The 72,089-nt window shown below is 39.7% G+C and overlaps 1 protein-coding gene across 1 annotated transcript; it reads right to left on the bottom strand.

Annotated features, from left to right (window-relative positions):
- Window positions 1-13,004: 13,004 nt before the first annotated feature.
- On the bottom strand, window positions 13,005-70,143 carry LOC129009738 (mitochondrial adenyl nucleotide antiporter SLC25A24). The gene is made up of 10 exons (XM_054443228.2): window positions 69,735-70,143; window positions 56,419-56,545; window positions 52,528-52,615; window positions 37,784-37,895; window positions 35,610-35,768; window positions 33,141-33,293; window positions 26,460-26,567; window positions 21,749-21,916; window positions 17,211-17,361; window positions 13,005-15,018 (listed from the first exon to the last, which is right to left on the bottom strand). The coding sequence occupies exons 1-10, from the start codon at window positions 69,915-69,917 to the stop codon at window positions 14,834-14,836; spliced, it is 1,434 nt and encodes a 477-aa protein (XP_054299203.1). The 5' UTR covers window positions 69,918-70,143; the 3' UTR covers window positions 13,005-14,833.
- Window positions 70,144-72,089: the final 1,946 nt, after the last annotated feature.

The following is a 72,089-nucleotide window of genomic DNA, read 5'->3' as shown; positions in this document are numbered from 1 at the left end:
AGCGGCCCTCCTTCCTCAGCCTCCCGAGAGCAGCTGGGGCTACAGGCGTGGCACCTGTCTTCACGGGACCCTCCTTCCTCAGCCCTCAAATCTCTGCATCATAAAGCTCCGCCCAGCCCTCGCCCAGGTGCCTCCTCCCAGCCTCCCTTCTCAGTGACCCAAGGCCTCCGAGGAGGACGCCCCTCGCCCTCCGCAGAGTGGCAGGCAGGCTGTGTGTGCCCCTCACTGTCCCCCTCCTCTCCCTCACAGTTCCCCCACCCACACCACAGACAGTCCTGTGAGACCCCTGCACCGTCGACGGTCCCGTGTCTGATCGCTTACCCGCCCCTTGTTGTTACATTCCCCCGTGCTGCTCACCCCTCACCCCTTGAAGACTTTAAGGTAGCTGGGTCACTAGAAATTGTCGTCACCCCAAACTGTTTCCTGTCAGCTTTATGATTCAAAATCTGTCTGGCCCAAGGCTTCCCTTCCAATTTATTTGCCAATCATTCCCAGCCCTTTGTTCGAATTCCTTGGGACCGCCCTGTCCATCGACCCCTACACTTCTCTGTGCCCCCACGTCCTCCTTTCCCTTAACTCGGAGTCAGTGGCTTTAACCAGAGTCCCTCCGCAGCACTCTCAGTCTCCCTCCCCTCTCCTCTCAGCACGTACCCAGTTCCACTCCGGGCCAATCAGGCACCCGGCTTTGTGCTCACACCTTGGATAATATCAGTGCTGCTGGAGAAAACCCAGTGTGGTGAAGCAGGACTCTCCTTCCTGCTACCGGCTTCCTTTCCTCCTCTCCTTCCCCTGGTGGCCTCCGAGGAGGAGGGTGAGGCAGGCTGGGTTCTGGGTCCTCATCTTACCTGATGTGGCCCCAGCCCATCCCATTCCCTATGTTTTCCTCCCACTTTGCCTGCTTCTGCTTCTCAGCACCTCCACGGCTCCCTCCACATCTTTCTGGCCGTTTCCTAGAGGGGCCAGCCTTCATCCCCCTCCTTATCTATCCTCACTCCTTAGACAATCATCTGACCGCATGGCTTTCAACACCATCTAAATGCCGATGACTGTCAAATGTGTGTGTCTACTAGCCTGGACCCCTCCCTGGATTCCAGAACTTCCTACTTGAACCTTCAACCTGGATATTTCATGAGCATCTTAACGTTCATGTGTCCAAACCCAATTATCCATTTCCCACTCTGCCCACCTTGTTATTCATGCTACCTTCCCATCTCAAAAGCAACTTCATCATTCTGCCTTTCTTGGGTCAAACAATTACAGTCATCCTTGACTCAACAGCTTTTTTTTTTCTTCTTTTTTTTTAAGACATCGTCTTGCTCTGTTGCCCAGGCTGGAGTGCAGCGGCACTATCTCGGCTCACTGCAACACCTGCCTCCCAGGTTCAAGTGATTCTTCTGCCTCAGCCTCCAGAGTAGCTGGGATTACAGACACCCACCACCATGCCTGGCTGATTTTTGTATTTTTAGTAGAGATGGGGGTGTCACCATGTTGGCCAGGCTGGCCTGGGACTCCTGACCTCGAGTGATCTGTCCACCTCGGCCTAACAGCTTCTCTTAAACCTCTATCTAATTGGTCAGCAAATCCCGTCATCTCTCCCTCCTGGCCTCCTCCACTTGGGAGGGCACTGGGAAACACTGTCCTTTTATTTATAGCCCTTTAATCCCAACCATTACTAACATCATGTGTAGACAGTGGTCAGAATGAAGCCAGACTGCAGTGGTTCTCAACCTTGGCAGCAGTTGGAATCACCTAGGGGACTTTTAAAAATACTGGTGCCTGTGTCCCACCCCAGAGATTCTGCTTTAATTGGTCCGGGATATGACCTGAGAATTTTAAAAGCTAACCCCAGCTCCCGCCCAGGTGGTTCTAATGTGCAGCCAAGTTTTCAAATAGCTGTGCTAGGGCTTAAAAAAGACCCAGTGAAAACCATTAGCATTAATCAGTGCTTAAATGTCAAGTAGATTTTGGTATCACACACTAAAAAAAATTCCAAAATATTTAAGTAAACAATACAGACAATCCCCAACTTAGTGATGGTTTGATTTACGATTTTCAGTTTTATGATTTGTTTATTGGGGTATTAAATGCATTTTTGGCTTATGGTATTTTCGACTTATCAGGATGTGACATCACCCCATCATAAGTCATGAAACATCTTGCAGTTAAAACTGGGAGATTATATAAATACACCCTCGTCTCTTTGAATAAGCCTTATACTTTTAATCTTCACTTTGATAATTTTTTCTCATTTTAATAAAATATTTTAGTTTTCAATATTGATCATTTAGTGAGAAAATCCCAGCACTGCCTAAAATATTGGGCAGAATATCACTATCTCAGCTCCATTTTACATCCTCTGTGTTTTTCTTTTCTTTTTGTGGGGAGGGGATGGGGTCTCACTCTGTTGCCCAGGCTGCAGTGCAGTGGTGCCCTCTCAGCTCACTGTAACCTCCACCTCCTGGGCTCAAGTGATCCTCCTGCCTCTGCCTCCCAGCCTGTAGCTTGGGACTACAGGCATGCACCACCGCACCTGGTTAATTTTTGTTCATTTTTTTGTAGAGATGAGGTCTTACTGTGTTCCCAGGCTGGTCTCGAACTCCTAGGTTCAAGCAGTTCTCTCACCATGGCCTTCTAAAGTGCTAGAGTCATAGGCATGAGCCACTGCGCCTGGCCTGCTGTGTTTTCTTTTCAAGCACAGTAATTTTTTCTGTGAATTTTGGGGAAACTGAGCTGAGAAGCTCACCTCTGTTTTTGGCCGTGTTGAAGGAGTTTAGCAGATTAACGAGGCCAGTTTTATCACCTTAATTTTCTTTTTAAATTTTCTAGCACTTTTCCTCCAGACGCATTCATGGGGGGGTCATCACGTCAAAGTTTTTTCATGATTAGTTAACAAGCAGGGGAGAAAGAGACAGTTGGTAAGTAAAGAATGATATCTAAAAGCAACTCACAGAGTCGGGGGTGAAAGGACAGGGGACAGGAGAGGCACCAGAGGGCCTGCGGCGAGGGACGCCTCTTCTCAGTTCCTGCCGCCGGGAAAGAGCTGGGAGAACAGACAGCTGGCGCATCATGCAGGGTCGCCCACATCACCGCAGCAGAACCCAGCTTTTCCCTTCCACGTCCTGATTGCTACTTTTCTCAGCTCAAAATTTATATTTCCACCTGTTTACTATAATTGAAGGAAATTCCTGATTAATCCAAAAACACAGTTTGGGTTGCCTGACTTTCCTATTAACTTCTTCCTCTGATGTGTATTGTTCCAGAGAGACAGCATGCAAACTGTGTTTATCTGAAACCCAAAGTTTATTTATTTTAAAACGTGTCAGCCAGGGTGTCACACAAATCAATAAAAATAACTCTTGTAAAAAAAGAAATCCCTAAAAGGGAATGGAGTCAGAAATTTTGTGGTGCGTTTTATTACTTGTTTATTTTTGCTCTTATTTTACCACTCTTGTATTTCAAGCTTGAATTATGATTACACTTCTGAAATAATTTTAAGCAAACAAAAATATTCATCACACTATGAAAACAAATATCCGAAAATAAGTTCTATGGTCACAATTTTTGTATCTGAACATTTACCTATGCCTCTGTATATGAACAGTGATACTTGTTTTTCAATCATTTCTTATTTGGCTTGTAAAATAGAATTTTTCTATTTTTGGAAAATGTCTTAAAAATTAAGAACAAGCCCTTCTCCTCAGTGCTACACATAAAGGACCTTCTTTGTCACCTTCTGTCCTGGAATGACAGGACAGGTCGACCCTAATTTCACTCCTCTAAACAAGGTAATGATGGCTTGTGCAGGAAATCTAAATCTGGCCTCAGAGGCAGCCCAGTGATTTTCCAGGTCAAGGAAAAGGGAGAAAGCAAAGATCTGAAGCTCTGCACTCTCTCCTGGGTATCTGCCGTCCACAGAGCTGGGGGAAGTCTGTCATCTAGTGGAAAATAGAGGGCACTGACAGTTACTTGCAATAGTGGTTTCCCAGGACCGCTTGAGCATCAAGCGTTTCTCATCCGGGGGCATAGCTTCCATCAGGGACAGGGTGGACTAGCAGAAGAATATTCAACAACAACAAGTAACATTCAAACCCAATACACAAATGTTTCTGTATATATATAAACTACACATAGTGCTCTATACAAAGTACTTCTTCATAAAGTAGTGCCAGGTGAAGTGCTAAGTGTTTTAGTTAATAAATCTCATCTCATTTCTACAGTGATTATCAATGTATTCTGCATGATTTTTCCTATACAATGGCATAAACACAGGGTGGGAAGTATACTTAATCCCTAACAGTGATTACCGTTATACTTTTAAAATTGCTGTACAGAGAATATTTTCCATCTGTTCAGATCCATACAATAATCGATTTCAGTTTATGCTTGTCTTTTGACAACGATTGACATATTCAGGTAACAACATTAAGGGGGCTGGGGGATAGACCTCAGGCCAGGTCACTCAGATATATTTGTGCTCTCTCCTTTTGATTTCATTTGTTACACTGTTCCAGTTTGCTTTAAGTGATTGTTTTTAATTATGTTAAAGTAGCACATGCCGTGCATATATTTAAAAGCATGGTCTCCTCTTCTGCCCCTTCCCACCTCTAGTCTTGGTCCCTAGAGGTAATGACCTGTAGTTCTGTTAGTTGCTTCTTTTCGTATTTTCCTCCATAATCTCTAAATAAAACGCTCTGCTGCTATTTCCACGTCTGTCTGTGGTGGATTGACTGCTTTAGTTTGGGTTCTTTCAGAGGCAGACCCTGAAATGGATGATTCAAGGACAGGATGGGAAAGTAAGATGAGGAGAAGGCCATCAGTAAAGGGCAAATCATCAAACCAGCTGCCACCATAGGCACCTGCACCAGACCCAGTGTAGAAATGGGAGCCAGTGTGAAACAGAGCTCACGACCACTGGTTTAGAGCTGCTCCTGTCACATGGGCAGCAAGTAAGCTCCAGCACCAAGAGCAAACCCAAAGCAGATGCTGGCAATTGCACACAGAGCTGCCTTGTGCAGCCATGGTCAGGGACAGGTGTGTGGGCAGGGAACTGCCAGTGTCTGCTACAGCCATCTCACCTGTCGGGTACCCAGGTAAGCAAGAGCCTCGCACACCCCCACCTTCCTCACCCTTCCCTTTTCACCCCACCTCCTCTCTCCTACTGCTCAGCTTCTGATTACATTTGCTTCCTCGTTTACATTCTTCTATAGCTATACAGTTTGATTTTGAAAGCACTTTGATGATGTGACTTTGCTGTATTTTTCACTGCCGAGCAAGTGTTCACTATAATCACATTTCTTTTTTTTTTTTTTGAGACAGAGTCTTGCTCTGTTGCCCAGGCTGGAGTGCAGTGGCACAATCACAGCTCACTGCAGCCTGACTTTCCAGGCTCAAGCAATCCTCCCACCTTAGCTGCCCTCCCCTCAATAGCTGGGACTGCAAGCACAGGCCACCACGCCCAGCTAATTTTTGTATTTTTCGTACAGATGGGGTTTCGCTATGTTGCCCAGGCTGGTCTCAAACTCCTAGCCTCAAGCAATCTGCCCACTTCAGCTTCTCAAAGTGCTGGGATTATATAGGCATGAGCCACCACGCTCAGCCACATTTCTTTTATATTAGAGCTTTTTAATTTTTCCTGAAGTTATTAATTGCCTTTTAATTTTCTTGCACCTTTTGCCCTTGTTTCACATTGGTGTTTTTCCTTGACCTCTTCTGCCAATTAGTGATCAAGTGTTCCATGGACACCCTTTCTTTTTTTATTATTATTTTATTTATTTATTTTTTTTAAATGGAGTCTCACTCTGTCGCCCAGGCTGGCATGCAGTGGCGCAATCTCAGCTCACTGCAACCTCCACCTCCTGGGTTCAAGCAACTCTTGTGCCTCAGCCTCCCAAGTAGCTGGGATTACAGGCATGTACCACCACACCCAGCTAATTTTTGTGTTTTTATTAGAGATGGGGTTTCACCATGTTGGTCAGGATGGTCTCCATCTCCTGACCTTGTGATCCGCCCGCCTCAACCTCCCAAACTGCTGGGATTACAGGCGTGAGCCACAGTGCCCAGCCCCATGGAGACCCTTTCTATGTAGAGTTTCTCTGCAGGGCCTTGTCTCATACTGTGGAATGTTCCTACAAGGGAATACTACTCTGCAAAACAAAGAATGAATTATTGAGACATGCAACAACACAGATAACTCTGATTAACTTTGCAGAGTGAAAAGCTAGACATTTACATAAAATTCTATGAAATACAAATGAATCTACAGTGATAGAAAGAAAGAAATCAGGCTGGGTGCAGTGGCTCACGCCTGTAATCCCAGCACTTTGGGAGGCCGAGGTGGACAGATCACGAGGTCAGGAGTTCGAGAGCAGCCTGGCCAATATGGTGAAACCCTGTCTCTACCAAAAATACAAAAATTAGCTGAGCATGGTGGCACACTCCTGTATTCCCAGCTACTCAGGAGGCTGAGACAGAAGAATCACTTGAACCCGGGAGGCTGAGGTTGCAGTGAGCTGAGATCGCGCCACTGCACTCCAGCCTGGGCAACAGGGAGAGATTCCATCTCAAAAAAAAAAAAAAAAAAGAAAGCAATCAGTGGTTTCCTAATGTACTCAGAAACTGGTATGTTCACCATCTTGTGTTCATGGGTATGTACATATGTCAAAGCTTATGAAATTATATAATTTAAACATGTGCAGTTTATTGTGATCAATTATAATAAATCCAATTACACTCAATAAAGTGTTGATGATGTTAATGGTACCATGAATAAAATAGAAAGATTATTAGTTAATGCTATGTGAATAAAATAGAAAGAACATTGTGGAACAAACCATTTGACCAATGAATGTCTTTCACTGCCTTATAAAAAGAGTAAGTGAATTATTAAGGTTTGGCAAAGTAAAGAAAGTCTCCCACAGTCTCTGATTGGAACTCCCTAAAACAATAGTCGTGCATTTTTACTAGTCAAAGAAAACATACATATAAAATAGCTAACTTTTCAAACTCCAGCAAAAGTCTTCATTCATTTACTTTTTGTTAGCCTTAATATAGCTTTATTACCTTATAGAACATTTCCCTATATCTTAAAGGGGAACATCTTTACAAAGAGTAAAGCAGGAAGGGAATAAAATCAGGACAAAAACAAAGATCACTAAAGGATGAGCTTTAAACCACGTTCCTCATCTTCTGGTAGAATCCCACCAGATTCTTCTATTTAGAAACTCAAGCACCCGACTCATCAATTTCACCTCTAATTCTACACTTGCAACTTTATCAGCCATGTCTTCTGAGAGCTTGCACTCATATTCACTAACACATCTAAAACCAAAACAGATTTAGAAACAGCTCTAGACTCCCTGCAGAGAGGGAGTCTCACCTTATCATTCTTTTCAGCATTCCAACTAATTGTACCCTCTCCCATTCTTCCCATATCCTCCCCAGGCCATTGAAAAGTGTTGAATTTTAAATACATAGTTGACCCTTCAACCTGGACACCGTTTATTGAACTGTCTGGTTGTGAAACTGCATTGCCACATATCAATATAGTTGTGGGAACTTGGAGATTCAATAGGTATAATAATCTGTTTATGTTAAAACAAACAAAACAACTATCTCCTTTTATGTGCAGAGCCTGCTGCTGTAAGGCACAAAGCTTACTCCTGAGACAGAGTACCAGGAGACAGGAGGCAATTTGAGAGCCTGTAGCAAGATAACTGAGTAAAATACTAACTTGTATTTATTTCCCTATATTTTCCCTTTTTTCTCATTTCAGGGCAGGAGTCAGGCCTTTAGCCTGACTTGGTGATTTTTTAAAGTAGAAATCAGAAGTCACCTTTGATCAAAGGCTCTTCTGTCTTGCAAACACCGAAGCTACCTGCAGAGAGGATGACAGGGGCCTCAGAGGGAAGAGGAGAGGGATAATTTTAAGAACAAAGAGAGAAAGAGGTGGGTCAGAGGTTTGGAAGAAGACAAAGGTTAGTGGGACCCAAGGCTAAGGGAGATCCACATTCTACTCATCACCCTTTCAGAATGGAAAGGCCAGACCCCAGACACAGATGTTCCATGTCTTCCCAACTGCTCCCATCCCAAGCATGGCACAACTGCTGGAACCAAGGGACCATGCAGGCTAAAACAAAGGCGCCTCAGCTGTGAGTGGTGTAGACCATGGCCAGTGTCCAAAGGGGCCAGCATCCTAGATCATTGGCACAACACTGAGTGGTTAAGGAGCTGGACTTAAGTTGATTTAAATAAAATAAGGAAAAACCACATTTTTACCATCCCATTTGCTGCAGTAAGATTGATGTGGGGACCCCCTGCAGTGTGGCAAAGACTGGCTGGGTGATGCATAGCTACAGAAGGCACTGATTACAGGTGCTGGGATTCAGACCACTTCATCCTGAGCCCGTGGCTGAGATTGTGCGGTAGAACTGGTGTAATCAGATGAGTGTAAACTCATGCTGACTAGGGAAAACTGGGAGTCTGTGATAAGCTTAGGTTCGAAGGGTACTTTAGAAAACTTTAAAATCCCTGGACAAACCAGCCTCTTTCTGGAGTAACAAAATACAAATCACTTGTTTGTTATAGTTATCTTGATTTTGTGGAAGTGAATTTAAAACAGGACATTATCAATGAACACAAAACAAAAAATCAAATAAAAGGATTGTTTCTAACATTGTCAAACTTGTGTAAATTAAAAACAAATAAACAAACAAACCCTGGGCAGATACAAAGTGTTCAGAGAAGGAAGTGAGGACAGTGGTAGCCTTGTTAGTTTGCTAAGATTAAAATCCTCTGTAATTCTCAGAAAATATCTAGAAAGATTTTAAGGTTTCTAAGTTAATTCTCTTTTTAAAAATTACAATTCTGCCTGGAGGAGGAGAGGCACAGAGAAGCCAATAGACATGCTACCTGGGGAATGGGCCCACGTGTCCAGGTAGTGGTAAGCTATTCTGCCTGTGATGGACGTGACAGTTCCCAGAAACTGAGGTATTTTCCATCATTTCCAGTGATACTACCCCAAGTGTCTCCCACCCCCCGAGGAGAGACATTTGAATCTTATTTAGGGAACACCCTCAAGAAACTGCTGCTATTGCAGAACTAGAAAGCAAGAAATGGAGAAATGAATGATGATGTGGCTCCCTCAGAGTCCCCTCTGCTTCCTGGATTGCTGCCTCCCTGGGCTTCCTCTCCTGCAGCCACACGGGCCTCCTGCAGGTTCCTCCCTCCTGCGGCCACTGCATCTGCTTCCCTCTGCTGTCTGGATGCTCTTCCCAGACTCAGTATAGAGCATTCCTGCACCACCTTCAAACAGCACCTCCTCAATAAGGCCTTCTCTATCTATCTCTGTAAAACTGCAGCCCTGGCCACAGCCCCAGCTCTCCCTTCTGCACTTAGCACCATCTGACACACTACATGTTTTACTTAATAGTTTATCATCTGTCTCTCCCCACTAGACAAGAAGTACTGAGTCTTTTGTTCAATGTTGTGACCTCAGCCCACATTGGCTGCTGTATTAGTCCATTTTCACACTGCTGATAAAGACATACCTGAGACTGGGAAGAAAAAGAGGTTTCAATGGACTTACAGTTCCACATGGCAGGGGAGGCCTCAAAATCATGGAGGGAGGCAAAAGGCACTTCTTACATGGCAGCAGCAAGATAAAATGAGGAAGAATCAAAAGTGGAAACCCCTGATAAACCCATCAGATCTTGTGAGACTTATTCACTATCATGAGAATAGCATGGGAAAGACCGGCCTCCATGATTCAATTCTCTCTCCCTGGGTACCTCCCACAACATATGGGAATTCTGGGAGATACAATTCAAGTTGAGATTTTGGTGGGGACACAGCCAAACCATATCATTCCACCCCTGGCCCTCCAAATCTCATGTCCTAACATTTCAAAACCAATCATGCCTCCACCAGTTCCCCAAAGTCTTAACTGATTTCATCATTAACCCCAAAAGTCCACAGTCCAAAGTCTCATCTGAGACAAAGGAAGTCACTTCCACCTATGAGCCTGTAAAATCAAAAGCAAGCAGTTACTTCCTAGATACAGTGGGGGTACAGTTATTGGGTAAATACAGCCATTCCCAATGGGAGAAATTGGCCAAAACAAAGGGGTTATAGGCCCCATGCAAGTCCGAGATCCAGCAGGGCAGTCAAATTTTATAGTTCCAAAATGATCTCCTTTGACTTCAGGTCTCACATTCAGGTCATGCTGATGCAAGAGGTGGGTTCCCTTGATCTTGGGCAGCTCTGCCCCTGTGGCTTTGCAGGGTACAGCTTTTCTCCCGGCTGCTTTCACGGGCTGGTGTTGAGTGTCTGCAGCTTTTCCAGGCACACAGTACAAGTCGTCTGTGGATCTACCATTCTGGGGTCTGGAGGACAGTGGCCTCTTCTCACAGCTCCACTGGGCAGTGTCCTAGTAGGGACACTGTGTGGGGGCTCCAACCCCACATTTCCCTTCTGCATTGCCCTAGCAGAGGTTCTCCATGAGGGCCCAGCCCCTGCAGCAAACTCTTGCCTGGGCATCCAGGTGTTTCCATACATCTTCTGAAATCTAGGTGAAGGTTCCCAAACCTCAGTGCTTGACCTCTTTGCACCCACAGGCTCAACACCACATGGAAGCTGCCAAGGCTTGGGATTCCACCCTCTGAAGCCACAGCCTGAGCTGTATATTGACTCTTTTCAGCCACGGCTGGGACACAGGGCACCAAGTTCCTAGGCTGTACACAGCATGGGGACCCTGGGCCTGGCCCACAAAACCACTTTTTCCTCCTGGGCCTCTGGGCCTGTAATGGGAGGGGCTGCCATAAAGTCTCTGACATGGCCTAGAGACATTTTCTCCACGGTCTTGGGGATTAACATTAACAGCTCCTTGCTACTTAAGCAAATTTCTACAGCCAGGTTGAATTTCTCCCCAGAAAATGGATTTTTCTTTTCTGTTGCATAGTCAGGCTGCAAATTTTCCAAACTTTTATGCTCTGCTTCTCTTATAAAACTGAATGCCTTTAACAGTACCCAAGTCACCTCTTGAAGGCTTTGCTGCTTAGAAATTTCTTTTGCTGGATACCCTAAATTATCTCTCTCAAGTTCAAAGTTCCAGAAATCTCTAGGGCAGGGGCAAAACACGCCCAGTCTCTTTGCTAAAACATAATGAGTCACCTTTGCTCCAGTTCCCGACAAGTTCCTCATCTCTATCCTAAATCACCTCAGCCTGGATTTTATTGTCCATATTGCTATCAGCATTTTGGGCTAAGCCATTCAACAAGTCTCTAGGAAGTTCAGAACTTTCTCACATTTTCTTGCCTTCTTCTGAGCCCTCCAATCTGTTCCAATCTCTGCCTGTTACCCAGTTCCAAAGTCACTTCCACATTTTCAGGTATCTTTTCAGCAACACGCACTTTATGGGTACCAATTTACTGTATTAGTCCATTTTCACATTGCTGAGAAAAACATATCCAAGACTGCACAATTTACAAAAGAAGCCTCATAATCATGGCGGAAGGCAAGGAGGAGCAAGTCACATCTTACATGAATGGCAGCAGGCAAAGAGAGAGAGAGTTTGTGCAGGGAAACTCCTGTTTTTAAAACCATCAGATCTCATGAGACTCATTCACTATCATGAGAAGAGTGCAGGAAAGACCCACCCCCATAATTCATTCACCTCCCACCAGTTCCTTCCATGACATGTGGGAATTGTGGAAGTTACAATTCAAGATGGGATTTGGATGGGGATAAAGCCAAGCCATAACAGGTGCCTACTAAATGCACACTGCGAGAACAAATGAGTGAGTGAATGCTGGTGGAATAAATAAATGCTGAAGTGGCCTGGGGTTAGTGGCTGTGGCTTAGTGTCTGGGTATAGGGCTCTGGGGCCCACTGACAATCATCTTTGTTTACACTGTGGTCAGAGAGCTGGTCAGCTTGGACTTGAGCACAGTGGAAGGGGCTGGGCTGGGAGAACATCATAGGATGTGCTCTCCCAGAGAGTGGCCTAAATGACTTCAGACTGCTCCACATGTCTCCCAATGAGAGCATATGGCAAAGGAGGGTTGCTCCCTCCACAATATTTTTACTCCTTTGGTGCTGTTCTCAAAAAAGGAAGTTCCATGAGAACAAAAGGGCTGGCAAAGTTCCTATTGGGGGGATGAGGAAGCCATGCCACACTTTTACAAATGCAACCTAATGCCAAGCTCAAAGACAAAATACTGTAAAGTACAATCTCTGCTTGCATAAATTTATTCTCTTGACTGGGAGACAAGACTAATAGGCAAGAAACACATATGGCAGCACTTTTCTAACAAAGGTTCCCTGAGAACGGAGAAGCAGATGCTGGCAATTGCACACAGAGCTGCCTTGTGCAGCTGTGGACAAGGACAGGTGTGTGGGCAGGGAACTGTCAGTGTCTGCTACAGCCATCTCACCTGTTGGGTATCCAGGTAAGCGAGAAGCTTACAGAAATAACTGATAAATTATTTCTGAAGTCTGGATAGTATTGGAGTTGAAATGCAGAATTTCTCTGCAGTCTTATGTTTTAATTTTTAAATCAAATTTTGGATGTAATCTGCATTATGAAATTTAAAAAAATTACTTACCAGTGAATTCAACTTAGAATTTTTTCCCACAATTTCAAGACAAACTGATACTCCACGGCAAAATGAGCCCAGCCAATCCTGCGGCTCTGGGTCCCCCTTGGTACTGTGAACCCCAGGGCTGTAACTCTAATCGGTAAATGTGGTATTTTGATATCACAAAAAATATCATCTTGTGTCAAAATGCATCATACAGACAATATCTACAAAGGCTGCTCAGGAAAGGCCAAAATGTTTGGAAAGACTACATGGAGCCAGATGTAAAAAGCATGATTCAAACTGGTGCCAAACATCTAAGCTAGCTAAGCTGTAGGATGCAATTTTTGCTTTATTTATAATTTTTTTTTTCAATTAGGCAACTGAGACTTAAGAATTTTCTCTAAAAAAAAAAAACTGGAAAACAAGTAATTTTAGAAACAAATATATATTTTTGATAGAAACTGTAGGTAAATATTCAGTACTACCAGAAATATACTATCTTCAACTCTCGGCTTTTTTCCAAAAGATACAGAATCATTTTTTGGAAAAGATACAACATGTACAGACAAATCACATTCATACCTTACAATTTAAATTCATAATGAACAATTAATATTTTCATATTTTCCAGAAGTCTGAAATTTCAAAGTTGTTAGCAAAATTATTCATTTCCATAATTTTTATGAGTAAAAATAGAAAGAGCTGATCATGTACCTTAATATTGTCACTTTATATATTACTCAAAAGTACAAATAACCCTTAAAGTAGAATCCCAGGCTTATCATATTATAAAAATACTGAGACATTTATCAAACATAACTAATATAAATGAAACTACGTTTTTAAAAATGTTTCACAAACACCAGTCCATCTTTCTCTTTGGTTCAGAAAATAAAAGAGGTAGGTTCAAATAAAGAAAATGCCTATTACATCATTAGATTTTCATTAAAATGCTGGCAATTTATAACAGAAATTATTAGAAGTGAAATTAGTTTAAGAACTAAATTAAAAACTGATAATAACTTCAACTAGTAAATATTGTTCTAAGTTCTAATCACACAAATAAGAAAAGATAGTTGACTACAGAAATGGCTTTAGTAAAATAAAAAAAATGCTCTCATTATTATAAATTAAGTCTCCTATATCCTAACATGTTCCTAAAACTTGGGGCAAGAGAGAATATGAATGCATATGTTTACAAATTGGGCCTTTCATTTAAATATAGGTATCTAATGTATAAGAGTAATACATACTACTATTAATATGTATCTCTCACCTTTGTGCTGCCCATATTGAAAACAGCAAGTTCAAAGATATTGAACAGTGAGGGAGAAATAAGCACATCATTTGCTCACGATCGATCCACTTCATGCAATTAAAAAAGAAATTTCAGGTTACTAAGAATGGTCCCAAGAAGTCTTCCTGACTAAAACAGAATCTGATTCAAAAGGTAGGAAACAAAGGACAAAGGAAAACAAAGATGCTCTTCAGAAGCTGATACAAGTCAAAGGATTTCGTTTCCTGCTGCTTTTCAAAGCAATGGCAGGATAAACAGAATCTTTCAAATAAGTTGCCTTGTGTTGATAATTTAACAGTAATATATTGAAAATTAGTGTATAACTCCAGGAACCAAATAATGGTACATGTAAAATGGAAAAGTGCCCACTGAAATAAATAAAATTTCATCACTTCTCTTCAGAAATTCTACCACTGTGTTCATTCCTATTCAACTGAAAGAAAAATAAGGACATAAACCCTACACTTATTTGGATGCTTTTGCTGTAAGGTGTATTTCAAATGTAATGATTTTCTATTAATGGTTCTACAAGGAAATTTAAAGAAATCTATAAAGACATTCAAAATATATAAAACAAGACATTTAAGTATAAAGGAACTGGCATAAACGTGAACCACCCGAAATAAAGATTAATGATTTATAACTCTAACACACAAAACAAATTTTGTTCAAGCCAGTACATTTTCAGATTTCGGATTCAGGGCAGAGATTTGCAGGATTATTAAGAAAAGATAAAGTACAATTGTGTAGCCTTTTCAAAACACATTAAAACTATGATTTTTAACATTTCTGTGTACATATAATTGAGCCCAAAAGTTTGAAGTGACCATTGTTATCATCTTCCCTTTTGTGAAAAAAATGCAGCTTCTTTTGACATAGACTTGTTTCAATTCAAGGAGAAAAAGTCACTCCAGGGATTGTTGAAAGTTTCAATTATCATGCTAAAGCAAAAAATGCAACATCATTTCTGGGTTACTCCTAAAGTTTGCTTCATATTTTCATAAACCACATAACTGATGCCTACAGCAGGGAGCACCTTCATGAAGTTTGGGGTGATGCCTCTGTAAAGTCCTGGTATTCCTTCTTTGGAAATGATTCGTCGAAAGAGGCCAACCATGTTCAGCTGTGGGGAACCTTCTAACATGGCTAAAAAATAAAAAAAGAGGGTAATTTAATATTCAAGCATGTTTCATTATTATTACAACAAACAATTATGATTCAGAATGATATTCTAGAATACGGTAAAAGGACAACATTTATTCCAAGGAGCCCAAGACAATATCCCTTTTATGATCCTCTTTGTATAGCACCTAACTGAGCGTCCTAACTATAGTAATGATGGTAATAATAGTCATTTATTAATTACTATGTTCTAAATACTGGGTTAATTACCTTCCATACCAATCCTGCAAGGTAAATATTATATCAATTTTATAAATGAGCAATTGGAGGCTTAGAAAGATGGAGAAATTTGTCCTAAAAAATCTAAGTAGAAAATGTTAGGACTCAGATCCAATGGTCTCACTCCAAAGCTGGTATACTTTCCACCACCCCACAGTGCTGCTGCTGCCTCCTTCTTACTAGACAAGCGCTGAAGAGAGAACAGTTAAATCTCAGTAAGTAAGGGGAGTATGGAAGAAGCTCTGGGAAGCATGGGAAAAGCACAAGGACCTGGGCCTTGGAAATAACCTCAACAAGCAAGAAGAGAAAGTGAAATCCAGTGTTGCTGGCACAACCAAGACAACGGGAGGAGCACCATCTGCTATGGAGATGCAGCTGATTGTTGTATGTGGTTATTACAGAGATAGTGAATAAAGTGGGGCCAGATTATTAAAGGCTTTGAAATTCCCACTAAGAACTTTGGAACTGACACCACAAGGCTGCAAAGATGTCTGAACAGATGTAGAATGATTAGACTTTTAGGTCAGAAATGACAATCTATCAGCCATATCAGCCATGCAAAGTTCTGGATCAGAGCTGGCAGACAGGAGGGCTAGAATTAGACTGCATGTGTCTGAATTCCAGTCCCACTATTTACCACAGGTATAATCTTGTGGGAGTTACTTAATTTCTCTCTGCCCCAGTTGCTCATCTGAAAAATGGGGATAATGTTCGTATTCCCATCCCCAAAGTGGTTATGATGGTGAAATGAGAGAATACACAAGAAACGTGTAGTTCACTACTTTGTGTTTTTCTCTACACCATGACTGTCTCTCACCTCCTCAAATACACCACGTTGGTGCCTGCCTCAGTGTCTTCACACGTGCTTTCCCTCAGCTGGAATGTTTTCTGTTCCCACTCCACTGGCCTGTGCCCAGCTAACTCCCACTCATCTTTCCAGTCTCAGCTTCACTGACAGCATTCTGCAGCTCCCAAATTAGGTTATAGCTCCTTGCTCTGTGCTCCCCTAACAAAAGAGGACTTGGTTAACCAGGTTGTTTACTTGCTGGACATACGTCTTCTCTACTCTACACTGGCGGGGCCACATCTGACTTGTTGACTGCTCTACCCCTAGCACCTGGCAGTGTCTAGAATGGGACAATGGCTCAGGGAGTATTTGCCAATTAGTGACTGACTGCTTGACTGGGGTTGCTGTGGCTGGCACTTTGAAGGGAGGTTGGGAATGGAGCTGTAGATGCCCAAGGTGTACTACTTAAGAAAACAATGGATAAGACTGACCAGGGAAAGCATCAAAGAGAAAAGAAAGGCATTTGAATGCATACTTTAATAGAGTGGAGATAGCAATAAAAGCCAGCAAATGGTAAAAGTTATCGATGGGCTGGCAGAACAACCAGGACAGTATAGTGTAATCAAAGCTAACAATGGAGACAGTGTCACAGTGAGGAGGAATCACAGCTCAAAACTTGTAGGGTCCACGGAACATAAAAAATGATTCCAGCCACCATTTACCAAAAATTTAACAAACCCAAGATGCTTTATTTATATTGTTGGTAATTCTTACAACTCTGTACAATTTCATTCCCATTAAAAACCCCAAGAAGTCTGAGGCAAGGATCTGAACCCAAATCCATCAGATACAAAACTTATAATCTTAAAACGTGCATGTAACACAGTCAAAAAAATAATACTCTGTTTATGTATAAGGCATATGTATGCATAGAGTACATATGCAATGCTTCTGTCACATTAAAATTTCATGACGAGGGAGCATTTAGAAAAAGAATTTCTGAAAAGATTCCTTAAGGAGGCAATAATGAAGAAAAGGTTGAGAAATACTGTCTTAAAACTACACGCTGCATCTTAGTAGAACCTGGAGTTCTAAAAGCACATTCTGGTGCAGCACTTTTATCAGTGTGGTTCTGTAATCAAAAATTCACCTTGAGCCTGCATGCGAGTTCTCACCAAAGCCAATGGGTAGCTGGCCAGCTGACCACAGGTGCTGGACAAGGCACCGCATCCCAGCAACACCATGACTCCAGGGTTTACAGAATCTTTTGCAAAATTATCCAGCCAATAGGACTTCAAGAGCTACCAGAGAAATAAAGAAGAAAAATAATTAACGAACTCTACAACTTCACTCAATGTAAACATTTTCACAACTATTCTCAACCTCATGAGAAGCCCCATTTCTGCAGGATGAGGCCACACATTTGCAGAAGCAGCAGGCACTGTAGGAGGCAGCGGCTCTGTGGAGAGGTGGGAGGCCACTGGGGATGCAGAACACATGAGGTTTGCACCAGTTACTCACATTCTTCTAAACAAACGTGAACTGCGTACCAAACACTGCAGGATCTAAAGAACACCTCTTACGGTGAGTATTAATAAAATACTATAATTCTACTAATTGTATCTCATTTTACACTTTACATATATTTCATTTGGGCCTTACAAAAGCTCTGACATAAATCTATTATTCTGATTTTAGAAATGAGGAAAATTCATCTCAGCTGAGTTTTTGTTTGTTTTTTTTGAGATGGAGTCTCGCTCTTGTTACCCAGGCTGTAGTGCAGTGGCCCACTCTCAGCTCACTGCAACCTCTGCCTCCCAGGTTCAAGCGAGTCTTCTGCCTCAGCCTCCTGAGTAGCTTGGATTACAGGCACCCACCACCACGCCCAGCTAATTTTTGTACTGTTAATAGAGACAGGGTTTCGCCATGTTGGCCAGGCTGATCTCAAACTCCTGACCTCAGGTGATCTGCCCGCCTCGGCATCCCAAAGTGCTGAGATTATAGGCGTGAGCCACCACACCAGGCCCAGAGTTTTTTAAGAAGGACTCAGAACCAGGTGTGCTGATCAAAAGGCCATACTTTATCCCCTATTACTGTAGGTCCCTGTATTTCATTAGAAGGCAATAATTAGGAGAAACTGTATAAAATATATATGATAATCAACTTTTTAAACATAAGATACTTTAAATATAAAATACATGTTACTATGTTATATAACTAGTTTAATTTTTTAATTCTGTAAGACTAAAAATTTTAAATCCTATGGGATTAAAAAATTATCTCAATGGATTAAAAAATCCATTGAGTGCATTTCTCAATGGAAATCTTGCAGGTTAGAAGGAAATGGAATGTTATATTCTAAGTTTTGAAACTTAAAAAAACTGCCAAACAAAACTACTGTATAGGCAAAACTGCCCTTCAAAAAAAGAGAAATTAAGACCGTCCCTGACAAACAAAAGCTGATACAGCTTATCACCACTAGACCGGCCCTACAAGAAAGACTAAAAGGAGAAACAAAAAGATGATAAATAGCAACACAAAACCATATGAAAACATGAAACTCTATGGTAAAGGTCAGTATTTAGAATATTATAAAATCCTATAGTATTGTAATGAAGGTATATAAATAACTTGAAAATCTAAATTTCAAAAACAAAATTTAAACAGAATTTAAAGAAGAAGAGCATAAAAAGTAACTATAAATCTATGTTAAGGATATACAATATTAAAAGACATAAAGCTAGTGGGAAGGAGGTGAAAGATGTAAAGAAATAGAGTTTTATATACCACTGAAGTTAAGTTGTAAACAGCTTAAAATAAGTTGCTATAACTTTAGTATGTTTTATGTAGTTGCAATGGTAACCACAAAAATAGCATCTATAGAATGCACACAAAGGGAAATGAGAAAGGAATCCAAACATATCACTACAAAAAAAAATTAACAAAACACAAAAGAAGTTAGGAAGAGAGGAAGGGAAAAACAGAAAAGCCACAGGACAAAGATAAAAGGCAGCTAGCCAAATGACAACAGTAAGTCCTTCCCTGTCAGTAATTGCTTTAAGTGTAAATGGATTAAATCCCCCAATTAAAAGATATAAATTGCTGAGTGAATAACACATACAGAATCAACTATACCTTATCTATGAGACTCACTTTAGATCTAAGGACACACATAAGCTGAAAGTGAAAGGATGGAAAAAGCTATTCCATAAAAACGGGAACCCAAAGAGAGCAGGGGTGGCCATAATTACATCAGACAAAACAGACTTTAAGACAAACTGTCACAAGAGACAAAGATGGACATTACATAATGATAAATGGGTCACTTTACCAGGAAGAAATAATAATTATAACTATACATGGACCTAATATTAAGCTCCTAAATATATGAAGCAAACACTTATAGAACTGAAGGGAGGAATAAACAGCAACACAGTAATAGTAGGAGACTTCACTACCCCACTTAATGGTGTTGGGGAGGACATGGAGAAATTGGAATCTTGGTGTACATTGACAGAAATGTTAAAAAACAAAAAGGTCTAGTTACTATGGAAAATGACATGGAGGTTCCTCAAAAACTTAAAAATAGAATTACCATTTGACCCAGAATTCTACTTCTGAGTATATGTCAAAAAGAACTGAACACAGTATCTTGAAGAGATATTTGCACAACCATGTTCACTGCAGCACTATTCACAATAGCCAAGATGTAGAAACAACCCACATGTCCATCAACACATGAATAAAGAGAATGTGATATACATACCCAACAAAATATTATTCAGCCTTAAAAACAAAAAAGTCCTGTCATATGCTATCATATGGATGAATCTTGAGGAAACTATGTTACATGAAATAAGCCAGTCACGGAAAGAAAAATACCACATGATTTCACTTATACAAGGTATTTAATGTAGTCAAACTCATAAAACGAGAAAGTAGGTTACACAGCACTGGGGTGAAGGGGAAATTGGGAGCTGTTGTTTAATGAGTATAGAGTTTAAGTTCTGAGAGGTGAAAAAGTTCTAGAGATCTGTTGCACAACAAACCACAAACAGTTAACACTTACTGTACTATATATTTAAAAATGGTTAAAATCGTGAACTTTGTTATGTGTTTTTAATCACAATTTTTTTAAAAACTCAGCACAAGAAGTAAAGTCCTAAACCATGATACCACCTCACACCTAAGAGGATGGCTATAATAAAAATAAGCTTTTTTAAAATGGAAATTAAGTGTTAGTAAGGATGTGGAAAAACTGGAACTTTTGTATGTTGCTGGTGAGAATGTAAATGGTGCAGCCACTATGGAAAACAGTCTGATAGTTCCTAAAAGCTAAACACAGAATGACCATATGGCTCAGCAATTCCATTCCGAGATATATACCCAAAGGAATTGAAGGCATAGACTCGAACAGATATGCAGATGCCAATGTTCACTGCAGCATTATTCACAATATTGAAAAAGTAGAAATAATCCAAATGTTCTTCAACAGACGAAGGATTAAACAAAATATGGTATATACTCACATAATGGAATATTACTCAGCCACGAAAAGAAATGAAGTTCTGATACATGCTACAACATGAACAAACCTTCAAGACATTACGCTAACAGTAATAAATCAGACACAAAAAGAAAAATACTGTATGATTCTACTTATAAGATATCTTGAACGGGTAAATTCCTAGACATAGAAAGCAGATTAGAGGTTACCAAGGGTTTGAGTTAGGAAGGGTAGGAAATTATTGCTTAAAGGTTAAGGTGTTTCTGTTTGGAGTGAGGAAAAGGATTTGGAAATAGTGTTGATGGTTGCACAATATTGTGAATTAATTAATGTCACTGAATTGTACACTTAAAATGAGTAAAATGGCAAATTTTATATTTTATCATAATTTTTTAAAATTATATAAGAAGCCAAAAACCATTTGCTTGTACACTTCAAATGAGTGAAATGTAAGGAATATGAACTAAATCTCAATAAAGCTCTTTAAAAAAAAAAGTCGAGTCTTCTTTTCATTACACATTCCACTCTTCCTCTATGCTGTAGCTTAGGTCCCATCCTAACATGCACCCTGGCTCATGTCTATCGCAGCACAGATAACCACACTGGGTTTTAATCATTTGTTTGTCTCCCCCACCAGAGACCTTCAGTTTCTTCAAGGCACACACTGAGTCCTTTGAATCCCCAGATCCAGTGTCTAACCCAGTGGTTTGCACAGTGTGTGCTCAATAATTGTTTGTGAGATTCATAAATTATTAAATGATTTAGATTGCAGGGTTGATCCAAGATTTGTATTCTTCCATACAAGGAATGAAACTGTATTACTCACGTTAGTCACATTAGTCACTTGGCTTAATGTCAGATTTTTGCAAATCCAAAACAAAGGAACTTACTTGCTTTTCTTTGTCTTCCCTAAAAAAAAAATCTAGAACCAACTTTTAAGGTGAACTATACCTAATTTTGAGTCTACTCTTCATTAACAAAAGCAATTCCCAAGAAAATCTAATACAAAAGTGACCCCATGCATATTCACACTCAAGTTACTTGAAAGTTCAAATAACACATGCTTGAATTTACTTCTGGTCACACACTGCTTTCTGGTATATATCTACTTCTTCATATATAGTCCAATTCTAACAAGATCTAACTGCATTTTCCCATTCAAAAGATTTCTATAAACTCACCTCATACACAGCAAGATCTATGCCTGCATAAGGTATGATACCTAATAAATTGGGAACATAACCTTTGTAAAAAGCTCCCAAGCCTTCATGTTTCAAAATCTTCTTGGCACAATCATATATTCCAGAGTATTGCCCAGTTTTGCCTACAGCCAGCCTGGTTTTCATAACCTGGATATAAAAAAATAACAAAATATGATTGTTCATATTAACTCTATCATCATGGAATTCAAATGAAGTAATTTTACATGGAACAAATACCTAGCACATATTGTCACTCAAAAGACTACAATTTGTTGATACATTCTCCTTCATGTATTACCTCTAATGAGGGGCTAAGACCACAGCCAGAGAGACCCGTTTACTGCAAGGAGGATCTGATGAAGGAAGTGACCAAGGAAATGCAAGCAAGATGATCTATTGATGTCTTAACAAAACTGACTGGTGACCACCTGCCTCTGGAAGGTGACGGAAATGGTAGTATAAAGGATAACCCCAGTACTTCTAACTTGGAACACAGGATGGGGCAGTGGGGAGTTGGGAAGGTGATACTATTAACTGATATGGAGGATATGAGAGGAAAAACAGGTATTAAGATTTTTTTGAGAGGTGTGTGGAGTAATATAAACAATCATATTAAGATGCTTGAAAAAAAAGCTATATTAGCATGCATACCACATATCGGTGAAAATTGTATTTATCTTGCTTAAGTCTTACCAGTTACTAAAAACCCCTCTGCTATATCAATAAATTCCACATCTACAATAATATTTTTGCTATAAAGCAGTAGTTGGAAAACTTTTCCTGTAAAGACTAAATAGTAAAATATTTGTCGTTGCAAGACTAAAATATTAGGTCTCAGTTGTATATTACTTTTCTTTCCTTTTGTTTTGGCTTACTTTTTAAAAATTGTACTTTAAGTTCTGGGATATATGTGCAGAACATGCAGGTTTGTTACATAGGTATACACGTGCCATGGTGGTTTGCTGCACCCGTCAACCCGTCACCTATATTAGGTATTTCTCCTAATGCTATTCCTCCCCTAGCCCCTCACCCCCAAAAAGGCCCCAGTGTGTGATGTTCCCCTCCCTGTGTCCATGTGTTCTCATTGTTCAACTCCCACTTAAGAGTGAGAACACGTGGTGTTCGGTTTTCTGTTCCTGTGTTAGTTTACTGAGAATGATGGCTTCCAGCTTCATCCATGTCCCTACAAAGGACATGAACTCATCCTTGTTTATGGCTGCATAGTATTCCATGGTGTATATGTGCCACATTTTGTTTATCTAGTCTATCACTGATGGGCATTTGGGTTGGTTCCAAGTCTTTGCTATTGTGAATAGTGCTGCAATAAATATATGTGTGCACGTGTCTGTATAGTAGAATCATCTATAATCCTTTGAGTATATAACCAGTAATGGGATTGCTGGGTCAAATGGTATTTCTGGTTCTAGATCCTTGAGGAATCGCCACACTGTCTTCTACAATGCTTGAACTAATTTACACTCCCATCAACAGTGTAAAAGCATTCCTATTTCTCCACATATTTGCCAGCATCTGTTGTTTCCTGACTTTTTAACTAACTGGCGTGAGATGGTATGCCATTGTAGTTTTGATTTGCATTTCTCTAACAACCAGGGATGATGAGCCTTTTCTCACATGTTTGTTGGCTGCATAAATGTCTTCTTATGACAAGTGTCTGTTCATATCCTTCACCCACTTTTTGATGGGGTTTTTTTTTCTTGTAAATTTGTTTGAGTTCCTTATAAATTCTAGATATTTGCCCTTTGTCAGATGGATAGATGGCAAAATTTTTCTCCCATTCTGTAGGTTGCTGGTTAACTCTGATGATAGTTTCTTTTGCTGTGCAGCAGATCTTTAGTTTAATTAGATCCCATTTGTCAATTTTGGCTTTTGTTGCCATTTTGTGATTCAGTCATGAAGTCTTTGTCCATGCCTATGTCCTGAATGGTATTGCCTAGGTTTTCTTCTAGGGATTTTATAGTTTTAGGTCTTATGTTTAAGACTTTAATCTATCTTGAGTTAATTTTTTGTATAAGGTGTAAGGAAGGGGTCCAGTTTCAGTTTTCTGCATATGGCTAGCCGGTTTTCCCAACACCATTTATTAAATAAGGAATCCTTTCCCCACTGCTTGTTTTTGTCAAGGATCAGATGGTTGTAGATGTGTGGTGTTATTTCTGAGGCCTCTGTTCTGTTCCATTGGTCTATATATCTGTTTGGTACCAGTACCATGCTGTTTTGGTTACTGTAGCCTTGTAGTAAGTATGTTTGAAGTCAGGTAGCGTGATGCCTCCAGCTTCGTTCTTTTTGCTTAGGATTGTCTTGGCTATACAGGCTCTTTTTTGGTTTCATATGAAATTTAAGGTAGTTTTTTCTAATTCTGTGAAGAAATTCAATGTTAGCTTGATGGGAATATCATTGAATCTATAAATTACTTTGGGCAGTATGGCCATTTTCATGATATTGGTTCTTCCTATCCATGAGCATGGAATGTTTTTCCATTTGTTTGTGTCCTCTCTTATTTCCTTGAGGAGTGGTTTGTAGTTCTCCTTGAACAGGTCCTTCACATCCCTTGTAAGTTGTATTCTGAGGTATTTTATTCTCTTTGTAGCAATTGTGAATGGGAGTTCACTTGTGATTTGGCTCTCTGTTTGTCTATTATTGGTTAATAGGAATGCTAGTGATTTTTGCACATTGATTTTGTACCCTGAGACTTTGCTTGAAGTTGCTTATCAGCTTAAGGAGATTTGGGGCTGAGATGAGGAGGTTTTCTAAATATACAATCATGTCATCTGCAAACAGAGACAATTTGACTTCCTCACTTCCTATCTGAATACCCTTTATTTCTTTCTCCTGCCTGATTGCCCTGGCCAGAACTTCCAATACTATGTTGAATAGGAGTGGTGACAGAGGACATCCTTGTCTTGTGCTGGTTTTCAAAGGGAATGCTTCCAGCTTTTGCCCATTCAGTATGATATTGGCTGTGGGTCTGTCATAAACAGCTCTTATTATTTTGTTATACATTCCATCAATAACTAGTTTAGTGAGAGTTTTTAACATGAAGTGGTGTTGAATTTTATCGAAGGCCTTTTCTGCATCTATTGAGATAATCATGTGGTTTTCGTCACTGGTTCTGTTTATTGATGAATTCCATCATATTGATTTGCAAATGTTGAACAGCCTTACATCCCAGGGATGAAGCCAACTTGATCATGGTGGATAAACTTTTGGATGTGCTGCTGGATTCAGTTTGCCAGTATTTTATTGAGGATTTTCACATTGATGTTCATCAGGGATATTGGCCTGAAATTTTCTATTTTGGTTGTGTCTCTGCCAGGTTTCAGTATCAGAATGATGCTGCACTCATAAAATGAGTCAGGGAGGAGTCTCTCTTTTTATATTGTTCCGAATAATTTCAGAAGGAATGGTATCAGCTCCTCTTTGTACCTCTGGTAGAATTTGGCTATGAATCTGTCTGGTCCTGGGTTTTTTTTGGTTGGTAGGCTATTAATTACTGCCTCAATTTCAGAACATGTTATTGGTCTATACAGGGATTCAGCTTCTTCCTGGTTTAGTCTTGGGAGCATGTATGTGTCCAGGAATTAATCCATTTCTTCTAAATTTTCTAGTTTATTTGCATAGAGGTGTTTATAGTATTCTCTGATGGTAGTTCGTATTTCTGTGGGATCAGTGGTGATATCCCCTTTATCATTTTTTGTTGTGTCTATTTGATTCTCCTCTCTTTTCTTCTTTATTATTCTGGCTAGTTGTCTATTTTGTTAAACTTTTCATAAAACCAGCTCCTGGATTCACTGATTTTTTGAAGGGTTTTTCGTGTCTCTATCTCCTTCAGTTCTGCTCTGACCTTAGCTACTTCTTGTCTTCTGCTATCTTTTGAATTTGTTTGCTCTTGCTTCTCTAGTTCTTTTAATTGTAATGTTAGGGTGTCGATTTTAGATCTTTCTCACTTTTTCCTGTGTTGCCCACCTTTTAAAAATGTAAAAGGCATTCTTAGGTCAAGGGCTGTAGAAAACAGTCCATAGGTCTGTGTTTTGCCAACCCATACACTAATGAAAGGATGTCTAATTAGGATAACCACCATATAATCAAATCCTGAGATTCCATTATTAAATTTATGGTACAGAAACTCTTTGGACAGGAATGGCAGCCAGCCTCTAAAGTGACCCCCAATGATATTTGTCTCCAGTTATTAACACCATTATACCATCCCCTCCCACACTCTACCAGGGTTGGTCTGTGTGAGCAATGGAATACAGCAGAAGAGGCAAAAGATATCAGCTTTCATCTTGGGCACTCTCTCTCTCTCTCTGTTGGATCACTGACTCTAGGGAAGCCAGCTACTGTGTTTTGAGGATACTCAGGCAGCCTACAGAAAGGCTCACGTGATAAGGAACTGATGTTTCCAGCCAATAGCCAGTGAGGCCTGGCAGCAACATGAGTGAGCTTGGAATCCGCCCCCAGCTGATTCCAAGCTCTGACTACCATCTTGACTGTGGGCTGTGAAAAACCCTGAGCCAGAGGCACCCAGCTAAGCTGCTTCCAGATTCCTGACCCAGAGAAACTGTACGATGATAAATGCTTGTTTTAAACTGTTAATTTTGGGATAACTTGTGAGAGAGCAATAGACAACCAACACGAACACCATCACACAGTCAGACTTTACAATGGTACTCACCTCCATTGGATATATAAAAGTCTGTGCAGTTGCTCCAGCCATGGAACCAGAAATAAATCTCTCAAATGTTCCTATTTTTTGTCCTTCTTCAGTAAGTAACTTCTTGTACTGTATAAATAAGTTTTAAAATGCACATTATTACCTGCCGTGGACTGAGCTGCACCCCCACCAAATTCATATGTTGAAGCTGTAACCTCCCATGTGATGGTATTAGGAGATGAGGCTTCTGGAGGTAATTAGGGTTATGAGGTCATAAGGATGGAGCCCTCATGACAGGATCAGTGTTCTTATAAGAACAGACACCAGAGAGCCCACTCTCTCTCTCCCCTCTCACATGTGCACCAAGAAAAGACCATGTGAGCACACACCAGCTGTCTACAAGCTGAAAAGAGAACGCTCACTAGAAATCAAACTGGCTTGGCCCTTGATCTTAGGCTTTCCAGCCTCTGAAACTGTTAGAAATAAATTTCCGTTGTTGATTCCACACACTCTGTGGTATTTTATGGCAGCCCAAGCCAACTAGACAATCCTAGAATACAAATCAGCTCCTAGAAATCAATAAATTGACAAATGTGATGATGTGTCTCGAAATGTATACACTACATTAATAATACATAGCAGAAGAGCAAGGCCTAAATGCTAATACACGCAGTTACTGGACAGTGGTTTTCAAGTCAGATTTCCACAAAACACAGATGTCTCCCAGATTGGACCAAGTTGCTCCTTTGCTGAAACAGCATAACAGCATTCTTCCCCAGATGTACAGAAAATACAAGGTTAATCAAGTTTTCACAATGTTTGGATATTTTCCCCACAGTTTTTAAAAGATGAGTTTATTTTCACCAGTGCAAATAAAATGAATAAATAGGTGCAAACAAATATTAACAAAACAATTTATAAAAACAGTTTTTGTAGGTAATACATAGAATTATACTAACCTATCAAGCCCAACATCTCCCTGGCTATCAGTACTAAAGTGACCCAACATAACTAACTGGACCAAGGGTATAAATACAGCCAAAATAGTGACTGGCCAGTATATTAATATCATGGGATTGAGAGTCAGGCAGACCTGGGCTGGAACCCCAGAGCCACGTGGCCTCGAGCAAGTTCATGAACAGGTCCACATTGTGGTTTCCTTGTCTGTGATAACAGTACTTACCTCACAGGGTTATGGAAAGGATTACAAAAAAATACTTGTAACATGGTTAGTGCAGGTCTGGACACCTAGCAAATGTTCAGTAGATGTTATTATTATTAACATATGAATACACTATCTTTACACAACTTGGAAAGACATTCTGCCCAAACACAGACCATGGGAATTAGTCAGGCAAGCCAGATTCCTTCTCTCAGAAATGTGACGGGGTCTCCAGAGGTAAGCAGCTGCTGTCACCAGAGGGACAAGGGGAAAGTCAACAGAGAGAAGTGGACTCATGCATGGAGAAGGGAAGAGGGAAAGTCTCACCTCCTGGACTTCTCCTGGGATCCTTCCCCTACATGATCCATCCCCACAGTGATGCCCATTCCTGTGTCAGCCAGTTTCTGTTCCCTGGGATCTAAAGTGCCCAATGCAAAAACATACGATGACTTTCTCCTAGCAAATCTGTGTTTTGCTGCTCATGATAAAAATTAAGTATATTATCATTTCATGAGATTCCCAAATACCAGATATTCCTCCCCAGAGAGATCACTGCTTCCAAGGGCTCTGTTTCCTGAACTACAGAGTGTTACATAAAACTCCTCTTCTGCATAGGCCCTATTAATTTTCCTGCATGTCAGATTGTCAAAATCATTAAACATAATTTGCTTAAAAACCTTCCTGCACATTAACAGGAACTTTGAAGGTACCTTTTATACCTTGGACCCCCACAGCACCTATCAAAAGTACCGAGTAAACATTTAGTGACTGATGGAGGATAAATATTTAAAGGATAAGTGCTTGAGGCTCCTATTCCCCGAAACATACCATATGCAAAGGGAAGACTTCAGGACAGAGCCAAAAAGTCAGGCACTGTGCCTGGTATGTAAAACTATGTCACCAAGCTTAATCCCCATCTTAGAGATAAGGTAACAGTCACAGAGACTTTAAGTAACTTGCCAAGGCTACAGAACTGAACCTTCCTAAAGGAGACTTAACTGAGCCCTCAAAACCACCCTGAAATCCTTTTGTCTATCTCAGTTCTCTCCCATTTGTTAGACTAACCATTTTGATCTTCTCCATTCTCCTCCAGCTTCCAATACCACTTCCTCCTTCATTCTCAGATCACATCCTTTCTCAGGAGCTCAAAGAAAAGTAGAGAGGCCACCAGGCAGAATATCTTGGTATTCTGCCCACCTCCTGCAAAATTATCCACAGCTACTCCAATATTTTTTCTTCCCAAACAGGTATAAGAAGAGTTCTTCTTGTAATCAAAGGCTAATCCTTTTAACAGTCTCTGGATAGAACCTGTCTCCCCCAGCCCCTTTCCATCTCCCACTCCTTTTCCCTACACACAAACTCCCTTGGAACACCTACTGGGTTAATCAACCTCTCTTACCTATGTTTTCAACTTCTTTATTTGTATTGACATGCTTCCTTCAGCAACAGGCACATTAAAGTCAAATCAAAATCCTCCCTCCAGGCCAGGCACAGTGGCTCACTCCTGCAATCCCAGCACTTTGGGAGGCTGAGGCAGGAGGACCACTTGAGGTCAGGAGTTTGAAACCAGCCTGGCCAATACGGTGAAACCCCATCTCTACTAAAAATACAAAAATTAGCTGGGTGTTGTGGTGCACTCCTGTAATCCTAACTACTCAGGAGGCTGAGGCAGAAGAACCACTTGAACCTAGGAGGCAGAGGTTACAGTGAGCTGAGATTGCACCACTTTACTCCAGCCTGGGTGATAGAGTGAGACTCCATCTCAAAAACAAACAAACATACAAGCAGAAAAAAAAACAAAAAAACAAATCCCCCTCCACCCAACATCTTTCTTATCTATCACCCTCTCCCTATTCTAGTTTCCTTCTCTTCACTGTCAAACTCCCTAAAAATGTGTCTCTACTGTCCAAGTTTCTTCACCTCCCATTCACTTTAAGCTCATTTCAGCGTGGTTTCTCATTGCATTACTTCACGGAAGCATTTATACTAAGCTTACTTATCTCTGGGTTGAGAAATCCTAAAACATACTCTTATTATATTCACTACCCAGTAGTACTGACCCCCATGAAACTGTTTTCTTCCACTGACTCCTATGCCATCCCTCTCTCTGGATTTTCTCCCATCCCTCGAGCTATTTCTTCTCAGTGTCCTTTGCAAGTTTCTTCTTTTACCTCTCCCTTTGGACTTATTCCTAGAATTCTTCTCATTTATAAGCTCTTCTTGAGTGATCCTGCCCATTCCAATGGCTCAACTCAGCAACAACCTCTCTATCAAAGATCTCTCTCTCAATTGCTAGCTGATATATCCAATTGCTTACTGGACAGCTCCCTGTACATGTCCCATACATCTCAAACTCAGCAGGCACAAAATGGAACCTGATATTGTATTCTCTATGAATGCAGTCACTCAAGTTAGAAATTAGAATATCATTCTTGACTCTTCTCTTTCTCACCTCCATATTCAGTCAGTCAGTGAGTTCTGTTGATTCTATTTCCAAAATATTTCTCAGTTCATTCCCTTCTCCATTCCTGAAAGACATCACCTTATACTGGTGTCCATCATTTCTTACCTGAATTATTTAAATATTCCCCCTGCCTCTAGTCTACCTCACTCTCCCCCAACAATGTCTCCACTCTTTTTTCAGGTTGATATTCCTTAAATGTGAATGTACTCATTTCACTTCCCTATATAAGATGCTACAATAGCCCCTACCATATTCAGAATAAAATCCAGACTCCTATTACATTTGGCCCCTGTTTATCTGTCCAGCTCTCTTTCATCATTATCTTTCCAGAAACACACTCCACCACTCTTGAGGCACAGTGAACCACTTTCAGTCTCTTCAGTGAGTGATGCCTTCTTGTGCCTACATTTCTGTCCACATGCTGCTCCTTCTGTTTCCAATCCTTATCTTCCCCTTTATTTATTATTATTATTTTTTTTTTGAGACAAGGTCTCACTCTATCACCCAGGCTAGATTGCCATGGTGTGATCTCAGCTCACTACAACCTCTGCCTCTCGAGCTCAAGTGATCCTCCCACCTCAGCCTCCTGAGTACAGGCACACACCCCCACGCCCAAAAAATTTTTATATTTTTTGTAGAAATGAGGTTTTGCCATGTTGCCCAGGCTGGTCTTGAACTCCTGGGCTCAAGCAAACTACCTCCCAAAGTGCTGGGATTAGAGGCGTGAGCCACCACGCCCGGCTCCCCTTCATCTTAATGGCTTGAGATTGAGGCAAGCTTGAGCTCAAATTCCAGTCTGGCAGTTCTGTCTTTTCATTCACTTAATAAGGGTTTCCTGGCACTGGGCAAGGTGCTAGGAATACAAGTAGCTACTGCCTAAGGAAGCTCACAGTCTCACAAAGCAGATAAGTACAGAGAACGTCAGAATTCAGTGTGAAGGTGCTGTAACAAAAGGAAACTGGAACAGAAGGCTTCCCAGAGGAACTAACTCCTGAGTAAGTACTAAAGGACATTCCCTACCATATGACATACAGAAAGAGGAAGGGTGTCTGTGTATGTTGCTGGAGCAGGGTCAGGAGACAGGCAGTAGCAGAAAGATGACCATGCATGGTGGCCATATTGAGTAGGAGGCACTCCTGGGACATGCAAGCAGAGATGCTGAAACACACAGTACACAGGTAGACCTACAGTGTTGAGATAAAGAGGAAGATGTTGGAGTGGAAAGCAGTCAGTACAGAGATGGCAGCTGAAACCACTACCCCACACTACTACCCTGTCAATGATACAATGACACTACTATGGTAATGACAACCCACAGAGAACACAGGTTTACCCCATACTGATGATGTGTTTGACAGAGCTACATACCAGGTTGAAAAGATCTTTTTCTTAGTTTCCTAAAGTACTAGCTATTCAAGGAACAAAATCTATCTGAATCTAAAAGTGACCTAGTTACATACTCTGGGAAATTTGAGAATATATACAGCCTATTTACCCCGAAGTAATTTACAATCCACTGGGAAAACAATGGGTTTTCCATCACCCAATGAAAAATGGGATATTCTGCAATTCAGCACTCGAGGGAGGCTGGACAGGGGAGGAACTGGTTTTGGTTGAGATGCTTAGGATATGCTTCTCACAGGAAGGTGGCTTTTAGAGAGCCCCGAGGGATGAATGGACCTTCAGCAGGAGGAGAGAAAACAGCACCATAGGTCTAGAGCCCATAAGAACACTACACCACACTGTGTAGAAAGCTTTCTCTTGATGTCTAAGAAAGTTAGTGTGCAAAAATCACAATACTATAAAGAGGTCTCAGGAAGGAGCTTGGGTGGACAGAAGCAGAGGATGCCTGTTGGTGGTATCCAAGGTAAGAATCTGACAAATGGCATAAAGCAAAATGTGCATATTTGCTTGCAATACCCATGGACTTTCAAAAATACCAAACTTCTTGCATATTGAAATAACTGCATTGAGTATTTATTTATTTTAGGCTCTGGCTTTCCTATCATAAAATCCAAGTATGTGGTCAGAATAACCTAAGGGTATCTCAAACATTAGCCCTTAATAATCATGATTTGAATCTTCAAACCTTCATATAAGGGAAATAGCCTTCCCAAGGATAGGTTCTAATTAAAATCCTGGAGACTAGATTTTCTTTAATTTTTTTTTTTTTTTTTTTTTTGCTTCTCTATTTCCTAGGCAACGAAAAGGATAACACTGGACTTCGTAATCTTCTCAAGAGTATTCTGTTGCTCAAGAACAAAACACTCTCCAGAATAATCTAAAATCTACATGGAATAATACAAAAACTATGGGCGGGGGAGTTGAATTTCAAGGCCCTTACAGTCCTTGATAAACAACGATGGAATAAATAATGGAAAATGTAATCTGTGGCTGCTCAACTAGACAGTTCTGCTAATGACCATAAAGAGAACCCAAACTCTAAAACTTACCTCTGTATTTCCCCTTTACATTGAGTTAGGCTGAAGCAATAGCTCAAATAATCCAAGTTAACAAAAGCCGACAGAGAAGTGATTCAGAGGTAAGTGCATTTGTTCATTCATTGACTCATTCAACACTCGCTTGAAACTTATCACATGCCAAGCTCTGTCTAGGTGCTGGAGTACATGGGGAAGAAACCATGCCCCTGCCTTCATGGAGCTGTCACTCCAAACTCAGCTCAATTTTACAGCAACGTCAAATTACACAAAGGACTTCAACTTATAAGTTTTCCTTCCAGAGGTTAGATTGTGACACTTTCATAAAACTTATGTTAGTGTGCTGCTTCTGCTCAGGATTCAGAATGAATAACTAAAATTCTACCCTTCCTTTAAGAACTACTTAGAAAAAAACAACTTTATAAATAATATGATGAATTAAGAATCCCGTAACTTGGTCATGAGAAATCTCTGATTTTATTTAGTCTAATCTCCTATAAGTGATACTCCTTATGGAGTATATGTGAAAGATTATCATGTATTAAAACAAGAATCCCAAAAGCATTACACATTAACATTTATTGAATCTGTTTACTAACTCCTCTTTGTTAATAAATTCCACAGGTGATAACAATTACCTGTTCATATGCCCAGAATTTAACAGCTGTCTCAGGAGCAATTTTGATGACGTTTGTACCATTTCCCCTCCAAAGTGAGCGGATACCTCCTTCTTTTACCATCTGTCGAAAGCCACCAAATATGTTCATTTTGTCTGATTTTGAACCGTGAACCTAAAAATAAAAGCAGAATGATATAAAATGCTGGTAGCATATTACTATTACTTTTTCTAAAGCAACCATACAATCTTTTTCAACACCGTTTCTAACTGCAAGAAGATATATTTAAAAATAAAATACAGAAAGGTTGAAAAATATATATAATAATGAGACGGAGTATTGCCATGATTTTAGAGGCCTGTCTCTGACTCTAAAACTAAGAATAATTGGTATCTTCAGTGTGAGAAAGCAGAGAGAGAAGACAAGAAGAATATTAAAATTATGAACAACCTTCATAAGATAATATTAACTAAATTATGTATCAGGCAATGGAACACCCTTTGAAACATGAACAAGCTCAGTTAAAGAGAAATAAAGTATACTGCAGATAATAATATTATTACGTATAATTTAATGTATGTATATTATCACATATAATTTAAAGTAATATATTACTCCCTCTCCTCAAGAAGTAGTACAGACATTAACTGTAAATGGGTCTGAAATGGTTTGGATATTGTGTATATCAGGGCTACCAACACTGGAATGCATACAGCCTGAAACCAAGAATAAAAACTGCACCCTCTTTGGCATATTTTGAGGCCTCTCTAGGCAATAAATTCATTACAACATGTACCCATCCTGTGAGTACTGATAAATTACTTGGCTTATACTACAGATGTGGTAGTCATTTAAAAATACTGTACCTTATGACTACTTACAGACAAAAACTGATTAAATCCAATACACCAAAAATAATTAAACAAATCAGCTATTCTTCTGATTGTTTCAGCTCACATAAAAGGGGTGACTACCACTAAACACACACACACACACACACACACACACACACACACACTCACAGAACGGGTTGAATTCTGAAGGCCAGCCATGTGGCCAGTATGAAAACGGGCCCCAATAAGAACTCTGCACACCAAAGGCTCAGGTGAGCTTCCCTGGTTGGTCTGCAATATTCCATGCCTAGTGCCACACAACAGTGTCAGGAAAGTAAGACATGGAGACTCCACAGGGAGAGGACAACAGAAGCTCTGCCCTATGCGCTTCTTTACTTGACTGATTTTCATCCGCATCTTTTCCCTGTAATAAACCATAACCAGGGGTAATAAGCTTTCAGTGAGTTATGTGAGTCTTTCTAGAGAAGTATCATACCTGAAGGTTGACTTTGGAAACTCCTCAAATTTGCAGAAACAAAATTCCAGAGAAATCCATTTTATTTTAAATAAATAAACTTCACAATAAAATAGGACAAAGGAAAAAATAAATGCTTATTCAAGTTCTCTAAAAGTCAAGTTACTAATGTTCCTAAAGAAAAACACACACCAATCCCCTCTCCTTTAAAGCATTAGCTTTGCCCCTAAATAAATTTTGAGATTTGGGTACATTCTGAAGGAATGCTGGCTTAAAACACTGTCAGAAATCTTTGTGTACAGAAATCTATGGACAATTATAAAAAGTGTTGACCATAAGTATAACAAAGTTTTAAAAATATTTTGTAAACAACTACTATGTTCCAATAGGTTATTCCAGTGTACCAGACATTTTCACATACCTGATATTGTTTGATTCTTAAACCATTCTTGTTAGATATTCTTATCCCCATCCCAGAATGAAGGAAAATGAGACCTCAGAGGTTTCATGCAGCATGAGAACCAGGAGCACTGGAGGCAAAGGTACTCCATTCCCCCTCTCATTTGTTGTAAAGGAAAAGTTAATTCTCTGGGCCTCAGATTCCCCCTGGAAAAATGATAAAATACCTACTTCACTGGGCTGCTGCAGGGATTAACTGGGTTACCACAGTGAGCAAATACATATTAATTCTTTTCCATTCCCTCTTTCCACTCTGGCCAGCCCAATGCTACACTGCTAGTAAATAGCAAAGTCAGTCTATAAAGCCATATCTTTTTCTGCTAACCTCAGCTTTAGAATACTTTTTAAAATTACATTGCTGTTCTAAGATTCTAGATTTCAAAAATACTTTACTTTTGATAAAGTATATAAAAAAGAAGGAAACTATAAACAAGGAGAATCCTACAACAATAGCTACAGATATTTTTTAAATTAAACTTTTGAATAGTCATAGAATGCCAAAGATTAAAAGTTCATTACACACATATACTAACAATTTAAGGTTTGGTACACTGCCATACTTACATGGACTGAATTTAGAGTTAACAGCAACAAAATAGATTTATTTTTTAGGGTATAAAAGATTATTACTGAGAAATTTTAAAACTTCTTTTTCAAAGCACCACATTTCTCATTGTTTTAGAATATTTAGGGCAAACCTGGACATACGATAATAAAGCTCACCTGCATCATGATTTTCAGACGGTCCAAAGGGGCAGTGCTTGTTCGAGAGACAGCACCAGCAATGCCTCCTGCCAAAAGCTGCCTCCACCATTGTCCGGATTTTTTTTCATCTTCCGTGAATTCATCTGGAATAGTTAAGCTATCCCCTATGTCAATTCCCTATTAAGATGAAAAAAAGATCCCCATGAGCCTTAGTTAAAAATAATCCCAGAAGACGTTTTGTTTTAGAGAAGAATCGTATGTTATTTTACAGTTAATATGAACTTCATTCCCTAGAATTTATACTAAACCAATTTGAGTACATAGATTATAAGTCATCTACTCACAATGAACAAAGTACAGTGTCAGTTCACAAGAAATGAAAATAAACAGTAATTACAAATATACAAAACCAGCAGTTACAACTTCCTTTCATTCATCATAGATTCACAGTATGTTTTCTTCTCTTGGTCTAGGTTAGAATGAAAGGGCAGCATTTTATCATAGTCAATCTTTTTTATTGCAACCATTTTTCATAAGGCTAGAAAACCAACTGGTGATGACATCTGTTAAGAAATTAGTTCATCAATTCTTAAACAATATTTCCTGTATCTCAAATTTATATCCACATCATACTTTATACCATGATGTTTTAAATATGTAAATAAAAATTAAAACTGTATGTGAATACCCCTAAACTCATTTCCTACTGTTTATAAAAATATTTTTATAAATCTGACTTATCATTTAAAACATGCAATAGATTCTATATAAAATTTAGCTAATGGAGAGGTATTGTTTCAAATCATCACTCCTTCAACCTATTCTACATTACTATAGCTTGAGAGAAACAATTCTATAATAATATTTTTACAATTCTATTATCTAAATTGTTTTGGCAGAAAAATTTTTACAGGCAAGAGTGCAATGGGAAGGAGCTCTCCTATGGTAGTAACCCTCTCTTCCTTCATTTTACTATCAATAAAATGGAGATACAATTGTAGTCTCAACTGTTATCAACTACCTTAAAAAATACCATAAGAATTATGTAAATAAAACTTCACATGGTGTACAATTTATCTAGGCAACTGAACTACTAGTATAATATTATCTTATACTCATAGCTGAGAAGGCACTAATCACCAACAATTTTATAATGCTTTATGTAAGCTTAGGCATTGTTACTAGTGGCAGTGTGAACTCCTGACTTCATTTAATGCATATTTAATTTAGTCAAATCTGAAGCGTAGAAGACAAGCCCATAAAGAAAAAAAAAAGGCCGGGCACAGTGGCTCATGCCTGTAATCCCAGCACTTTGGGAGGCCGAGGCAGGCGGATTACAAGGTCAGGAGATCGAGACCATCCTGGCTAACACGGTGAAACCCCATCTCTACTAAAAATACAAAAAAAATTAGCCAGGCGCGGTGGTGGGCGCCTGTAGTCCCAGCTACTCCAGAGGCTGGGGCAGGAAAATGGCGCGAACCCTGGAGGCCAAGTTTGCAGAGAGCTGAGATCCCACCACTGCACTCTAGCCTGGGCGACAGAGCAAGACTCCGTCTCAAAAAAAACAACAACAACAACAAAAAAAAATAAAACTCCTTCAGAGAGTTCCCAAAGGTTTCAGGAGCAGATTGCACAATAATAGAACTTGTTCTACATCAGTATGCAGAATATTAATGAAACAATCAAAATTTGAAAGTTTTGTGGAAAACAAACTGGTATGAAATGCTAAGCAGATGAAGCAAAAAGATTCTGTAACCTTTAATGAATATTGTAAGTGCCTTATGCCAGAGATAAACCTAGGCAATCTGACCAAACAAGGACACAGATCCTTAGCAACCATGAGGTGCTGAGATTATTTGGACAATACAGTATCTATAAAAAGTAAAAGCCTACAACTTTTACACTTCCCTATGGCAGAATACTTAAATGCCAATAAAAGCTAGACAGCTCATTCACCAAGGTGGTACTTCTTCCAAGTTTTCAGAATGGACATTTATGCAGTCTTGGGCTTTTTTGTTTTTTTTTTAATACTCTATAAATCTATGCCTAATAGAATAAATAGAACTCTACAGGTTAAGGAGCTACTGGGACTCAGGTATCCTGGCCCATAAGTGTTACAGAGTGTTCTTGGGTAATAACTGTACCTATGGTTTATAGCTCCAAATAAGTATAAATACATAAAGTAGACTTACTGTAGAATGTTTCCAGAAACGGATAATTTCCTCAATGTCTGTAACAGGATTAAATAAGAAGTAGTCTCTCCATTCATTCCAGTCCACTGTCATTGTCCCATCAGCATCAATGCTGAAATTTTAAAAAAATGATCAAAGTACAAAACTAAATTGATAAATAAAACTAACATTATTGGCCACTTTACAGAATGACAGTTTCTTTTCTAACATAATATTCTTATTAAATTAAAAAACCCCATCCACAAATATAGGTTGTTGGAAATGGCAGCAAGCATTTTATGGTCCTGTCAGATAGTTTTAATTATCTAGATAAAAATGGGCCCAAAAATTACAGCCAGCTCACTAAAGACTACTTTCAGCACTCTGTCAAACTCTGCCAATGAGCTACAAAACACAAAAACTTAAGGATAAAATATTAAAAGGTGGTAATGAATAGATTCATTATCCATTTTTTTCATGCACTTACTGGATCATGAAGATAATTCTTAATGTTCTATTGCAACATTTGAATGTAATTTTGAAATATACTCCAAACATGCTGTCAATTTCCTTGAAGTTAGGAAAATTAACAGCGATTACAAAAAATCAAACTGTCAGTGACTGTGCCTTTGAGTCTTAAGAAATCCTGGCACCTCATTTTCAATCTGAAAATTAACATATTGTACTCAAATATTTATCATTAATATTTGGCTTGTTTTACAAGTTTCTTGGTAATTAATGCCATTTGTATCTGTTTTCTCCTAAGAGAAACTCTGAGTGTGCCAGGATTTTGACTGTTTTATTCCCTTCCTTGGGCCACCTCTTACAGCGGCTGGCACAAAGAAGGTGCTCATTTATTTATTGAATTAATGGATGTCTCTAAAAAAAGCTTTGGTGCATCCTACAAATTTTATTCTATAATTAGTATGAAAATGATGCAAAAGGATGGCAGTCAAATAAAATGCAATTTTCAGATATTCATTATTGTGTTTTCTAGTGTCACTTTTTATTTTGACTTGCATATGGGAAATTACATTTAAACTTTCATTTGTCCCAGCACAGAGGTATATCTGCATGAGAGTCCTAGTCACTACTTACATTTATAATATTACTCTGGGTTGCAATATTTATAGGTTTATTTATGTCACTATTTTCTATTTTAATGTAATTGTTGTTTGACCCCACCACCCAACCCCCAATACATAAGCATCCTCCACAAAGGCAAGCATTTGTCTTTATTTCATTCAAAGTTATAACCAAGGTTTCTAAAACAGTGCCTGCCACTGAGTATTTATTGAATAAATAAATGAATTACAAACTCTGTAGCTTAAAACCACAGAACATTTAGGGTATTGACAAACTTCCTAGATAAGATAGTCTTGCTGTGGGTATAACTTGCATTTCCCTTCAAATTACTAAATGTGTTGAGCATCTCTTACCATGTTTATTTGCTATTGCTGTTTCTTTCACGTGAAATATGCTGTTCATGTCTTTGCCCATTTTTCTAACAGGTTGTATGTCTTTTTCTTATTTACATAGTTCTTTATATCGTTCATTCTAATCCTTCAAGTTATAAGTTGGCAAATACCTTCTCTTTGTCTCTCCACTCTATGCTGTCCAAGTACAGATGCTCTTGATTTTAATGCAGCTGAATTTAATCTTTTTAATGCAGCTGAATTCAGTCTTTTCATTTCTGTGTATGGCCTTTTGTGTCTTCTTTTTAAAATAAATTCTTCCCTACACTGAGATAAAGATATTTTTTCCCCACTACCTCAAGCTGTTATAGTTTAACTTTCACATTTAGGTTGATGCTTGTGTACGGTAAGAGGCAGGTATCCCAATTTCCTTTTTGTCTGCATCATCTATTGCACACACTCTCCTTTTCCCAAAGTTTTGCAAAGCTACTTCTTTCACGTGACAAATCCAAAATATGGACGGGTCTGTTTCTGGGCTATTATGTTCCACTTGTTAACTTGTCTGTTTCTGTAGAAACAGCACTGACTTGGTTATGGCTTAATAACAACCCTTGGTATCTGATAGGGCAGGCCCCTGGCTCCTTACAGTTCTTCAGGAATGTCCTGGATATTCTTAGCCCTTTGCTCTTTGATATAAATTTGAGACTCAGCTTGACAAGTTCCTCAAAAAAGCCAGGTGGGCTTTTTTAATGGCATTGAATCTCTATCACCAATTTGGAGAGAAGGTACATCTTTTCTATACTGAGTCTTCTTTAATGCCTTCTAACAAATTTTGTTAAGTTGCTCTTATGAATGCATTGATTGTGGTATATTTTTTAATATGGCTGATTCAGTTTGCTAATATTTTCTTTAAATTTTTACATATAAGTCATAGGTATCTTGGCCTCTAATTTCCCTGTTTCATATACTGCCTGCTTTTGGTGTTATAATGATCTCCTAGAAAGGATAGGATAGTGTACTTCTACACTCTGGAAATGTTTGTACATCTGTTCTCTAATCATTTGCAAGAACCATCTGGGGCTAATGTTTTGTTTATGAGAAAATTTTAAATTACTGACCCCATCTCTTCAATTGCTTAGGTACTATCAGCTGTTTCTTCGATTCAGTCCCAGTAAGTTATATTTTTCTAGAAATTCATCTACTTTGTCTGTTTTCAAATTTATTGGCATTAATGATTCATATTATTTTATTAGTTTTTTAAAAGCTCTTATATGTCTATTTGTAACTGAACATGATTTATTTACATCTCATTTCTCTTTTTTCTTCATCAATCTTTCCAGAGGCTTGTCTTTTCTAACAAACAGCTTCTGGCTTTGTTGATCCTGTTACTGCATCTTTGCTATATATTCTTTATTATCTCCTTCCTCCTACCTTCTTCGAGATTATTCCATTTTCTCTCCCCTAACTTAGCACATTAATTTTCAGACTTAATTCTTTTCTAATAAAAGCTTTCAGACTATAAAATTCATACAAGTGCCATCTTAGAAATATTCCATAAGTTTTAATGTTTTTAAGTCAATGTGTCCTTGAATTTCCACTTATGATTTCCTTTGACGCATAAGTTGAGAAGTGTATATCACATTTTAAAATATTGGCATTTTTATAATTTATGTCTGTAATTGACTTCTATTTTAATGCATAGTGGTCAGAGAAAGTAGTTCTTGTGATACCAGTTCTTTGAAATGTGTTGAACCTGGCTTTACGGCCTACTATGAAATCAATTTTTATACATGTTCCTTAAGTACCTAAGAAAAAATATTTTTTCTAATTTTTTGATGCTAGGTCCTATTACATGCCCATTAAATCAAGCTGATGTATTTAAAGGTTTTTGTCTTCACTAAAGTTTTTCTCTGCTTGACCTATCAAATACAGGAAGAATTGTGTTAAAATCTCTCACCACTATGATGGATTTGCCAATTAATCCCCAGAATTTTATCAACCAGCTTAAAAATTGTATATCCTCGTACTGAATTTTAAAATGTGGTGACACTCTATTTTTATTAATGTTTTTACTATATAATCTATTATTAATAGATTATTAATAATAATTAATATTAACAGTTGATATTAACATAGCTATCCCATAGCTGATATTAAGATAGCTACCCCAGCTTTTTTTCAGTTAGTAAGACTTTATTTTGCTTGTTCTTTGAACCGACAATCTTTGCCTTCTGATGAAATTTACATTAATTTTTATTAATTGAAGACTAAACTGAGAAAGTCCTAACTGATCAGAAGGTGATTATCTTCTAACTTACTCGTCACCCACCTCAAACCCCCAGGGAAACAGGATAAGAACTTTATTTAGCCTGCCCCATTTGAGAATGGGGATGAAGGGAAATCATGCCCCAATGTAATTGCAGGGCACATTTTAGTGGAGTTTTACTGTACTTGAATTTATTTCTCACATCTTACCTATTGCTTTCTAATTACCTCATTCTTTCTATGTTTTTCCCTCTCCTCTCTACTCTTCATTGGATTGTTTCAATCTTATGTTTATGTATTTATTTTCTTATTCCATTTCTTTCCTCCCTGATTTGGAAGTTATATACTCAACTACTACAGTTTCAATGGTTTACCTTGAAATTTTACCACATACATATAACAAAGTCTAAAGTTAATGTTTGACTCCACCATCCTAAATAAGGTAAGAATTTTAGAACAGTTTAATACAAATCATCCCCTTCCCTCCTAACTTACATGCTATTATTGTCTAGTATTGTAGTTGTCCTTTTTCTTAGAACCCACAAATGGGTCATTATTATCATATTCATGGCTGTTTCCAACAGACTGCTGAAATAATCCATAGGCCACTAGCTAAGAGGTGGCCCACTATGGTCTAGAGAGTACCAAGAAACACTGTGTGACCCATTCCCCATATATGCTGCTTCCAGGGCTGTATATGTCCTTTCCCCTACCTACCTTCCACTCACCCTTTTCAGTAGCATAATTCTACTCATTCTTTAACATATTCTTCAATATTTTCTGAGAGTCCATTATTGCAATGTGGTGGACAGAGAACTGTTAACCAGATACACATGGTCTATGCCCTCAGTGGGAACAACAGGCACGGCACTAAACAAAAGCAAGCAATACTCAATATTCATTGAGCATTTGCCAGGCATTGTTCTAAGTATTTCACATGTTAACTCATTTAATCCTTAAAACAAGCCCATGTATTTACTATACTCTCCATTTTACAGACAGAGAGGCTAAGAATTTTGTTATAGTCACAAGACTAGTAAGTAGAGTAGAATTAAGAGTTTCAACCCAGGCATTCTAACTCCAAACTGTACTCCTAACCACTGAGCTATACAAACAAGTCAAGGATTACAAACCCTAAGTGCCAATGAAGCACAGAAACAAGTTGCATGTCAAAGAATAACTGGAGTGAAGGGTTCCAAGCTTCTGAACAATTGTGGAGAAAGAAACGTAAAGATACGAAAACGAGAGTAAACAGGGGAAATGAGATGGAGATGAAAGCCTAAAAGAAAAATGAGAGCAGAAGATAATTATGATATATGTGAAACACATGTTTCAAAGGGAATGCCTGCTTCAGCTACTTCATATCTATAGCTTCTACTGAACAGGTGTAAGTAGGAGGCTATATTTCAACTCAGTGACTCCTCTCTTACACCCTGATGACCCAGTCACAGCTGTTTCAATCAACACTGTTAGTCTGTTTTGTGTTGTTTTAAACAAACACCTGAGACTCGGTAATTTATAAAGAAAAGAGGCTTATTTGGCTTACAGTTCTACAGACTGTACAAGCATGGCACCAACATCTGCTCAGTTTCTGGTGAGACCTCAGGAAGCTTTTACTCATGGCTGAAGAAAAAAGGTGAGCAAGTGTGTCAGATGGTGAGAGAAGGACAAGAGAAATGAGATGCCAGGCTCTTATCAACAACCAGATCTCATGAACTAATAGAGTTCACTTATCGCCAAGCCATTAATGAAGGATCCACTCTTATGACCCAAGTAGTCCCTACTTCCAACACTGGAGGTCATATTTCAACATGAGATTTGGAGGGGACAAATATTAAGCACCATTCAGATGTTTTTCCCATGAATTCAGGTTTGGGACACAAAGAGACAGTGAAATGGAAGAAAACAAGCTGACATTTGGAGTGACATGAGTAACACTAATGGCTAAGCACTTGAGGGAAGGTCCATGATGGTTATATAATAACTACAGGAAACTCTGGTCACATTCTGCCTTTAAAAATTGTTTCTAACACTTTTACTGAAGAAGTATAAACACTAGTAATAATAATAATAATAATAATATCCCAAAAGTACAAAAAAAGTCACTAGCCATGAAAGAAATATAAATCAAAGCCACAATGAGATATCACTTCATACCAATTATATATTAGTCAGGGTTATCTAGAGAAGCAGAACCAATGGATGGTTAAAATCAAAAGAAATCAAAAGACAGTTCAGATATGGTGGCTCATGCCTGTAATCCCAGCACTTTGGTAGGGCAAGGTGGGTGGATTGCTCGAGCCCAGGATTTCGATACCAGCTTAGATGATATGGTTTGGCTGTGTCCCCACCCAAATCTCATCTTGAATTGTAGTTCCCATAATTTCCATGTGTCATAGGAGAGAGCTGGTGGGAGGTAATTGATTTATGGGGGGTGGTTAACCCCGTAGTGCTGTTCTTATGATAGTAAGTGAGTTCTCACGAGATACAATGGTTTTATAGGTCTTTTCCCTCTTTGCTCAGCACTTCTTCCTGCCACCATGTGAAGGACATGTTTGCTTCCCTTTCTGCAATGGCTGTAAGTTATCTGAGGCCTCCCCAGCCATGCGAAACTGTGAGTCAATTAAACCTCTTTCCTTTATAAATTACCCATTCTCAGGCAGTTCTTTATAGCAGCGTGAGAATGAACTAATACAGTAAATTGGTACCAGGAGTTGGGTGCTGCTATAAGGATACCCAAAAATATGGAAGTGACTTTGGAACTGGGTAACAGGCAGAGGTTGGAACAGTTAGGAAGTTTCAGAAGAAGACTGGGAAAGTCTGGAACTTCTTAGAAATTTGGAGGGCTCAGAAGACAAAAAGAGGTGGGAAAGTTTGTAACTTCCCAGAGACTTGTTGAATTGCTTTGACCAAAACGCTGATAGTAATATGGGCAATGAGGTCCAGGCTGAGATGATCTCAGATGGAGATGAGGAACTTGTTGGGAACCGGAGCAAAGGTGACTCTTGTTATGCTTTAGCAAAGAGACTGGTGGCTTTTTGCCCCTGCCATAGAGATCTGTGGGACTTTGAACCTAAGAGAGATGATTTGGGGTATCAGGCAGAAGAAATTTCTAAGTGGCAAAGCATTCAACAGGAAGCACAGGATAAAAGTTTGGCAAATTTGCACCCTGATGATGCGACAGAAAAGAAAAATCTATTTTCTGAGGAAAAAATTCAAGCTAGCTGCAGAAATCTGCATAAGAAACAATGAGTGAAATGTTAATCACTAAGACAATAGGGAAAATGCCTCCAGGGCACTTCAGAGGTCTTCAGGGAGGGCCCTCCCATCACAGGCCCAGAGGCCCAGGAGGAAAAAATGGTTTCCTGGGCCAGGCCCAGGGCCTTGCTGCTTTGTGCGATCTCAGGACTTGGTGCCCTGCATCCCAGCCATGGCTAAAAGGAGCCAAGGTACAGCTCAGGCCATGGCTTCAGAAGGTGCAAGCCCCAAGCCTTGGCAGCTTCCACAAGGTGTTGAGTCTGCAGGTACACAGAAGATAAGAATTAAGGTTTGAGATCCTCTGCCTAGATTTCAGAGGATGTATGGAAATGCCTGGATGTCCAGACAGAAGTTTGCTGCAGGGGTAGAGCCCTCGAGGAGAACCTCTGCTAGGGCAGTGCGGAAGGGAAATGTGGGGTTGGAGCCTTCACACAGAGTCCTCACTGCAGCATGGCCTAGTAGAGCTGTGAAAAGAGGGCCACCATCCTCCAGTACCCAGAATAGTAGATCCACCGACAGCTTGCACCATGCACCTGGAAAAGTTACAGACACTCAATGCCCACTCAACGCCAGCCTGTGAAAAGAGCCAGAAGGGGGTCTCTACCCTGAAAAGCCACAGGAGTGCAGATGCCCAAGGCCATGGGAGCCCAATTCTTGCATTAGCATGAGCTGGATGTGTGACATGGAGTCAAAGGAGATCATTTTGGAGCTTTAAGATTTGACTACTCCACTAGATTTCGGACTTACGTGGGGCCTGTAGCCCCTTCATTTTGGCCAATTTCTCCCATTTGGAACAAGTGTATTTAATCAATGCCTGTACCCTCATTGTATCTAGGAAGTATAATAACTACCTTGCTTTTGATTTTACAGGCTTATAGGCAGAAGGGACTTGCCTTGTCTCTGATGAGACCTTGGACTTTTAGGTTAATGCTGGAATGAGTTAAGACGCTGGGGGACTGCTGGGAAGGCATTATTGTGTTTTGCAATGTGAGAACATGAGATTTGGGAGGGACCAGGGCAAAATGATATGGTTTGGCTGTGTCCTCACCCAAATCTCATTTTGAATTATAGTTCCAATAATCCCCACATGTCACGGGAGGGACCCAGTGGGAGGTAACTGAATCATGGAGGAGGTTACCCTCATTCTGATGTTCTCATGATAGTGAGTAAGTTCTCATGAGATCTGATTATTTTATAAGGGTTTTTTCCCTCTTTGCTAGGCACTGCTCTTCCTGCCATCATGTGAAGCAGGACGTGTTTGCTTCCCCTTCCACCATGATTGTAAGCTTCCTGAGGGCTCCTCAGCCAAGCAAAAGTGTGAGTCCATTAAACCTCTTTCCTTTATAAATTACCCAGTCTCAGGTAGTTCTTTATAGCAGCATGAGAATGGACTAATACACTAGGCAACATGGCAAAACCACATCTCTACAAAAAATATAAAAATTAGCCAGGCATTGTGGTACATGCCTGTGGTCCCAGGTACTCAGGAGGTGAGAGGATCAATTGAGCCAGGGAAGTTGAGGCTGCAATGAGCCATGATTGTGTCATTGCACTCCAGATGGGAAGACAGAGCAAGACCCTTTCTCAAAAAAAAAATAAAAATCAAAAAATCAAAAGACAGACAGTAGTGAGTATTGATATGGCTATGAAGAAACTGAAACCTTCATTCATTGCTGCTGGGATTATAAAATGGTGCAGCCACTTTAGAAACAATTTGGAAGTTCTTCAAAATATTAAAGATATTTAATTAAATATTAAAGAATCTCTAGACAGGCTGACTGTTGAAGGGCATTCTCAGACAAAGCCAGTCTGCAAAGACTGAAATAAGTGCCTACTTCTTCAAATGCACAGACGTAAACACAAGGCCACAAGCATCGACAACAATCAGGAACAAATGACATCACTAAAGAAACAAAATAAAGTACCAGTGACCATCCCTAAAGAAACAGAGATGTATGAACTGACAAAGAATTCAAAGAAAGCTCAGCAAACTTCAAGAAAATACAAAGAAACAATTCAATGAAATTAGGAAAATAACAAGTGACCACAATGAGAAAGATAATAAAGAGATTGAAATAATAAAAGAAAAAATCAAACAGAAATCATGGGGCTGAAAAATACAATGAACAAAATTAAAATGCAATATGGGAGCATCAACTGCAGAAGTGAACAAGAAGAAGAAAGAAACTATGAGCTCAAAGACAGGTTATTTGAAAATACACAGAGGAGAAAAAAGAATGAAAATGAATGAAGAAAGCTTACAAGATTTATGGAACAGCATCAAAAGAGCAAAGTTTTGAGTCACAGGAGCTGAAGAAGGAGAAAAGGAAGATAAAAGGGGTAAAAAGCTCAATTAAAGAAACAGTAACAGAAAATTTTCCAAACCTGGAGAAAGAAGTAAATATCTACATACAGAAAAAGTCAAAGGTCTCTAATCAGATTCAATCCAAACAAGACTACCCCAAGACATATTACAATCAAACTATCAAAAATCAAAGACAATGAGAGGATCCTGAAAACAGCAAAAGGTAAGAAGCAAATAACATATAAGACAGTCCCAATATGGTTGGAAACAGACTTGTCAGCAGAGACCTAACAGGTCAGGAGAGAAAGGGATGATATATTCAAAGTGTTCAAGGAGAAAAATACCAACCAAGGGTAATATACCCAGCAAAGTGTCCTTCAGAAATGAAGGAGAGATACTTTCCCAGACAAACAATAGCTGAGGGAGATAATCATGACCACACCTATTTTATAAGAAATGTAAAAGGAGCTCCTCAAGCTGAAAGAAAAAGATGCTAATGAGTAACACAAAAACATCTGAAAGTATAAAACTGACTGATAAAAGAAAGTACACAGGTAAATTCAAAATACTCTAATACTGTAATGATGGTATGCAAATCACTTATATCTGCAATAGGAAAGATAAAATAGAAAACTATTAAAAGTAATAATAGCTACAATAATTTAAGGGATACACAATATGAAAAAATGTAAACTGTGACATCAAAAATTCAAAATGTCAGGAGATTAAGTAAATGTAGATTTTTTTTTTGTTTTGGGGGATTTTTGCAATAAAAATTAAGTTATCGAGTTAAAATAAACTATCATAATTCTTAAGATGTTTTTTGTAACCTCTTGGTAACCACAAACCAAAAATCAATAGGAGATATAAAAAAATAAAAAGCAAGAAATCAAAACATACCACTAGAGAAAATCACTTAACCACAAAGACAGCAAGAGAGGAAGAAAAGAATAAAGGATCTACAAAAGAACCATGAAACAATAAGCAAAATGGCAGTACAAAGTCCTTACTTATCAATAATTGCCTTGAACATGAATGGATTAAATTATCCAATCAAAAAACATAGTGTCTGAGTGGATAAAAAAAACTAGATCCAACTATATGCTGCCCATGACAGACTCATTTCATCTGTAAAAATACACACAGACTGATGGTGAAGGAACGGAAAAAGATATTCCATGGGAACAGAAACCAAAAGAGAGCAGGAGTAACTTTACTTATATCATATAAAATAAACTTTAAGTTAGAAATTGTAAAGGAGAAACAAAGTTCCTATATAATGATAAAAGGGTCAATTCAATAAGAGGATATAATAGTAAGGTATATGAAAGCACTTTTACTCCACTTCTCCCATTTTAAATTTTCAATGTCACAATTTATATATTTTATATTGCATATACCTTAATAAATTATGTAGCTATTGTTTTTTATAAATATATATGAACCCAACATCAGAGCACCTAAAGATAAATACCAAACATTGGCCAGGGGTGGTGGCTCACACCTGTAATCCCAGCACTTTGGGAGGCCAAGGCGGGTAGATCATGAAGTCAAGAGATCAAGACCATCCTGGCCAACATGGTGAAACCCCGTCTTTACTAAAAATACAAAAATTAGCTGGGCATGGTGGCATGTGCCTCTAGTCCCAGCTACTCGGGAGGCTGAGGCAGGAGAATCACTTGAACCGTGAGGCAGGAGCTGCAGTGAGCCGAGACCCTGCCACCGCACTCCAGCCTGGCGACTGAGCGAGACTCCGTCTCAAAAACAACAACAACAACAACAACAAAAAAGAAAATAAAAGAAAAGAAAAACCATTAACACATCTGAAAGGAGAGATAGACTGCAATACAGCAATAGTAGGGGACTTCAACAACCTACCTTCAGCAATGGACAAATCATCTTAACAGAAAATCAGTAAGAAACATCAGACTTAAACTACACTCCAGAACAAATGGACAGATCAGACATAAAACATTTCACCTAATGGCAAGAGAATACACATTCTTCTCAACTGCACATGGAACATGCACCAGGGGATATCATATGTTAGGTCACAAAACAAGTCTTAACAAATTTAAGCAGAATGAAATCATATCAAGTTTCTTTTCCGACCACAATAATAAAAAACTAGAAATCAGGCCAGGGGCGGTGGCTCATGCCTGTAATCCCAGCACTCTGGGAGGCCAAGGCGGGCGGATCACGAGGTCAGGAGATCAAGACCATCCTGGCTAACACGGTGAAACCCCGTCTCTACTAAACATACAAAAAATTAGCCGGCGTGGTGGCGGGCACCTGTAGTCTCAGCTACTCGGGAGGCTGAGGCAGGAGAATGGCATGAACCTGGGAGGCGGAGCTTGCAGTGAGCCAAGATCGCGCCACTGCACTCCAGCTCGACGACAGAGTGAGACTCTGTCGCAAAAAAAAAACAAACAAACAAACTAGAAATCAGTAACAGAGGTGCTTCAGCAAATTCACAAATACATGGAAATTAAACAACATGCTCCTGAATGATCAGTGGGTCAATGAAGAAACTGAAAGCAAAATTCAAAAATTTCCTGAGATGAAAAAAAATGGAAACACATAATACCAAAACCCATGGAACACAGTAAAAGCAGTTTTAAGAGCAAAGTTTATGGCAGTAAATGCCTACATAAAAACAAAAAACCTCAAATAAACAACCAAAAAACCCCAATAGACATTTTTCAAAGACATACAAATGGCCAAAAAGTACAAGAAAAAAAAAAAAAGCTCAATATCACTAATTACCACAGAAATGCAAATAAAAACCACAATGAGATATCACTTCATACTACACTTAGAACGACTATTACCAAAGAGACAAAAGATAACAAGTGTTGGCAAGTATGTAGAGAAAAGGGAACTTTTGCACCCTGTTGGTGAGGAGGTAAATTAATACAGCCATTATGGAAAGCAGTATGGAGTTCCTTTAAAAATTAAATCTAGAACTACCATATGATCCTGCAATCCCACCACTGTATGTATGTGTGTGTATACATATATATATACATATATAAAATGAAATCAATATGTCAAAGACCCATGTGCATTCCCATGTTCATTATAGCACTATTCACAATAGCCAAGATATGGAATCAACCTAAGTGTCCACCAGTGCATGACTAGAGAAAATGTGCTATACATATACAATAGAAAACTATTCAGCCATTAAAAAAAAGAAGGAAATCCTGTTGTCTGTAACAATATGAATGAAATAAGCCAGGTAAAGACAAATAAATACTGCATGATCTCACTCATGTGGAATCAGAAAAAGTTAATCTCATAGAAGCAGAGAGCAGAATACTTTGGGAGTGGGGTATGGTTTGTGTTAAAGGACACACAATTTCAGCTTGACACAAGGAATAAGTTCAAGAGCTCCACTATACAACATGAAGACTACAATTAATAATAATATATTATATTCTTGAAAAATACTAAGAGAATGGATGTAAAGTGTTCTCACCACAGAAATCATTAAGTATGAGATGTATCATGTTAATTAGATAGACTTAGTCACTCCACAATGTACATATACTTGAAAACCTCATGTTGTACATGATAAATACATATAATTCTGTCGATTTAAAAATAAATAAATGTTTTAAATCACTGAATTGTATACTTTAGAAAAGTGAATTTATGGTATGTGAATTACATCTCAGTAAAGCTGCTGGCCGGGTGTGGTGGCTCACTCCTGTAATCCCACTTTGGGAGGCCAAGGTGGGTGGATCACCTGATGTCAGGAGTTCGAGACAAGCCTGACCAATATGGTGCAAACCCGTCTCTACTAAAATTAAAAAAAAATAGCCAGGCGTGGTGGTGCATGCCTATAGTCCCAACTACTCAGAAGGATGAGGCAGGAGAATTGCTTGAACCTGGGAGGCGGAGGTTGCAGTGAGCTGAGATCGTGCCATTGCACTCCAGCCTGGGCAACAGAGCTAGACTCCATCTCAAAAAAAAAGTTACCATAAAATATTTATATTAAAAATTGTGCAGCTACTTTTAAATATCCAACCCTCTGCATTATCCTTTGCTATGGACTGAACTGTGTCCCTCCCAAATCCAAATGTCGAGGCCCTAACCCACCATGTGATTATATCTGGAGATAGCATCTTTAGGGGGTAAAGTCAAATAAAGTCATAAGAATGGAACCCTGATCCAACAGAACTATGGCCTTATAATAGAAAGCAAGAGAAAGGTCTCTCTCTCTCTCTCTCTCTCTCTTTCTCTGCCATATGACAATACAGTGAGAAGGGGTCTATCTGCAAGCCAGAAAGAGAGCCCTCACTACAACCCAACCATGCTGGCACTCTCATCTTAAACTTCTAGCTCCCAGACCTGTGAAAAACTAAATTTCTGTTGTTTAATGTATCCAGCCTATGGTATTTTGTCATGGCAGCTAAGCTAATACTTCTTAGTCTATTCTGAAGCTTGGGCTTAGAATTTGCATTATTCCTAAAGCTATCAAAAAAATATAGGAATATGATTTCTGGCCTAACAGCCAGGGAAAAGCCCTCACTTTCCTAGAAGAATATTGACTTTAGAAGCAGAATATTATATGCTCTATATCTCACTGTCCAAATTCTGTTAATCTTCTTTTCATGTTTTAGGTTTTCATTTCCTCAGGAAAGCCCTTCTCATCTAGTACTAACAAAAGTCATTATGTGCTCAGCCTTGAGACTTTGAGCCTTCCTCTTGAGCAGCTGTTTGTAAAAGAAATTATGAAGAGAGAAAAAGGATGAAAATGCTACTGGTACATATATAAAATGAGATAAATTCAATAACAAAGCCATTTAGAAAGTTTTTTAGACAATGTGAGGACTGAAAATATTCACAACAATATTAATACAATGTAATTGTCCTTTTCTGTTTTATGTTATCATAAAAAATCAGTTCCTGCCCTGCGTTTGTAGCAACAGAGTATTTGAGAGCACCTGGGCTGCAGAGATTACTGCTCTATCCCGTGAAATAAAACATTAAAACTATAAAAGTCTGACTTAAATAGTCAAACTGATTGCCCCAGACAATAAGGTTCAAATTTGCATTTCTGTTTTCTGAAAGTTTAAACAGGTATTTCTTTGTTAGCTAGGAGAGCCTAGTAATTTCCTTTTTTTCCGGTCACATGTAGGTTAAATAATGTGATGAATCTGCTAGTCTTCTTAGTTTGAATCAATGAGTTTTACTGTCACATTAGAAACCAAATGGAAAAAAAGTAACACCAAAACTCTTCAGCTCCTCATCTACGGAGTTAAAACCTTACTTCCTGCCATTCCACTATCCTTTGAGGCCTTGAAAGAAAGAGTCCAGTCTGAGCTTACACTTCCCATTCTTACACTTTAGATAAATGTACACATACAAAATGAATGGGAGGAAAAAAGACAAAAAGATCTTGGATATACATAATGAAGACTAGGGAGGTGTTTTAAAGCCCCACTTACAAACACAGAGTTCTAATGCAGGATATTAAAGTGAAAGTCAATTGTTGACCAACATGAAGAGCTTACCTTTGAAGAATCAACTCTGCTTGTTGTTCAGAAATAGTCAGACCCAGTGTCTGGAGAGACTGGACAATTTCTGAAGCCTCAATTTTTCCTTTAAAAAAATAAAAAGGGCAAAAAATAAAACTCAGAACTGATAAGAACCACAGAAATTATGAATTTCAAATCTCATTTAAGAGAAAGTTTTAAACTGATTAAGGCAAAATTATGCATGTAGGTGAGTTATAGACTTGCTTAAATGCCTATCCCAACATCAATACTAAAAATGTAACAAATACATTAAACAAATAAACATAGATTTTTTAAAATTCAGTAATTATAACAGCCTTATATATAAATAATATTCCTCCAAAGAGATTGACTTCTCAAGTGGCCTTACCAAGTAATGTAATTAAGAAGTAGCAGAATTAAGATCCAAATCAAGATATTCTAACTCCAAGATAAATTCAATTAAAGTAGGATCTATTCATTTAAAAAGTACCTATTTCTACATTTTTAATAAATTACTAGACATTTACTATGCAAAACATCATATATGACTGAGTTAAAGAGAAGTAGTAAATGAGGAAATGGAGCTAAAGCACAGACTATTCTTTTAAAAATCTGGCAGTAAAAGGCCAGGCACAGTGGCTCACACCTGTAATCCCAGCACTTTGGGAGGCCAAGGCGGGGTGGATCACCTGAGGTCAGCAGTTAGAGACCAGCGTGGCCAACATGGTGAAACCCCGTCTCTACTAAAAATAGAAAAATTAGCCGGGCATGGTGGCAAGTGCCTGTAATCCCAGCTACTTGGGAGGCTAAGAGAGGAAAATTGCTTGAAGCCAGGAGGCAGAGGTTGCAGTGAGCTGAGATCATGCCACTGCACCCCAGCCTGGGTGACCCAGTGAGACTCTGTCTCAAAAATAAATAAATAAAAATAAAAATCTGGCAGTAAAAATAAGGGAGCAAGGATAAAAGAACAACAAAAGACAGAAAATTTTTAATACTAGGGAAATTACAGCATGTCTGTAGACAGAAGGAGAACAATCACAAGACAGGAAGAGAAAATAGAAAATAAAATAGAAGCAATAAATGTAAGCACTGCTGTATTTCCTTCCAGCAGCTCACAGGCTCATGAGAATCCTAAGACTACTGTACATGAAAAAGAATGAAACAAAACAAAGTAAGAGAGGGTCTGGTGCTAAAGCAGCATAAACAGCTGACTTCTCCAGAAAAAGAGGAAGACCAAAATTACTGTTAGTGGTGAAAGGATAGACTTTCTTGGAGAAAGGACCCTGGAGAGATGACAGGATTCTGAGAGAATCCTCCTGGGGAGAGGGAAGGAGCAGCGTGAGAATCTGGACCATGTAAGGATAGTGAGAGGCAGCATCTGTTAGCAAAGAAATTATGCAAATACCCTTCTGAATATTCTCCTTTAGAACTGCACTCTTAAAGAGACATGGTAAATTCTCATTATTCACAGTAATCATCTTCCATAAAGTTCTATATTCATTGCAAACACTGAATTAGCAAACACCAAACCATTGTTCCTACAGGAAAAACAGGGTTAGGTTCCTGTGAGCCTCTGATTACAACACTTTCATCAACTGATTAATACATAACCTTGTCTTATGTCTGTTTCTGTTTGAAGGCACCTCATTTAATGTGTGCTGTTCATTCACTAACATTGAATTTGGGGCAAAGCTTATCAAATGCATATATTTTCTCCATAAGGCATGCCATGGCTTTCTCGCACTTAGGAACACTAGACAGCACTTCAGCACTACCTTTGCAGAACATTTTAAAAAGGAAATTACCAACAAAAATACAAAAATGCAAAAACTGGCACAAAATAGATCTTGAAAGGGATACTTGCTAGTTAATAGTATGAGAGCTGAAACAAGAAGGCAGAGTGTTGTCTTATTCTACTAGCTAGGAATGTACATGCTGAGCAACTCAAGTTTTTCACTGCTCTGTGCATGTCCATTAATGCCTGGGAAAGTACTGTGAGTATATATTTTGGGGTTACTTTGGGGATAAATTTTATTGAGTAGGCAAATTTGCAAATACAGAATCTCCAAATAATGAGGATCAACTGTATATGTTTTGCATTAGGGAAGTCTGAAAAATAAAAATATGAACCTATAATGCCACATTGTTTTAAAATATACAAACATGGGAAATTAAGGAAACATTGTGTAGATTTCCTACAAATATACCATCAAAATTTCATCTTTAATTATTGCCTATGGTTCATTTAGAATTTTATAAAATGAACAATTGATATGTACACAACTTATGTACTGGGATAATTGACCTCTGATTATCTGGCAATTGATCTTAAGGTAGCTCCATCTCTCAGCTACTGCCTGCCATAACAGCACACAGACAATCTGACCTGCAAGACAATCTGAACTGCAGAGGGTCGATGTTGGAATGAAAGTTTGCAGAGAAGAAAGAAAGCTGAGTTTTGCTAGAAGACTGGACTAAGGCTAGACTTAGGGGCATATATTGTAAGGCTTATGGGCAACAAATGTTCCAATAGTACTACTTTCCAACCCAAACTCAGCTCTTCCTGGCTGAGAGTCACAGATGTGAATAATCTTCAAAACCATTTAGAGTTTAGTTTGTTTGTTTGAAGGAACTTGCTTTGAATTAAACTTTAATATTCAGTGTAAATCAGGGGACGGCAAACTACAACCCTCAAGCCAAATAAGGTGTATTAACTATCTTTGTAAATAAAGTTTTATTGGAAATCAGTCATCCCCATTCATTTACATATTATCCATGGCTGCTTTTGAGGTACAGCAGCAGAGACAAGTAGCTACAACTGAGACCACATGACTCACAAAGCTAAAATATTTATTAACTGGACTTCTGGACAAAAAAGTTTGCTGATCTCAGACATGAACCACATTTCCTCTCAATCTATTTGTTTAACCTGTTTCTTTAATAACAAGTCTGTAAATGAAATGACCCTGACTATTCACAAGTAGGGAGGGGTTTGGTGCTGCATTATAATTTTTATAAATTCTCTCTTCCTGCTAAAGGTTACCTCTAGTGATGAGGGCTTCAAGACCCTATTTCCAATTAGAATTAGATAAGGTCTTCAGAGTAGGGCCCCCAAGATGGGACTAGTGGCTTTATAAGAAGAGGAAAAGAGATCTGAGGTAGCACATTTGCTCTGTGATGCCTGCTAGCATGTTATGACATAGTAAGAGGCCCTCACCAGATTCGGCTCCTCAACTTTGAACTTCCCAGCCTCCAGAACTATAAGAAATAAATTTCATTTCTTCATAAATTACCCAGTCTGTGGTATTCCATTACAGCAACAGAAAACAGATTAAGACAAACTCCAACCTATTAATTGAAATATAGAAGTCATAATCTTAACCAGAAGGTACACACTTAAATGTTTATATGCTATTTTTCCCTAATTTCCAGGATCAGAGAGTATCTTCTCTAAATTAATTCTTCCAAAAATACTAACAAATGCAAGACAATCTGAAAGTTTTTTAAATTTTAGACTACACAACAGTCATTCTTGTATACAAATAAAAAGAAATCTCACTTTACCCAGAGGACAAGAAAATATAATTATTATTTTTAACCTACAGGTTTAACTCAAATCAGCATAATGTTCCATAGCTAACATTTACAACAGGCCCTGCCCACAGTTTTTAATTCAGCAATGTAATTCATTACATTTCAAAGTAATGAAAAAGAAAAGCTATCTATAAGTTTTCTTCACTAAATAATATAAACTCTACATAAAAATCACATTACTAAAAAAAAGTATTAACACAAATAATAATTATCATCTAAAACCAGAGAGATTAAATAAGCATCCTTTTAGACTCTTGAAAGCATGATAAATGCTTCTTCATAGCTGGTGATAAATACAAAAGAAAGACACACCATCATTATTTTTGTCTAAACTCTTAAATGCCAATTTCATTTTCTTCTCATGGTCTTTAAGGTACTTCATAAATTCTTCAAAATCCAGCTTCCCATCTTTGTTGACATCTCCAGTAGTAAAAATTTTCTATAAAAAAAAATTAGAGAGAAGTTATTGCCAATATGGGCTGATGCACTAAATTATTTCTCCACATATTTCAAGCAGATTAGCTGTTTTCCTAAAAGACTATAGTACCTATTTTTGGCCAGATGTATCATCATTCATTATCACAAAGATCTATAATAAAAGTAGTTCTACTGCTGCAAAAAGATTCCGGGTCTTGTGTTAAATTTTCAATCAGAAAAATGATGCATTGATTTTTATAAAACATGACATTTTTAAAGCTAATCTAACCACGCCCTAAATTTCTTGACATGTACTTTATAAACCCCAAGATAGAAGACAAACACTTGACCTACCACAGGATTTAAAATATTGCAGCACTTCGGGAAGCTGATGGGGAAGGATTGCTTGAGGTCAGGATTCAAGACCAGACTGGACAACATAGTGAGACCTCATCTCCATAAAAATTTTTAGATGTGTTGGTGCATGCCTGTAAATACTAGCTACTTGGAGGCTGAGGTAGGAGGATCACTTGAGCCCAGGAATTTGAGGTTACAGTGAGCAATATTGCACCACTGCATTCTAACCTGGTGACAGAGCAAGACTCTGTCTCTAAAAAAGAAAGAAAGAAGAAAGCCTAAAATAGTGTTTTCCCCTTTGATTTCAAAAATTAAATAATCTTTTACTAAGGATGATCCATATAAAAAGCTGTCATAGCAAACTGTAAGCCCTCTCCTACCACCACCCAAAATATAACCTATCTACCTATTATGACACTCACAGTCACCCACTCAAAGCTTACAAATTCTACTGTTCTGATGGTCATGCTCTTCTGGGTACATAATGCCAAGTTGGGCCAGGCACAGTGGCTCATGCCTATAATCCCAGCACTTTGGGAGGCTGAGGCGGGCGGATCACCTGAGGTCGGGAGCTCAAGACCAGCCTGACCAACACGGAGAACCCCCATCTCTACTAAAAATACAAAATTAGCTGGGCATGGTGGTGCATGCCTGTAATCCCAGCTACTTGGGAGGCTGAGGCAAAAGAATCACTTGAACCTGGGAGATGGAGGTTGCTGTGAGCCGAGATCGCACCATTGCACACCAGCCTAGGCAATAAGAGTGAAACTCTATCTCAAAACAAAAAAAAAAAGTTTAAAAAATAATGCCACATTGTGACTGGATGGTTTCATGGTCATGGTCAGATCTCCAACCTCCAGACTTAGAGAGACAGATCTGAAACTTGTGAGCTGCAACTAAAGCTGCACTTAGAGAAACACTTATGGTTTAAAATGCATAATTAGAAAAGAAGAAAGACTGGAAATCGGTGACCCATCATTGAGGCTTATCTCAATCTCAAGAAATTATTTTAAAATTAAGCAAAAAAGAAGTTGAAGGAAATAAAGAGCAAAAAGTAATGAGAAAGAAAACACACCATTGGGAGGATTAACAAAGCCAAAAGATGGGTCTTTGAAAAGACTAATAAAATTGATAAACTCCTAAAACTGGCAAATAACCAATGTCAGAAAGTAAAGATGGAAACTACTAGACACTATAGACATTAATGATATTATGAACAGCTTTATATCAAAAATACGAAAGTGAGATAACAAATGCCTACAAAAACAACTTATTAAAAACTGACATAAGACAGCAGAAATTCTGAGTAGCCCTATACTCAGATTTTAAAGAAATTTAAAGTGTAATTTGAAAACATTTCCATGAAGAAAAATCAAGGCCCCCATGGTTTTAACAATAATGTCTATGAAACTTTAAGAAAAAAACACCAATTTTCCAGAGAACTGAAAGGGTGGGAACATTTTCCAACCCATTTTATGGGGTGGGTATACACTTGATTCTAAAACCTAACAGGGACATCACAAAAAAAGGAAAATTACAAGCCATGTCAACTACTGAAAAAGATGCAAAACTCCTGTATAAAATATTAGCAAATCAAATCTAATAATACACAAAATGGATAAGACATTTATATATATATATATTCATGTATATATACATTCATGCACTGTATACATTTCAGTCAATGATAGACCATATATATGACAGTGGTTTAGTAAGATTATAGTACCATATTTTCACCATGGAATACTACACAGCCATAAAAAAGAATAAAATCATGTCCTCGGCAGCAACATGCATGCAGCTGAAGGCCATTATCCTAAGCGAATTAATGCAGAAATAGAAAACCAAACACCACAAGTTCTCACATACACATGGGAGCAAAACATGGGGTGCACATGGATATAAAGATGGGAAAAGCAGAAACTGGGGACTACAAGAACGGGGAGGGAATGGACAAGGGTTGAAAAATTATCCATTGGGTACTATGCTCACTACCTGGGTGACAGGGTTCAATTGTACCCCAAACCTCAGCATCACACAATATACCCTTGTAACAAATGTGCACATACCCCCCAAATCTCAACTAAAAGTTGAAAAAAATTACCATATTTTTACTGCACCTTTTCTATGTTTAGATACACAAATACTTAGTGTGTTATAACTGCCTACAGTATTCAGTACAGTAACCTGCCATAATCAAGAGAAAAATGTCACAGCATTCTGTGGCGCCATTTATGTACTGAAGTTTCATCTAAGAGGTTTATATTTTGGCCAATGGAATTATCAGCGAACAAGAATAGTCACTGACCAAAAGGGGCTTGCTGCCCGATGAACTAGAAGTCAATACTATAATACCAGGTTTTGAGAAAAGAAAACCTTTTTATTGCAAGATGACCCACAAGAAGACAGGAGTCCAGCTCAAATCTGTCTCCCTGTGCTGGCTTTAGGGTAGTTATTAGAAAAGGTTTGGGGGCGGATTCTGGGATTAGTGGGTGATTGGTGGAAGGAAATGGGGACGTCTCCCAAGTCCTTAGGCATGCATAGCTACCTCTTCATGCTACCTCACGGACCATGTGTGAAAATCTGGGAGAAGTTAGTATAAAATATGTGGTGGAAATTTGGGCTGTAACATCACCAAGTTAGTTCTGTGCAGACTTGAGTTGGCCATATTCATTCCAACTAGTTTTAGCCGGTTTTGTGTTATCTTATAAGTGGAGAGATTTTCAGTGTTTCAGCAAGTTGCTTCTTTTTTAATCTGTCATCCTGAAAACAAGATTTTCTCTTAGTCATTGGTTCCTTTCACTCTTTGGGGCCACACTTTTCACTAACATTTTGGAAGTAACAAGTTAAAGGACATCTCTGACCCTATTTTTGAACAGTTTTTTTTAACCCATATTTCTGCAGCATTTCTTATGGTAAATCAAGAGTTAGGATTGTCTAATGAGTCTGACTTAACAATACAATAGTCCTCCCTTATCCACAGTTTCACTTTCCACAGTTTCAGTTACCTGCGGTCAATCATGGTCTGAACTATTAAATGGAAAACTCCAGAAACCAACAACTCATAAGTTTTAAGTTGCACACCATTCTGAGTAGCATGATAAAATCTCAACATTCTGTGCCATCCTGCCCAGGAGGTGAATGTCCTTTTGTCCAGCATATCCACACTATAGATGCTACTTGCCTGTTAGTCACTTAGTAGCCGAACCAGTTAACAGATCAAAAATATATAGTCTATGGCCGGGCGCACAGTGGCTCACGCCTGTAATCCCAGCACTTTGGGAGGCCAAGGTGGGCGGATCACTTGAGGTCAGAAGTACGAGACCAGTCTGGCCAACTTGGTGAAATCCCGTTTCTACTAAAATTTAAAACAATTAGCCAGGAGTGGTGGCACACACCTGTAGTCCCAGCTACTCTGGAGGTTGAGGCACAAGAATTGCTTGAACCCGGTAGACAGAGATTGCAGTGAGCCAAGACTGCACCCCTGCACTCAGCCTGGGTGACAGAGTGAGACTCCATCTCAAAAAAAAAAGAGCTAAAGCTAATTAAAGATAAAGTAAAAAAAATACTAAAATATACATATATATATGTATATATACAGAGAGTATATATAGGGTTCAATATTACCCACAGTTTCAGGTATTCAGTGGGGGTCTTGGAAAATATGACCTGCAGATAAAAGGGGACTACTATAATATGAAAGACTAGGAATGGATTCCCCTTTAAATTTTCCTGTATGTTCCTTGTAGAAATAAAAGACCAATCAAATGAGAAAAGTAAAATCTACTTGGCCTGAGCTTGCTATAGCAAGGGAGTCAGACACCCTCACTTGCGTATTGACAGAGATTCAAAGGCAGGCACAGGAGTGGGAAAGCTTTACAGTGGGAAAAAGGGAAGGCTTCAGGCGTTTCCTGATTGGGGGCTGCTGGCCCGGGGAAGCTGTAGGAGGGCTCATTAGAAACGGGGCATCCTATTTGATTAGTAGGTGGTGCATATTTAGCTTTCTCTGGTTCGTCCTAAGTTGGAAGTGAAGAAAAAAATTAGGGGGGCTGTCGGTTATTAATCAAATTCTGACCATTTGGGGCTGTTATAGCAGTTATTGCATAGCTTTGTGTATTGTCTCTAGAGATAGCAACCTGACTTCCTATAAGTCTGACATAACAGGCTGGTTTCCTGGTCTATTTATTTTAGATAAAGGGCTGGTTTTCTGGGCAGACTGTTGCAAATTTTGAGTCAAAGTTCTATTTTTATTTATGGTCTGACCATTATCTCTTCGTATATTTAGTTTCTCAACTTCCACAGGAAAAAACAAAACAATATATTGTTCAAAAACAGACTATTTTCACAATAAAAAGTTATTGCTTTTGTATCTTAACATGACAATGTAAGTACCATTTCTTTTTTTTTTTTTTTTTAATCAGTTGAGTTTTGTCTATATAAACAAATTTTCCTACTGGGGAGGTGGAGACGTGTGGGAAGAGACCTCATATCAAAACCTCCTAGCGACGTGACTGCCACTTGAGGAAAAGTCACAATGGTGCTCCTCTGAAACAGAATGTTCTGTGTGGTTGGTGCAGAATTCTCTGGGGATACCCCTCCCTTGGGTTTTGACATGTGAACCCTCATCAGTCACCACTAGGTACACAAAGCCTCCTTGCCAAAAATGCAAGACAGATCTACAAACCTTTTGTTTCAATAAGGAAGAAATGTGTTTCAAAAGATTCGACTTGATGGCGTAACCCAGAATTTCTTATGAAAGGCTAGTTTGTATCAAATAAACAAATACAAGTTACACTTGCAAATCTAAATATAAGAGTGTCTTTAAACACATATGAAGAACACTTAACTTTTTTTTTTCTTTCTTTTTCTTTTTGAGATGGAGTCTCACTCTGTCGCCCAGGTTGGAGTGCAATGACGCAATCTCAGCTTGCTGCAACCTCTGCCTCCCAGGCTCAAGTGATTGTCCTGCCTCAGCCTCCTGGGACTACACACACCCACCACCATACCCAGTTAATTTTTGTATTTTTAGTAGAGATGGGGTTTTACCATATTGGCCAGGCTGGTCTTGAACTCCTGGCCCCAAGTGATCCACCTGCCTTGGCCTCCCAAAGTGCTGGAATTACAGGCATGAGCCACTGCACCTGAACAAGAACACTTAACTTTAAAAGGAGAAACACTGTTTTTTTCTAGGAACTAAAAATCCAGATAAGCCTTGCAGAAATAACATTTTGGACTGAATTGGTCCACAGAAAGTATACAGTCCAGGCCTCTGATACAACAGACGAGGATACCAGGGTACAGGGCTTGGAATATAGAATGTGCTCAAACTAGAACTGACCCATGACTGAATGGATGCTTCAATATTCCGAAAGTTCACGTGGCTAATAGAGTTTTACTAAATTTTAACATGACAGAACTCAACTGACAGTTTTTTTGGCACAAAGTACCAATTATCCAAAACAAATTCAATAGTCCGCATGCTCATGGATCTCCCAGTCTACCGGGTCAAACATCCAAAGAGCAAATATACTTATAAAGTAATTATTATATACAATAATAAATTCCAAATGAAAAATGACTTGGAAATACTGCAATAGGAGTATGTACGAAGCATAACATGCTGAGAAGGAGCCTGTAGGTTAGCCTGCTGGGGAACAGAAGGGTTAGCCTAAGCTCGGTACTGATAACTAGGGTCTATTAATTAAGGCATATTATGAGGAAACCTCAGCACTAGCGAAACCCAAGAGTAAAAGCCACTTACACTGCCCCCTTCCAGCAACAGAAACCGAAACATAACATCAGAAAATTTCCAATCACCACCCCACTCCCAAATACACGTAGAGTGATTGTCCCAGTTCTCTGAACTGGGGAGGGCACATCTTTGGCCTAGACGCCCCTCTGGGTGACTAATGACAGGTGAGCACATTGAACAAGGTGACTCCTAAGACAAGGCTGTATGTAGCCAACATCTTGAGAGCAATCTGAAGTTGGAGATTTTACTACAGCCAGGGAGAAAACGGAGAAAAATACTTGAGAAATGTGTTAGCTGTGTTGTGTTATTCTTAATAAACAGTAACGCTGGTCAACCACCTGAACACTGCAGTGGGCCCAGGTCAAGCTTGACAACATGTAAATTTTGCCCTCTCTGCCCAACGCCTCTCCAGGGCTCCCAGCCCCAACGTCTCTCTGATCACAGCCCCAGTGAGACCCACCTTCGCTTCCTCTAGAGATTGAATGGCCCCTATATCCTGCAGGCCTTCCTGAAGCTCAAAAATGTCCAAGGTCCCATCCTCGTTATAGTCCAGGTACCAAAAGAGATCTCCGTAGAGGGAGTCCATTGAGGATGTCTTCCTCGCAGCTCCGCGGCCTGAGTGAGCTCCAGGGGGGTAGAAGTGCGACGGACCAACGGGATCTCTGCCCACCACACGTCCCGTGGGAAGAGGCCTAAGACAGCATCCTCCTCAGGGGAGCCAAACACAAAGCACCTTCATCGGTTAAAGCTCTGGAGGGAGAGGGCTCATCCTAACGGCTTCAGCGCAAAGGCGCGAGCGCGCAGGACCTGGGACCTGCGTGGGACCGTACTCGGGGCTGCGCTGGGAGACCGCGGAGTTCCTGCCGCACTCACGTCTGATCAGCAGCCCCGGCTCCCACTCCAGGAAGAGTCCAGTCGGGGCAACTCACGCCCCTTTCCCCAGAAACTTCCAGGGAGAACCCAGCACAGGGCCATCTAAAAGTATAGCTTCTCTTTCGGAGAGAAGTAGGTCGGGAATGTTGGGACATGGGCTATCGCAGCATAAGTGACTGGCGGTGGCGGCCAGCCAACATTTAAAAAAAATTGTTTGGCTGCACCTGTCTAGGAATCCTTCTTTTTAAAAATCTTTATAATGATTTTTTAAAATAAAATAATTTTATTGTCGATTCAGGGGTTACACCATCAGCTTGTTACAAGGGTATACTGTGTGATACTGGGGTTTGAGCTTCTGAAGGTGCCATCACCCAGGTTGTGAACAAAGTACCCAGTAGGAAGTTTTCCAGCCCTTGCCCTCCTCCCTCCCTCCCTCCTTTTGGAGTCCCTAGTGTCTACTGTTCCCATCTTTATGCCCCATTTACCCAAGGTTTAGCTCTTCCTATAAGTGAGAACACAGTATTTGTTTTTCTGTTTCTACAATAATTCATTTAAGTTATTGGCTTCCAGCTGCATTCATGTTGCTGCAAAGGACATGACTTTGCTCCTTTTTTATGGCTGCATAGTATTCCATGGTGTGTATGTACCCCATTTTCTTTATCCAATCTGCTGCTGATGGGTACCTACATTGTGTTGTAGGAATCCTTTTCTAAGGTTGCAGCACTGGAGAATTGCTGTAATAAAGACTAGGAATTGAATGAAAATCTGCCCACATGGGACCTTTCTTCTGTGACACCTCCCCTCACAGTTTTTTATCTTTTATCTTCATCCAACCACTACAATGGCTCCAGGGCAAGCCTATCCTTCAGCTGTTAGTGGCTGGATTGGAAAGATGATCTCAAAATAGGCAAAAGTTCAGTGATCTTGGGTCCCAGAGAGAAGTTAGGAGATACTCATAAATACTATCTAGGGCTTCCTCTTAATCCTTACCCTCTGGAACCACGGAGGGCCCTGGATTCCCCAGACAAACATCTGTGCTCCCTCATCCTGCACCACTGGAAATATGGAGGTGCAGTTTCACAATAAAAACTCTCCACTTTTTATGTAATTTATTTTCCTAAATATGGAGATTGGGTACCCTAAAAAGTTGAATATTAAAATTTAAAAAGAAAATTTAATTTAGCCATTATCTGTAAGCTCTTGCTCTACACCACCCATCATGTCAGATACTGGGGACATAAACGGACCATCACATGTCCTTGAAATACTCATAGGTTTCCCTCTGGGAGGAGGTTGCACCATGGTTAGTCAAAAAAACTACTGTACGCTTCTCAATAAACATTTTCCCCCAGAGCTGTTGAGCAGTGGCAAATGTCTAATGCTGTTTCACAAGATGTGCTGTGGCCCAATCAAGAATGAATTCTTTCAGAAAGAGAATTTTATGGTCCACAGGGAATGGTCCTTCCCTGTGCAACACAGAGAATGCAGGTAGTGGCAAAGAGCCACAGAAGGCAGACAGCCAGGCAGAGAATGAGCCTCGGGTTAGAGTCTACAGGACCAAGCAGAAAAGACAGAAGTCATGGCCAGGGTGATAAGGAAAACAGACTGACAGCATTTAACAGAATTGACAGGAAAGAACAAACCAGAGTTGAGAGTTTCATCTAATAAAAAGCAGGTATTTTTGTTGAATAGCTCTTTCTGCTTTTTGAAATTACCCTGTTCATTATTTGCTTATTATTTTTTATTCCCCACGCACCTACACACACAGACAGACCTGCTTACTATAGGGAGGGTTTTGAGAATACAATGAAGAATGCTGTCAGTGTTGTTCACTACTATATCCCCAGTTCATTAAACAATGTCTGGCACTGTTTGAAAACATTAAATGAATGAATTTACTATTTATGCTAAGTTACTGGGTAGTTCTTACCATTCCTAGTTAACATTTGAGGCCTCCAGGCATTAAATAACATGCCCAAGGCCACAGTCTAGCAAGTGGTGAAAACATTTGAACCCTGTTCTGATTCCACAGCCTATAATAATAACCATTATAACCACTAAAACAGTTAATGTGTAGTAAACACTATGATCCACATTTCAGAGTAAGGCTTCAAACTTTCTCAACAAATCCTTTTGTTTTCATAAATCCTGTCAAATATAGATACCTTCGTGGACTCCATTAGATCCTTAAAAAGATAAGATTTTTGAACTCAGCATGGTCAAAAGAAGTTAAGCAGTGTATTACAGAATGTTGTCTTGTGGAAGCTTCTTTCTAAATGTTTTTTCTGGAATACTGATAAAGAAAGTGGGCTAGGAAAATTATAAAGGTGAGCTGGGGCCTTAAACAATGGGCTCCCCTGAGGAGGATGCTGTCTTAGGCCTCTTCCCACTGGACGTGTGGTGGGCAGAGATCCCGTTGGTCCGTCGCACTTCCACCCCCCTGGAGCTCACTCAGGCCGCGGAGCTGCGAGGGAGACATCCTCAATGGACTCTTAAATCAGGTTACCAGTCCACCCACTCCTCTAACATTGGGTGATCATGCAGCATACACTTCATACCCATGGGCACAGAGGTTCCTCAAGAAGTTCACCAGCTAGTAAATGGGATACCACATTTTAAAGGGTTTTTTAACATGAACTTTCATATTCTGCCACATATGACCTTGTTAAAAGCTCTGTCCAGGATGCAGGCAAGATATCTGCATTTTAAGAATAAGAAAGTAAAGCTCCAGTAAGGCTCAAACTTGACAAGGGTTACAAGGTCAATTTACACCAAGGATGGAACTCTCTTGTAGCTTGCTGCTTCCCTTCTTGCTCTTGGTAATTGTCCTAGTCCATCTGGGCTGCTATGACAAAAATACCATTGGCTTACTTAAACAATGAGCATTGATTTCTTGCAGTTCCAGACACTAGAAGTCCTAGACCAAGGTGCTAGGAGATTTAGTGTCTAGTGAGGACTCACTTTCTGTTTCCACGGACCACCGTTTTCTCACTGTGTCCTCACACGGTGGAAGGGGCAAGGAAGCTCTTCTGGGTCACTTTTATACAAGCACTAATCCCATTCATGAGGGCTCCACAGGAAGAAAGAAGATGGGGGTAGAAGGAGGAAGACAAGAGGGAGAAGGAGGTGCATAAAGAGAAAATAACTGAAGACTTTTGAAAGGAAATAGGATTACTAGACAAGTATAAGAAAATTAGCAATGGTTAAATACTGTATCTCCTTGTTCTCATACTACATTCTACTCTCAGTCTATACCCTTATACTACTGAGTCCTAGGAGAACTTAATGTGAATTTTCTCTAATTTTTAACTTTAATTTTTCACTAATTTCATAGTGAGGAGATTTGGAACATACAGAAAACAAAGGTCATACCAGAAAAAAAAAAATGTAGCGCTTTCACTTCCAATTGGTTCTTAATTTTGTCTCAGGACTTGCCTTGAATTCTTTTCTCTTCCCTGGATAATTCTGGAACACTTAGTAATGGTTAGCTATTATATTCCTTATGCTTATCTCTACATTCTACTCTTATTTCTACATTCTTTCCATTTAAAATCTAAAGAAACTTAAACAGAAATTTGTTCTCTTCTAAATGCTCAATTCATTACAAATGCTTGGAAACACAGAGATGAGATCAAATCAGATGAAAATTTAGAGATTTTGCTTCAAGCTGAGTATTTGGCTTAGATACAAACTACTACCTTGAAACTTTCCACCGAAGAGTCACCCCACAGTTCTCATTTCTATGCTCAAGTAGCCAATCTTCTCACACCTTGACATTACACAAACCCCTGACATGCCTCTGAAATTTTCTCCCATAAAGGTTGACTGTGTAATCCTAATTCTATCCCACGTGTAATGGTTAATTTTATGTATCAGCTCATCTGGACTAAGGGATGCCCAGATAGCTGGTAAAACATGATTTCTGGGTGCGTCTGTGAGGATGTCTCTGGAGGAGGGTAGCATTTGAATCAGTAAACCAATTAAAGAAGACTGCCCTCACCAAATGGGTAGGCATAATGCAATGCTGTGGAGGATGTGAATAGAACAAAAAGGCAAAGCAAGTGCTACGTTTTGTTTGTCCCCACAAAAACTCATGTTGAAGTCTGATCCCTGATGTGGCCGTGTTGGGAGGAGGGACCTAGCAGGAGGTGTCAGGGTCACGGAGGCAGATCCCTCATGAATGGCTTGGTGCCATTCTTGCAGTAGTGAGTGAGTTCTCTCTCTCATGAGACTGAATTAGTTCCCTCAGTAATGGATCAGTTCCCTCGAGGCTGGGTTGTTATAAAGCCAGGACACCCCTCGGATTTTGCTTCTTCACACATGTCCACTTCCACTTTGACTTTCCACCATGTTGTGACACAGCAGGAAAGCCCTCACCAGGAGTCCAGCAGATGCCAGCACCATGCCTCTTAAACTTCCCAGCCTGCAGAACTGTAAGCTAAATAAATGTCTTTTCTTTATAAATTACCCAGTCTCAGGTATTCCATTATAGCAACACTAAATGGACTAAGACAGGAAATGAAAAGGAATTTCACCTGCAGAATAGGAGACTTTATAAAGACTGATACCCTGAATGAGCGAGGATGTGGAGAAGCAAGCACTGTCAGTCAAAAGAGTGAAAATGGGTCCAAGGTTTTCGAAAGGCAATACGTATCCCAATTTAAAATGTGTGTTACCTTCAGACTCAGCAATGTCCACTCCTCAAAATTTATCCTATGAAAGTAACTGGACCAGAATGAGAAAATGAATACAAAGGACATCCATTGCAATTTCACTTACAATCGTTTTTAAACTATCAATAAAGTAAAAGGTGATTTAAAAAGAATTGGTAACATACACTATGACACAAACATATAACAGAATATGATGCAGTTACGTAAAAATGATGGTACAGCAGCAATTCTCAAGCTTTTTGATCTCAGGATCCCTTTACAATCTTAAAAATCATTGAGCACTCCAAAGAGCTTTTGTATATTGTAGGGACCATGGAGTTGTACCACTGAGATCTCCCATCAAAGGCGCCTACTGTGAGGAACACAGTTGACTTCCACTCTCTAGCCTCTAACCCTGGCATCTGCTGATGCACTGCACCAAGGCCGTCCCTTTCCTGGGCTGCTTCCGGCCAATGATTGGACATGGTGGGGAACTCCAACTGGGCCATTTCTGGGACAATCAGCACAAAGTAACAAAAGTTCGTTCCTTCAAAGTATGAATAAAATACACAAAACTTTCGCAAGATTGAAGGTGAGAAAAGGATAGATATCAGGAATGAAATAGAGAACCTACCTACAGATTCAGTCAGAAGTGTTATAAAATCATTAGTGAGTATTATGAACCTTGGACAGAACGGGCAGTTTCAAAAAAAATTGTAACTTACTAAATCTGACTCTAGAAGAAACAGTAAACTGAAGAGGCCTATAACTACCAAAGACATTAAAAGAGAAGTTAAATATAACTATATAACAGTTGTTGGCCCTCATAGTAACCTAATCACTTTCCCTCTTTGGATAAGAGAATGCCAGTGTCAGGGAACGCTTCAACAGGGTTGGAGAAGTTCCACATATCTCCACCCTACTAAAGGGGCAGAAGTTCAGGGGCACAGTTAAGATGACTCAGAGAAAATGAAATTGCTCAGTCGCAGGTCAGGTCAACCCTTCAGATCAATTTATCTACCTAAGGCATTAACCTACGAATGTCTTAAACAATGGAATGCCGCCATTCCTTCTCAACAGGAAGTGGGAGAAACACGCGATTGGTTTTCAAATGGTTTTGAAACAGTAGACAACACACATAGCTGGTGTAACAAAGCAGCTTCGAAAGAGATCGAATGTGTGCGCCTTCTTACAAAACTTGGGACCCACTGAAGTCTGACAGCTAAAACAGATTACATGTTTGCAGGGTATTAAAACAAAAAACAAAGAACCTGGGATGGATTCAGGACAAAAGTGTATTAAAAATTTAACAGTGCCCGTAGGCCAGAGTGTCCACAACACTCATTTTATCTGGACAAAGACCAGTAGACTTTCGTATTATGACCCACTTCTGTTACCGGGGTCGCCGGTCGCGGCCCCACGCCCGAGTCTCTGAAGCCACCGGAGCGCTGGGCGCCACAGTTCCTCCTTCCTCTCCTGGCAACGCCTCGGGCCGCCGCCCTCCTCGGTCCTCGCAGTGTCCCCAGCGCCCGCAGCCCTCCCTGCGCTCAGGCGGCGCCCCGGCGGCGACCCACCTCCTCGGCGTCCTGGCCCAGGGGGATGCCCAGGTTCCTGAGCCCCTCCTGCAGCTCGCCGATGTCCACCACTCCGTCCCCATTGCGGTCCAGTGCCTGGAAGAGGATCTCGTAGCGCGTCGGCGGCTCCGCGTCCTGGCAGGCCGCGGTGGGCAGCACGAAGCCCCGCAGCCAGCGCAACATGGTCCCAGAGGCGCGGGCAGCCTGGCCGAGGAAGTCACGGGAGATCGAGGTCTGCGGGGCGCGACCGGGACCAGCGCGAGGCCGGGCTGGGCGGGGCGCGCGGCGCAACAGCGTTTGGGGCGCCGTCGGCGGTGCGGCTGCGGCGCGCAGGGCGCAGGAGCGGAGACCCCACCCGAGCCCGCGCTACGCGCAGGGTGTGGCCGTGCCGCCGCTGCTGGGGAGGAGCTCGCCGCGCTGGCCTCCGCGGCACTGGCCGGGCCCGCCTCCGGAGAGCAGGAAGTGAAGGAGCTGCGAGCTGGGTCTCGGGAGGGGCTGTGCGGACCCGGGGTCGACCTCCGCCCAGTTGCCAGTCCGGCTGTCAGCAGTGCGGGTCCGAGGAGGAGGCCCCCAGCAGGTCCAGGGCTGCAGCGTCAGCGCGTCGGTGGGTTGGGAGCGGGGTCTTGAAGACCGGTTACTCCACTTAAAGACCCCCTCGGGCCGGAGCCTTGGCGGTCAGCCCAGAGCTGCTCCTCTCTGCCTGGAAACTGGGCCATGGAGGGCATTGTCTCTCACGGATGTCTAACTTTTTCGCGGTTGCACACCTGGGATGGCGATTCTGCTTTAAAAAGCAGAGAGTTAAATCCGAAAGCATCTATTGGAGCAATTATAAAACAAAAAGGAGAAACTCCTGGATTTGTTGCAGAAAAGATCAACAGCCATCCGCGTGGGCAACGGGGAAAAGAAGGACTAGTTTGGTAGGCAGCTTAGCTAGGATTTGCCCGTAATTAAGCGTATAGAGTGTCTGCCAGCTGCACTTATCAGAAAAAACCTCAGCGCCCTCCTCCTCAAGATGGGTGCAGTTCCGAGGTTTGGAGCTTATTACTCAGGCAAGACAGAACTTATTACTGCCTAGCATGGAATAACGGAAGGAACATTGGACTTAAAAGAGAAAGTACCTAATCCTTCAGATGTGACATAGCCTCTCCGGGTAGTCTCTCATCAGTGAAACGACAATATAAATATCTGCCTTCACAACAAGGTTGTATATTATGTGTGAAAGGTCTTAATTCTCTAAGGCGCCAATCAAATGAGATATCATTCATTGTAATAATTCTGTTCATTCACAGCTGCTTAAGAGGAATTATTGTTGTACTGCTATTAGCAGAAAAGAAGATACCTCTGTACTTGTAAATTAGGGTGTCTCACATCTTCCGAATCACTACACAGAAATCAGTTGTTCCAACAACAGCCAGGAACTCAGACCCCGAACTTACCTCCCCTCATATCATTTTGTATGTTTAAGATATATATGAATCTAGAATTTGTAAGTTAAGGGCTGCCTGCTTAGTAAAATCATCTTGAAACTGATTTATCTTTTTATATTACTTCCAACTTCCAGTCTTATTGAAAATCATTGCCTTCCTTTGGAACTGCCTTCAAACTTTAACTTTTCTCTGTCCTTGAAAACCTCTTTTAATCCCTACTCTGAATACTCTGTACTTGAAGAGAGGTTGCTTGAATTAGTCATCTTTCACTTACATGCTTTCATTTTACTTTTTATTTATTTCTTTCTTTTTTTTTTTTTTTTTTTTCTTTGAGACAGTCTAGCTCTGTCGCCCAGGCTGGAATGCAGTGGCGCAATCTTACTCACTGCAACCTCCGCCTCCTGGGTTCAAGCGATTCTCCTGCCTCAGCCTCCTGAGTAGTTGGGGCTACGGGCTGTTTTACTTTTTTAAAAAAGTAATACTTAGAAGAATTACCTGTCAACATTTTTGCTGAGAAAATTATCTTCATACCGAAACTTTTACTTGAGGGTTTATAGCAATTCTATTCATAACTGTCAAGCGCAGAAACAAAATGTTCTTTAATGGGTGAACTGGTAAACAACCTGTGTTGCATTCATGCAGTGAGATAGTAATTAGCAATAAAAAGGAATGAATTACTGATACCTGTCAACAATGACATTCTGGAAAAAGCAAAACTATAGGGACAGAAAACAAATCAGTAGTTACCAGGGGCTGGGACTCGGGGGAAGGGAATTGATGACAAAAGAGCATCAGAAGGCTTGTGGGGGTGATGGAGCTATTTTACATCTTGCTTATGGTGGTGGTGGTTACACAACTGTATGTGTGTGCCAGCAGAACTGCACACTAACATGGGTTAATTTACTCTGGGATACCAATAAATCTGACT

The sequence above is a fragment of the Pongo pygmaeus genome, chromosome 1 (assembly GCF_028885625.2).
Source record: "Pongo pygmaeus isolate AG05252 chromosome 1, NHGRI_mPonPyg2-v2.0_pri, whole genome shotgun sequence".
Lineage (NCBI taxonomy): Eukaryota > Metazoa > Chordata > Mammalia > Primates > Hominidae > Pongo > Pongo pygmaeus.
Note: the sequence above shows the minus strand (reverse complement) of the source record. Positions and strands in the feature narration are given on the sequence as shown.

Excerpts from the sequence above, each read along its gene's own strand:
- LOC129009738 (XM_054443228.2), bottom strand. The coding sequence starts at position 69,917 with ATGTTGCGCTGGCTGCGGGGCTTCGTGCTGCCCACCGCGGCCTGCCAG. Across the intron at positions 56,546-69,734 it reads TGGGCCAGGACGCCGAGGAG|AAAATTTTTACTACTGGAGA; the intron begins GTGGGTCGCCGC and ends TTTTTTTTATAG. Across the intron at positions 26,568-33,140 it reads AATTCTGGGCATATGAACAG|TACAAGAAGTTACTTACTGA; the intron begins GTAATTGTTATC and ends TTATTTATACAG.